We start from the raw sequence: 72,089 nt of genomic DNA, 5'->3' as shown, positions 1-72,089 counted from the left end.
TTTTATAGTGAAAGGTCGACTGCGAGCTCCGAGAAGTCGTCATTGAACCAGAGTGTAAAATAAATGCCAGGAGTGGTGGAGTTTATGATATTCATGCAATGACAATTATAAGTGCGGGAAAGTAAACACATAAACAGTTCAAGCAAATAATTCACATTGTATTGGAATCCTTATGGTTAGAACCTTAAGTCCCCAGCAGAGTCGCCATCTGTTACGGTTCGCATTTTGCAGGTGGGGTTAGCGCTCGGAAAGCTACTAGGAGGTTGTCACGACCCAGCCCGCCATGACCGGCACCCATTTAAATCCTAATGGGCGAACCAACATACATACCACCTAATCCATTCAATACAGTTTTTATATAAATCAAGCTAAATATTTATTACTCATTTAACAATAAAAGAGCAAATAAATCATGCCATAAATACTGTAGTAAGTGCGGAAGTTCTAACTATTACAATTCCCAAAATCCGAGAGTCATCGTACAGGACTCTAAGCCAAAACATGTCTAAGAACTGAAATCTGCCTAATAAATATCCATAATGTCTAGAATAAGAAAACACATCATAAGAAGAAGATCTTCGGGTGGCCTGGCATGAGAAGAAGCTCACCCTAAAATCTGTCAGCAATTATCCTCCACACGAGATGTGAGGACGAGTATCGTTCTCTATATCAAAATCTGCACTCAAAGAATGCAGCAAGGTAGTATCAGTACAAACACTATGTACCTGTAAGCATCATAGGCCGACTAAGATTAGTATCATGCATATCTTATGAAATCAATAAAATAAACAAGCCAGTTAATCATACACGAATATCAATACATCACAACAAGTCAACCACGGACAATCACAACAAATCACCAAATTGCCAAGAATCACAAACACGTCAACCACGACGGAGATAAATTTTCCACTATAACCCCATCGTTGTACACACATGCTATCTGAGGTCATAGCTCAGTAGTCATGACCTGCAGGGGACCCATGGTGTCCATGTACCACTCGTTCTGGAACACTCCTCGGACCCGAGCATAACCTCCGCTCCGGAACGAACCTCGGACGCGAGATATAACAATAAACCTCTCGTTTCCGGAACTATCCTCAGACCACGAGCCCATAATCTAGGCCACATGTGTGCCTTGTCATACCTTTTACAAAACAGTGTTTCTTACCTTCTCAATATCCATATTCACCTCGTCATTTCACGTCATAATACCCTTGAGAAGACTATATTAACTTCTCATCACAATACATCCAATGCAGATTAACTCACACAGGAATAATGACATGAAGCCTACACAACACTCAATCACAAGCACATAGGAGCTTAATCACACAATATCATGTAATGAATACTAGACATGCTTTCTCCTAATGAAATCACAAATATACATTCAACTAAGCCAAAGTCTAACTCAAGTAAACCATAACCTACCTCAGAGTAGAGCTGGAACTATGCCTGTCACTCTGCTACAGCCTTTCCTTTCCTCAAGGCCTCAATACGTTCGCGGTCTAAGAATATAAGGCTTACTGAGTCACATTGCTCAATTTGCAAATACCAAGGCAAGAAATACCCTTCCCTCTCCCCATTCTAAGGGTGGATGATTTTCTAGGTGAAGATAAACAACCTATCCAAGCTTCTAATAATCATAAACCATCAATTTATACCACATCCTATCCAACATTCCCATTACAAACAGTTTTCTATGACAAACACACCATTTTTATAGAACCCTAGGTCTCAATCACTTATTTTGTGATCCTAAATGTTCAAATTATGACAACTAGTAACTAACCAACGCATTTAGATGACAAATATGCGATAATAACCCTAACCCATCAATTTAGGAGCTTTATTAACATTCTAGGGTTTCTATTTCAATTTCACCATTAAAGACCCATGAAGATGATTACAATAATGAAGGGGAATAAGATGATGAAATGAAAAGAAATGGAACTTACCTCTCAAAGTTGTCTTGCCCTAGATTGAAAATTCTCTCAAAGTGTTTATTGGGATATGAGTTGGGGTGTTATGAATGGAAATATAAAACTAAGGCATTAAAAACCCGGCTACTGCTTCCCGTCGACCGCTGGGGCGGTCACTATGCCGCTGCGGCGGTCCCGCTATAGAGGCCAAGCCACCGCTATAGCGGTCCCAAGATAAATCCGCTCACCGCTATAGCGGTCCCAAGATAAATCGGCTCACCGCTATAGAGGTTGCCACCCCGCTATAGCAGCATCGCCGTAGCGGGCAAAAGCCCCGCCACAGTGGCCCTAAGAGAAAATGGATGGCCGCTGGAAGTGGTCAGCCCACCGCTAGCGGTCAGCCCACTACCACAACGGTGCATTTTGGGTAGTAGCTCGATTTTCTGTCCAGTTTTTTGCCCCCCATCCCCCCACATTTCACCCAAGGCCTCAAATCACAACACAAAACAAGCATACGTACAAAAAGATGCCCTACGAATCCACCCGCGGCCTCGAAATTCCCAATGGAGTCCTAAATTCCCATAACGACCGGAAGGGTCGTTATAGAGGTAGTGCTCTTTCAGAATTTGTTTTGAAAAAAAAGTCGCCACCTAATTTTTAGAAAATTAGAAAAATCGGGTTCAAAGGGTTTATTCAAATACCGTGAAAAAGCCTTTGTAACCAAAGTTCTAAGTAAGAGTTCTGGTGATCCCCTAGGGAAGGTGTTAGGCACCCTAGTAATAAGGATCCGCAGTACACGGTTGACCTTCGAATTCCAATGTGTGAATTATGCATGACTGTTTACATTGTGTTTAATTTCCCGCATTTATAAAATATTGTCATTCAACATATCATTTGGGTTTTTGAAAAGAATTGAAATATATCCCCCTTATATAAGGGTACTTTAGGTTTGGATTTGTAATATCCGCATAAGAATAATTCCCTTTTATGCATAAGGATAGTATATTTTGTTTTGAAAAGTGCCAACTCATCTGGATTTGTAAATATGTGTGTGTGTGTGTATATATATATCATTTTTATGTCCCTGCATAGTATTGATATTCTTGGTCAGACCATATACTACTCCAAAACATCCCGTTCTAGATCCTCGTATTTATAAGTGCCTTTCATTTTATTTAAATAAGTCCGTTTTATAAAAATGATTTGATTTTTTCTCGGGTCCGCATATATGTAAGCAAAATTGGTTTTGGTTTGAGTTGGGCTTGGGCCCAAAATCTACATTTTTTCTTTTATGAAAAGTATTTTAGTTGGGGCTTGACCCAAAGTCCGCTTCACACTTGTTAGGTCCTGGCACAAAATACTTATTCGTTTAGATTGGGCTTCAGCCCAGAAATTATTTTCTTTCGGATTCAGTCTGGTTCATATATATTTGAAACCTTTTCCTTTAGATAAAACAAACTGTTTTGTGGTCTTGAAAATAATATCCATAACACTTTAGATTTTGGAAATCATTTGTGTTTTAATGGTATTGCAAAAGATCATTTTTGTTTTCGAGTTTTCAAAGTTGTCACGTTTATTCCGGGGTTTTGAAAATCATTTGGGGACTTAAAGTCTACTAAAAGGCATAAGCACCGTTGTCCTAAGATGACTAGCACTAATCATAATGAATTTCAATATTAATGTGAGTTTTGCAAATACACAACCACATTCTCGAAAAATATAACAAAAATAATAAAAGGTTAGGCTAGGGGTGTACCAAGCCCCTTGTTGACCAATTTTACCCACGGTTGGCCCTTCAACGCAATCATGTACATATTAGCTTCCTTTTCATATTGGCGAACTGCTTTTGCTATGAAAGAAGAGCCTGTTGGGCTGAGGAGGTTTGACCGGCCCAAATGGCCCACGAGGTGGAGAAAAGGGGGGAAAAAACCCCAGTTAAAATTAATTTTATGATCTTATCAAAAATATACATATACACAACCTGTATATACCAGAGGACAGATGCATACCTACACAGTTAATTCCAGGAAATGGGCCTGGCAGCCTAATGTAGCTAAAGCTTTCTTAATGGGCTACCTTAACCCCTTTGTCCCTTTGCTTTAATTCTAAGTGTAGATATAGGCTTCCTATGTTGATCTCAGATGGTCCGAGCCCAAACCTCCTTTAATCCTTTGGATTGGCTAAGTATTGAAACCTATAGACTATCTATCTCTCAAATGGCTGATATACACTTCTTATACAATTTATACACCTATATACACACACAGTATACCACTTGATATACACTTTGACATGTATATCAAGTGCATATACCTGATATACCCCTGTTAAGACTACATTTTTTATGAAGAACATCATTTATATCCTATGCATATCATTTTTCAATCTTAAACTAATTCTTAAGAAAACCATTTCTAATTATTAGTTAATCCTGATCCTTATTTTGAATGAACCGTACTAAGTTGGGTTGAAATCAACTCCTACTCCTCTAGGCACAATCTTTTAATTTCCCCTCTTGTCTATTGGTGACACTGTACCGGACCTGGTTGCAAGCAACTCTTAATCCCTCCAAGTGCCACCTTAATCCTGGGGTTCAATTTTTAGACAGTTATTGATTTAAGTTGGCTGTACTAAACTGGGTTGCAAGCAACTCCAAGTCTTTCCAAGCTTCCCTTAAACCTTTGACTCTATTAAACTCCTAGTTATTTCTTTCTTTTAGGCAAGGTGATTCTCAAGCTATCCTCAAACAGGTCTGATTCCTAATCCACTTAACAGATTTTTAATATATGAAAACATTAGAGCAAGCTAGATTCAAACTCAAAGAGGTCCCAAACATACTTTAAAGCAGCTACAATCGAAGGAATACATTTAGTGAGACCAAGCCGTGCAAACAAACCATATACTGCCATGTTCAAATATTCATCTTATATGCAAAGGGATAGCTTAAGGCAAATTTCAAGAACTGAGAATCATTTCTAAGATAAGTTGAACAATTCATGACCCTGAAATCAGTTTTAGACTTGCCTAGACTAAAGGGGAGATTCATCAGAGTTATGCTCCACTTTGTTCTTTCTTTCATATATCAAAAGACACAAACAACAATCAGGCTAGCCTAAACTATCCCAACAGGTTCATTTTTAACCCGAAACAACAAATTTTGTGCAAGACAAACTCATTTTTTAAGCCACCCTTTGATCCAATGATGAGAATTGAAGGCCAAATGTGCACATATGGCAAACATATACCCCATAGACTTGTAGGGCATGTCGTGGAACCTTTTATTTGAAAGAGATATACTATGAACTAAATAAGACTTGGTTCATTTCTCAATCTTCTTTTTAAGGTGCCTTTAAAAGGCTTCCCTGTGTCAAGTGGTTCATAACTTGCATATTTACACCTACGATCCTATCAACTCACCATTAAACCAGTCCAAATATACTAAAGTGTGAGGAAACTGAGTTTTCCATACCAAAACAGCTTTAAGTTCTTATCTGAAACAGTGTCTAATCTCTTTAGTCACAACAAAGTCCTATCAAATCTATATGTTCCAATCTAAGTTGATTTTATAACATGGTATATGTCAGAACAATAGAGATGCAGACTTCAACTGATAACACAATTTAGGCATCAAGAAAAATTGATTTCTTAATAGGTTAACTCAAGACAAAGACATAGCAATTTCCACTTGAACATCATTTCCAACCCCTTACTTTGTCTATTGTCAACATATGCTTAAGTATTTGAATAACAACTTCACAAATGACATAGACAGTTTGTGGAAATAAATCTAGGAAAACTTAAGGACTTCACCTCATAAACTCAATCTTATGGCTTAAGTTATCCAGGATTGATAAGAACACATGCAGGGTTGGGGAGGGAACAAGAGCAAACACAGCTTCCCAACATCCATACTCCTTAACCTCTTGACTTCAAATTAGCCACATTAGCTAACTTATCAAAAAATAGACCAGGTTCAATGCATAGGAGGGACTAGAGTAGACTCATTAAGACTTATATATTCAAGTTAACAGGCTCTATCAAAGGATTTAGACACTCATAATACTAACAACCATATTAGTTTCATTCTTTGAGCCAACTAGTTCATCCTATTCAATATTGTAGGAAGTCTATGTGATCAAGCTATATTCAAGGTCAATACATGTAACACCATGTTCTTGTGATTCTACATTTATAAGTCATTTTAAACCAGTTTTGGTGATCAAAATGATGCTGACTCAACTTCTTATTTTTTGAGTTTCAAACTCAGTCCACAACCTTTTGATTATCAAGTTGCCTCATTCCACTTCTTATAACCAAAGTCAAGGGTTAAACCAAATGCCTATTTCCAGTTTCAAAACTCCTCCCAAACCCCCCTTGATTATATCATGTTTATTTCATTCAAGGTGATCAGTTATTAGGAACCAATTCAAACAAATCATAATAGATCTTGATTAAATCATGCCATTAAGGCTTACACTCAAACAAAGATGAACAAGCACATAGGTAGTCTATATGAACAACAACTAAAGCATAACTAGCGTACTTAAGCTAAACAGAACACCATGTAACATTAAGCTGAGCAGATCATCTCTTTATTAATTTTTGACTAATCCTAATACTAAACTAAACAACACATCATGCAAAAAGTAATTAAACTAAACAAAAACATTACTTAAACCGTAATCAGACTAAGCAAGAACGAAATAAACAACTAGATAGCAAATTACTTTTTGCGAGTGCAGCCGGCTTCAAGAATGAATTTGGAGCTCTTTTGTGCTTTCAAAACCAAGAACTCAGCCACAAATAAAAACAAGAAATTAAAATTTGAAACTGAAGACTCAAACTTTGAAAGCCAAGTCAAAATTTTAAACTGAAACCCTAATTTTAAGTCTCAAATACTCAAAATCTGGGTATGCGCATGTGTCGGTGTCGGTCTCTCTGTGTTGTGACTTTGGGGTTTTATTTATAGAACCCCAAATCTGGATGAAACCCTAGAAATTTTTGATGTGGAGTTTGTAAAATTCTGGAAATTTATATGCTTGATTAAGATTAAACGAGTTAGATTGATGTAAAATAATAACAAAGGGTTCGATTTTAACCTCTTTTGGATCAATCCAACTCGTATTGAACCGACCAATAGAAAACAGTTATTCAAATTGGAAAACAACAAAAGTAATTAAAGAAAAATAGTTCTTTGATCGTGAATCGCAGTGAAAATGTGAAAAGGGAGAATAATATACCGTGTTTGGGGCGAGATAAGTTGGAAAGAGGATGATACTTCGGGAAGCATTAAATGCTTTGCTTAAATCGGCTATACAAAACCTGAATGATGTTGATGCCTCTGTAGAATTGCCATTTTTGGCCTGAATGACAAGGAGAGAGAAAGAGGAGCGAAGGGCGGCGCGATTAGGGTTACAAAGCCCTAGCTGAATGATGCAATTTCCCCCTTAAGGGGTCCGTTTGGCTGATGCCTTATGGTTATATATGAGGCTTCGTTGGGCAGTCCTTTAACGGACCGGACCCGGCTGAAGTTAAAATAGGCGGCCCAAGTGTTACTATACCCATATATATGTGTTATGTATATCCTTGACGTATACCCATGTATATATATTGTATATGCACTGTATTCCGGGCAAATAATTGAGCACTATAATTATGAAAATAGGGGGCTTTTAACTAGTTCAAATTGTTTTAATTAAAACCAAGTTGAACTCCACGAAGATAATTAAAATCTAATCCACACGCTTAATTACAAAAAATTGAAATACACTTACAGTTTTTTACTTAATTAATTCAAGTCCCTTGACTTTGATGGAGTAGAATACTTAATGGCCAATTGCAATTGCTAAAAGTAAATGACTCATAATTGTTTTGCTCTGAGAAAATAAATGAACATTCTTGAATTTTTTGAAAATATATGAAAAATGATGTGGTTGTATTCTTATTGGTGTTCTTGCCAAATGAAATGGCAAAATGTCACCGAGATAATTTTTGCAAAATTATGTTTGACTTAGATGATGCATATTTTACTCCGTCTGCAGTTCCGGAACTCCGAATAATTAAATAAAATTATCGGAGGTCAAAAATTAGGTGTTAACAGGGGGTTAAAAATCTTACGGGCAGTCATCAACATGCCTCGTCAGCTAGCATTGCCTCAATCTTGTTGAATCAGTATATTGATGGTAAAGGGCCAACAATAAAAGAAATCGAGAGGACGGTTTTTAGGGAGTTGCATTGTATTGCAAGTTATTGAAAGTATTGAAAGGGAGTTGTAAATTGTAATCGCTAAGAACATGGTTAGGGGACACCGAAGCACGGGTATGCTTGCTTACCGGCTTATTCTTACATGGTTAACAATCTGAATTCGGGTGCTAAGACTACCATTGTCGTTGATCAGAAGGTCAAGTTCTCATTTTACTTCCTAGCTTACGGAGCTCGCATTCGAGGATTTTTCAACATGAGAAAGGTTATTGTTGTTGATTACACATTTTTATCCGGTAAGTAAAAAGGTGTCTTGTTGTCTGTTGTCACACAGGATACTGAGATCCATATATGTCCAACTGCATTTTGTGTGGTGGACAAGAAGGGTGATGCATCTTGGACCTTCTTCTTCTAGCCATTGAAGTCTATAATCGCGGATGAATAAAATTGTGCATTATCTCTGATAGGCACAAAATCATAACCAATGATATTTCCATGGTATATAAGCATGGCCACATTTTTAAATCTTACAAAAAATGACCCAAACTTTTTCTCCGACCACCTGAGCATCACACCCCTCCCTGTTATGGTTCCCAACCTCCGCCACTGTGTTCGCCGTCTTCCCTTCTCGCCGGCGAGTCAACTTCTTCCACTACCGACCGCCTGAGCACCGTACCCCTCCCTGCTGCGCTACCCAACCTTCGCCACTGCCGCCGTGCTGGCGCAGAGATTCAACTTCTTTCACCACCTACCGCCTGAGCTAGATCGGGCCAGAAATTACCTAGATCTAGATCTGTCCTTGCTATATCTAGATCTATCAGAAAACTCATCGAGGTGATAGGTGCAGCGCAGGTGGCGGAGATGAAATTACCGGCGGTGGGGGTCGCCGAAGGTGGTTGAAATTAGCGATGGAGAAACTGGTAGGTGCAGGGTAGTGGGTGTATAGTAATGTATAATATTGTATAATAGTGTATATGGGTGTATACACCCCTCTCATACACTATTATACATTTCTAGACACCTATATACATAATGTATCTATCTTGTATACTTATGTATATAGGTGTATAAATATGTATAATTCTTATTCAAAACCAGTTTAGATCTATGTTTATACCCACTAATACAATATTGTATAATTGTGTATAAATATGTATACATGGTATAAATATGTATACATGCATAGTTTCTTGTATAATACTGTATAACTAAAAAATTTAGTGTATACACCTACACATTATATACCTTCGAACAGCTATATACATAATGTCCTTGTCTTTTGTATATCAGTGTATAACACTGTATAACAGTATTTTTGGGCCAAAGCTTTGCAATGTAAGTTTTAGATTATTATTTTGCAATATAAGTGAGCAAATAATATATTTCTGAAATTTCCCATTTATTAATGAGTAAGTCAGGATTGTCAATTCTGCATCAGTAAGAAAAAGAAACAAGATTAAAAACAGTAGTATCATTTTTAGGAAATAGTATATACCACTAGACAATGCCTAGATAAAGCAATGATTGCTGAGTGTAATAATTTTTTACATATTATTAGACTATCTAAAAAATAATTCTAGGTAACCATTCGTTAAAGAGTGAGATTTATAACATGGAGAATAAGGTTGATTACTACAGCAAACTACACTGATACCAAAAATTATTTACAATGTTTAGTATAAATACGTTAAATCCATACAAAGAAGCCCCTTCTGAGCAAAAAAACTGCAAGTTAAATCGCTTAAAAACAAATAAAAGTTGCATAACAGAATGAACTCGACATCCATCAGGGCTAAGAAAATGATAAAAAGGGTCCATTAATTTCAAATAGTCCCTCAAGTATACATTGAACACTTTTGATCCTTTAATTTTGTCAAAAGTTAACACTTCTAGTCCCCGACGAATATATAACAATTTATGTTAATTAGATTTGACGGAAATAGTGGGAAAAAAAAAGATCTAATCATACACACCAAGAAAGTCCACTTAAATCCTAAAATATGCAACACAAAAAATTGAAGTAGACACTAAAAAGAAATAGTAACAAAATTTACACCTCAAAAAACTACACCAAACTCTAGAATTAAATAAAAAATAGCATAAACCACAAACATTTTACCTATTCTCTCTGAATGTGAGTTCCCCTAATTTCCTTTATTTTTTTCACAGTTGTTGTCAAATATAACAAATAGAGTCCGGTAATTATTTGGCCAAAATTAACAGTGTTAACTTTTGACAAACATAAAGGACCAAAACAGTTCAATACATACTTAAGGGACTATATTGAACCAACCCTCAAACATGACCTTTTTTGTCATTTTCTCATCAGGGCTACTCATTTTTCTAATAGAAATAATCACTGTTGAAGATCATCAACACAACTAAATCAAAATGCAAGGCATTTCAAGTTGGCAAATTCCAGCATCTTAGGTTCAATATAAGGCCTCAAGCACTGTTATACAAATGAGGTCTGATAGAAAAACACACAAAACCTTGCGGAGTTTCGAACCGTGCGGCAGCTAAAGTGGGGCTAGAAACAAACAAGGATTTCTCCCACAAAAAAAAGGTACCTACTTATAGTACTCAAAAATGAACGATGCATAATAAGGAATTAAGAAGCATAATATATAGAGTCTGTAGCAGAGAAAGGCATGCATGCTTTCCTTTGGGACTCAGAGCCTGCTTCCATCTTCAATTGTCTGTATCAATTATAAAAGATTGACAAAGACTAATCAGGTTGATAGCAGTAAAACAGGTTTTGAAAAACTAAATATAATATATATGTGAACCAAGTCTACTCATTGTGTGATAATAAATATGAATTTTATCAATGATGCACAACAAATTGATTTTGACTTGCGTACTCCACTATATAGAGACATGTTGTTCATAGAGGCAAGTCCAAATTCTAAAGTTAATAAGCGGATTCAAAATGAGTGTGACCGTAATGTATCTACATATAGATTCAGTTGAACTCGCAGAATCTGCCCTAAACCCTATCTTTGGTTATTCACCAATATTTATCTCCTCCAATTGAATAACCGTCTATGAAATAGAAGGCATCTGGAACCACCACCACCACCAACAACATATCTAGTATAATCCCACAAGTGGGATCTGTGGAGGGTAGAGTGTACGCACATCTTACCCTTACCTTGGGAGGTAGAGAGACTGTTTCTGATAGATAACATATCCAGTATAATCCCACAAGTGGGATCTGTGGAGGGTAGAGTGTACGCAGATCTTACCCTTACCTTGGGAGGTAGAGAGACTGTTTCTGATAGATAACATATCCAGTATAATCCCACAAGTGGGATCTGTGGAGGGTAGAGTGTACGCAGATCTTACCCTTATCTTGGGAGGTAGAGAGACCGTTTCTGATAGACCCTCAACTCAAAAAACAATGTAGGTCAAAAAGGAACGGTAACTACAACAAACAGTACGCTAAGCAATTATTATGAGGAGATGCTATATCCAAGTCTCACATGTCATGAGAGAAGGAAATAAACTAGCAGACTACTTAGCTAATTTTGCAGTTCATCAAGGGCATGCAGATTTATACAGGTTTCAAGACCTGGATATGCAAGCCAAGAAGATACTCAACAGATAAGTTACAATCCCCTTATCTCAGAGTTAGAGCTGTGAAAGGATGATGAAGAGAAACAGAGGTACATACTACAATGGTGAAGGAAGATTACAGGATATACTGATATAAAAGGCCAAGCAGGAAGCTGGTTCAAGCTTATCATATATGTTAGTTGCTTTAGTTTATGTACAACCAATTTAAGACAATTTAAAAGTCTTAAATTGGTTCTAGACCTCTAGTTTCTGTTGTTTTGGTAAATTCTAATTACTTTCATTACATAAAGACTTATTATGTTTTTGGATTATGTGATAAAACCAACCTGTAAGTATGATACTTAGTGGCATAGAAAAGGGCAGCCCAGTGCACTAAGCTCCCGCTACGCGCGGGGTTCAAGGAAGAGCCGGACCACAATACTTTGTGGTATATTAGCTCAAAAAAAAAAAGTCTACGAGTTGGTCCGGCCCTTCCCTGAACCCCACGCGTAGCGGGAGCTTAGTGCACCAGGCTGCCCTTTGTCTACGAGTTGAAAACCTTAGCAAAGTCAACAACTGCCTAAGCTTGACATTAGTTAACTTATAGTAACAAAATGGAAGATCTCTTGTTACTCTCACAGCATAGTGGGAAAAGAAAACTATTACTGGATGGAGCCATGAGATGTGCTAGAACAATATGCCTCTGAATTCACATACTACAGTTTACTTCAGTATTGCTTGTGGCATTACATAATAAATGAACAATATTAACAGCCTAGTTAAGTAATGAGACAACAATTTCGCTGACTAAACAATATCGCAAATACTCATAGATATATAGCAAGGCAAAACCTTGACATAGTCTAAGCAAAAACATCTGAAAGTTATAATAATAATAGCATATTAAACAATACTGTTCAGTGTTGTCAAAGGATTGCTTAAAGCCGCCTTAAGCCTTGGCGATAGGTGAAAAATAGGTTGTATGCTCTACCTCGCTTAGCGCATAGTTCAAAACTTGGTGATATATAATGGTCCGCTCCTCAATTCTTCTCCACTTAAATATCCGACTTTTGTCTTTTCATTTAATCAACACATCATGCAGTACACTCGTACCGCAAGACTAAACGCTCAGGTGAGACGCATCTTCCTTTTTCTTTATGTTATGAAAAGTACAAAAAGTTAGGGTTGTCTTTTATAATCAAGGAGTTAGGGTGCCATTACATTTATATCGATATAATGAGAAGGGTACTATAATACTTTTATTTTTATTAATATATAAGACATCAGTTCATTAACCCACATATATTGCAAACAGAAATACATAATTCATGACTCGGTGCTTAGTCTTAACCACTAGCTGTAGTATGCTTCGATAAATTTTTTTCAATATCTAACATTTTCATTATAGGTATATATGTCAGTGTTATGCCCCTACCTTACAAACTTCGTTGGCTTAGTAATTAAAGAGCTTAAAATTCCTAACTTAAGACTACAGCAATTAGCCACTGGCATGATCATGAATATAAAGTTAAGATGGATGGGATTTGGGAAGATCCAACTCACAAGTCATCCCCTCCTTAATTAGAAGCACTTGTCTATAATTTATCATATGAATAGAAGTGTAATGAGGTCCTATCTCAAGAGTAAAGTGGAGTAATTATTTTTACTAACAGTGGCATTTGATTCAATTTACACACACCTTAATTGTTTCACAAAGTATATGCTACCATTCATTAACAAAAGTTGTCAAGCCAAAATCTTATATAAGCAGATAAGATGAAATTACTTAGTACAGTAAAATTTTAGTTATATCACGAAGGACTTCACCAAAGGCACTTCACTACCTAGACAGCTAGACTGTGGCCTTAGACACTAGATGCTCATAATTTATGCTATCTAAGGAAAGAGAAAAAGGTTAAAAAAATTAAATGAGGTATTTGGGATTTCAAGAGCATGCCTCTCTATTTAGCTCTCTCCCTTATATTTTCTAACCTTATAAAAACAAAAGAAACAAATATAGAGACATTCTTTTGCCTCAATAATGTAAACCATATTGTATAAGAAACATGCAATTGTATGTTATAACATGCGATTCCAAATCATGATTTCAAGTTTTGATTTCTAATTTATGCTTGTTTATCAAATTTTGAATAAAACTTCAACTTCAACTTCAACTTGAAATTTTGATTTCAAAGTTTAAATTTCAAATTCACCTTATGTAGAATTTTAACTTTAAATTTGTGATTTGACATTTTCTAAAATTAGTTGGAAAAAAAAAACATTTTCTAAAATATAAAACTTGGCCCATAATTTTAAATATTACAAAGAAAAAGACCCATCTTTATTATAAAAGTAATTACGCAACTCATACTCTGCCAACCCCACTTTCCCCCTTCCATAAAACACACCAAAAAAATAGTTGGTGCAATGCGCGGAATCCTTTGTTAATCGTTAATTTAGGTAGGTTTGCGCGTTTGATAAGATTGTATAAGAGTTGGGGGAAGTTTTTAGTTTTTACAAATTGTGAATTTTCATGATTATGAGGAAAAGTACAATTTGATTCCAAAAATTTGATTGCAAAACTTATGACCAAACACAATTTCAATGTCAAATTAATCTTCACGCAAATCAATAATTTCGAGTTCATGTCCAAAAACCTACTTGATTGTTTGAACTTTTCATTTTAAGTAAATTGAACTGGAAGTCCTAACAATAATAATAACTTTGTTTTAGCTAGTGTTTGACCATAGATTCTCCAAAAAAAAATAAAAATGAAAAACTTGTTTGGCCAAAGTTTTTGAAAACATATTTCACTTCTTGTTTTGGAAAACATGAAACATTACTTATACCTGTAAGTTCTAAAAACTATCAAGAATACCCAATCATACAAAACATACATACTTGTTAATCGCAAATTATCCAGAACATGATATTTTAATAACTACTAATAACAAGCTTACTAGCTACTACAATTTCATAGCTACTACAATTTCAATTACAATATAAAGATCCATTTTTATCTTCGCAACGAATTTCTACAGTTGGCAGAATAATTTTCCCTGGGATTTCTTCTTCTACTGTTTGGGCATAACTTAACTCATTCACTTTATAGAAGACACTGCTTTAATTGTGAAAACATGGTAGATACAACTTTAATGGAGGACCATGGTAGATAGAATTAGCTAGCTCATAAATAAATGGAGCTTTTTTATAAAATACAAAAGTTTGGGATAATTTTTAAAAGTTTTGAAAAGGCCAAAACATAAATCTTGGCCCCAAAAAAGGGTTGAGCCAGAATTTGAGATTTGAAGATTTATTTTCAAAATCTGTCAAAATTTTATGGCCAAACAAAGATTTGAAGATAAATCTTCAAAATATGCTCCTAAAATTTATAGCCAAACGGTAGCTTAGTTCCAAATAGGTTGGTATTTATTATATGAATCTTCATGGGCAATTTGCAGGATTGTCCTTCGCTGGGGTGGTCTTTAATTTTTGCGCCTCAAATCAATGGTCTTTCATTTTTGCCCCTCAAATCAGTGGTCTTTAATTTTTACCCCTCAAATCAGTGGTTTTAATTTTTGTCCTTCGCTAAAAGCCCCTTGATTTTAGGTTCGAATCCTGGCTCAGTAAAAAAATAAAAAAATAAAAACAGCAAGGCATAAGTTGGGATTCGCAGGGAACCCAACTTCTTTTTTTTTTTTTTTGAATAAGAAAGGAAAACACAAGGACCCCAACTTATGCATTAAGTTTCAAACTCTGCCTTCGGGTAAAAAAAAAAAAAAAGTATTTTGCTGGAATTTTACAAAACTCTGCCTTAAGGCCTAATTTTAGATAAACGTTTGCCTTAAGGCATAAGTTGGGATGCCTTGCGAATCCTAGCTTATGCCTTGCGATTTTTTTTTTTTTTTAAATACTGAGCTTGGGTTCGAACCCAGAACCTCCAGGTGTTAAGCAAAGGGCCAATATTAAAGACCACCAATTTGAGGGGCAAAAATTAAAGACCACCCCAAAAGAAGGGCAATCCGCGCAAAAAAAAAAAAAAAAAAAACAATATTCACTAACCATGTTTTGTCATTTAAAATCATCTCAAGCCGGTATTATAAATAATTAATTGGAAATTCCAACTTACCTAAATTATTCTTCCTCTATTTATGCAATCTCATCAATTAAACATTAAATTATTTACAGTGTACTGTCCAAAATCAGCCTTGCTCTATGCTGCCATTTGACAATAACTTATATATTTACTGTGATGTTGTAATACTCCAATTGTTTGATCTTATATGACAACTATTATATTTTGTTCTATTCCAAAAGAATAATACTTTTTTTGTATTTAAAAATTCTATTAACTTTAATGTTAACCATATAAATTATCATGCCATATTTAAGAGTTAAATAGTATAGGTTTTGGGAATACTTTTGTTATGCGGTAGTAATATAAATTCAACTTATGTGTCAAATGTGTCAAAAATTCCTTTAAAAAAAAATAGAAAAATTGAGCCTTATTAAACACTATATGAAACCAAAGAATTACTATCAATCTTCATATTTAATACTCCCTTATGAGGGTGTTTGACTGGGCAACGAGTTTTAAGAAAGAAAGACTGTTAAATCTTGTTTAAAACAAGTCAAAAAAAATTATTGAAGCTAGAAATCATTTCATCCAGGATAAAATAAAAATTTTAGAATTAAATTGTTATTAAATATAAAAAAATATTACTTTTTTGAGACTGACTAAAATGAAATAGTGTCCTATAAAGTGGGTCTCGGTATTTTTACCAGCCAGCTATTATAATCTTGTCTTGCAAAATTGGCTGCAATTAATTTATTTTACTATGCATACTATAGGGATAAAGTGTCTTAGGTTTTATTAGACCTAAGCTAGCTAAGCAAGAACTCAAAACCCAAAGCTCCTAACCCTAGCTAGCAAAGTGCTCTCAAAGCAAGATAAAGAGCGCCGTTGAACTGACAAGTGTTGTCTGTTTATTGCATTAAATGTGACATCCTATGGTGGGACACTAACTAAAAAAGACAAAAGAAATAGGGATTTAAAAAATAAAAAGTAGCATCTAATCTAATCTAGTCTAAAACCTCCACCATTGCTAAAGTGCCCCTTTCATTGCAACTATTAACACCTGTCTATGGCTACAGACATGCTAAGCAAGAAGGAAACCAAACAAAGAGACAACTACCCAGCCTATTCCCATTCGCAGGAAACCGTGCAACTTGATCTTAAAAACAAATACTAAACCACATGCCCCAATAGTCGTTTTCTAACTTTTTATGAAACCAAGAAATCTACAAGCGCTCTTTCATGGGACTAAAACACATTAATCTAAGTTTAAAAAAAAAAATGCAAGAAAACAGAAAAAAATGAGTCCTTTTTGGAATGTAAAAAATGGGTTTTATGTAGAATGATAGTAGAGTATTTCAAGAATTGAAAATTTACCATGGATGAAGATGAGCAGGAAAAGGAATGAAGTTAGTTCTTTCCTTTTCCTTTCTGATCTGAATGCCTGTTGCCATTGCCATAACCATTACCATAAAAGAGCTGTAAACGAGGATCATATTCAGTTGTGCTGCCTGGAAATAAACTTTGTAACCCGTCAAACCTCTGGAAGTGATGAGACAAAGTAGACGGCGAAGAGGATGAATTGGACTGAAGGGTCCCCCTATTGAAACCAGCAAAGCTGGATGCTGGAGATGATGAAGAAATACTGAAGTTCAAATTGTGCTCATTATTACTAGTAGTGCTTTGATGACCATTACAATTACTTCCCCCAATGGCGTTGTCGCCACTGAAGGGGAAGTGGTGAAGCTCGGGTTGATGGTCCCCCGTCAGACTAAACATGGGTGAAGACACCACTTGTAGAGGATTTCCCAAATAAATTTGACCCGAGAAGCCAGTAGAGTTGTTGATTGCACGAGTAGATGATGGGCCTAATGAGGTAAAGTATTCCAAGGAATTTGTAGACCATTGCCTCGGCGTGTTTTGGTGAATGGAGCCATTAGGACTTGTGTTACTGTTGTTGTTGTTGTTATTGTTCATACCACCTGTCAATAGCTCGGTGAAAGAAGAGCTAGGATGCATATTTTGGTGATGAGCAACAACAGAAGACTTGTTTTCTTTCTCCTTTTCCTTCTTTGTGGCTCTTTCCTTTGCTCGCTCCCGTGCCTTGATCCGACTATCCGATCTGGAAAGTGACAATCCAGAACCTTTGCTAGTCTCAGAATTGCTACTACAAGGTTGTTGCTGCTGCTGGTGGTTGTAATTCGGATCATCATCATCCATTTCAACATCAGCTGAATCGAAACCCGGTTCAGTTCCAACACTTGACCTTTTCTCATCACTGAGCTGAAGTGTATCTGGAAATGCTTCCAGAGGTGGAAGCTCAGCAATAGAAGGAGCGGCTGCTTTTAGCAGCCACTCCACGGCCTTGCTCGGCTGATCACAGCCGAGCCTGTCTTGCAAATCATAGAACTGTATAGCCGTGTTGACAGAAAGGCGAACACGTCTATCTCTTAACCCCTTTGAAGTCAATACTTTGCTATGCCTATCTTTCCCTCCAGATGCACGAGAAACTCTAACAATTCTTGATGAAGGCCAACCATAAAGTTTACCAATACCACTAAGGCCGCTCTCTTTGACTTCACCTGCATCATCTACTTCATATTGGTACTGCTCATCATCCCCTTTGTTGCTGATTCTTGGAAACTTACACTCTTGAGTTTGAATCTCATCCATCTCCATACTACCACTTTCATACCTTGCTCAAACAAAAAATCAAAATCAAGAAAACACCCACCTTTCAAAATTCATTTCTTTACCCAAATTTTCTTTAAGTAGTACTGTTAAGAGAAAACCACAAAAAGGGTATTTTTCTATGATGGATTTGGATCTTGAATTAGGGTTCAAAGATGGAGAAAAAAATAGAAGTAGATAAAACTATGAGCTGGTGTAGGGGGTTCTTGGGCTTGGGGGACTTTATGTAGACATGGGTTTTAGATGTCCTTTGCATTGATCATGATTACACACTACTTTGGCTTTTATAACTGATAGTACACACATATAAAGAGAAGGAAATTTTATATGTAAAAAGGTGTTTTTTGCGGATTGATATATGACATTCAGTACAGAAGGCTTCTTTTATCGGTGCTTTCAATACAAAGGCCTGTGTATTTGTTCAGAACTCTTCTCATCTCAGCACCACAGCCTTGTTATACTGTAGAAAAACAGCCAAAACCACAAAAAAAACTAGAAAACTTTTTTTCTTTAAATGATAAACAAAAAACAAGAAATGAAGAAGCATCAGATGCTTTAATCTTGAACACCCTATATTAGCTTTTCCAACATATCATTAAATCTCATAAGCTGGAAAAGCTAATGGTAGTTAGTACTAGTATTGATGAAAAAATCTCTTTATTTTTCTTTTTTTCTTTAAAGACTGACCTTACTTTGAGCTGAAACACCTAGCTTTTCATAGGGCTTTAGATCTAAGCTTTTGTCTAAACAAAGACAGTGCTAGTAAGCTAATCTAAGAAGAAGAAAGAAGGTAGAGTAGAGAGCTTTTTTTTTTTTTTGTGTGTGTAATTAAAGATTTGCTGACCCTAGAAATGCATAAGTTATTGCAATGCTCAAAAAGAAAGAAGATAAACTATACAACAAAAACAAATAAAATAAAGAATGGTGGGAGTTAAGTATATTACTATATACTTAGTTTTTTTATTTTTATCTAAAGGTTCCCTATTGGGGTTCTATCATTACTATATACTCTATACCATTAATTAAATAGATAATTAAGTGTTCTTGTTTTAGTGGTTGTGTCTGTATACAACAACAACAATATATTTATATACATTCATTTACCATTTTGTTGTCTCTTCAACAGATGCAGTTAAACAACAAAATGCAAATCCACAACTGTTGGATCTGTGAGTTTTGTGCTTCTACACAGTAGATCAGCTCCTGGTTTCACATAAAATCAAATTTTATGGATAAAAATCCTTTCTTTTTATCTTCAAATGAGCAAAATATCTTCAATGATTAGCCAAAGTGGCAGTGCAGAAAAACAAAACTTTCCAAGAAAAAGAATTACTGTAGCATCTTGAACACGTTTAAAAAGTTCTTTTGAGCTACAATTCACAAAAATTACATTTGCAAAACCCAAAAAGGTGACAGCCAAAAATGTGTTTTTTTTTCACCTGTACAAGAAGAAGAAGAAGAAGAAACTAAAGTTCAAAGTTCAAGATTGTTACCCGAATTTCCTGTAACTTTGCTTCCTTATGTCACAACTTTTATAACTCCAAAGCCATAATCAGTTTTCTCTACACCACCCCCATCAAATCCAAACCAAAAAAATAAAAGGAACAAAAAAGATGTTTAAAATATATATTAAAAAAAATGCTCTCAAGTTTTGGGTAACTATCCTCAACCCTCATTAGACCGTTAAAAAAAAGGTATAAGTCCTCATGATGAAACCTTCAAGTTCCTTTTCTTATACTTTTTTTTTTCTCCAGATTTTTTGGGGTGGCAATTTAAATAGTACTTAATTTTTTTTAAAAAAAATGTGAAGAGAGAGAGAGAGAGAGTATAAAGCCCTAAGGTCAGGTCATGAACATTCGGACATATCACCAGTCTTATCGTGAATAAGTACAGAAATAACTCCATTTTCACTTTTCCACTTATTTTTTATTATGCCAAGCCAAGATATTTTTTTCCCCTTTTAGCTGCCCTCTTTATTTTTCTATTTCCTTTTTAGTTATTATTTCCCTTAAGTCTCAATTTGTTAGTAACAATTTTTTTTTTTTTTTTGTTTATTTATGATAATGACTGATCTTTAGTTTGCAAAATAAAGCTAATACTACTCCCTTCGATTACATTTTATGTGATTTTATTTATCTAAGCACGTAGGTTCAATTATGATATTAAACATCTCGTAATATTAGCAGGGGCGAGCTAGAGTGTTGGTTACGCGTTCAACTAAACTCAATAGCTTGAATTCAAACTCTGTGTTATTTCTATAGCAATACTGCTTTATTGTGCTCTTATGCATTACCAACTATTTCTACGACTTTCGTAGAGGTAAGTTGAGTCTTCTAAACATGAAAAGTCCTCACGATCTAAAGGTGGCTCACTTTAACTGGAGGGATTGATGACATTGGATCGGCTACCTGGTCACTACCTGTATCCCCTACACATGCCCGAACATAACAACCAAGAGTCTAAAGACCCAATAAGATCATTGACTCGCCCTCTCATCTTACCTCTGGGTAAAAGTCTTAGAAATTGTTTGTAATGCATCAGAGCACAATAACGTAGTACCGGTACAATATCATAGAATCTGAAATATGCTCACGGGATATGATACGTAAATATCCATGGTTTTTCCTGTCTTTCAGAGCGGGCTGATGTACCCAGATTTTAACCGGGTCTCTATAACTCTAACATCTACCTCTGACTTACCTTATTGGGCCAAACAGAGTATGCTCAACTGATGGATGATAAAGTGGGTTAAACAGCTAAGCAATATCATGTCACAACTCCGAATCTGCTACAAATATCTAATCATGCAAAACTACACTATAAGGCTCACGGTCAAATATTACACACTTGAAACTAGCCAATCTTGATCATGCTTTTCCACTCACACAAACTAGCTATTTAAATGTACATAAACAACACATAACATATGCTTTTATGAAAAGCAAATAAACTAGGAGTTACAAGCTTACTTACCTGATTTCTGTTAGAGAAAACCTTACTTGAATCGCCACAGTCCATCCAAATAAGCTCCAATGAGATCAATATATTTAGATTCATTAATAACGGGCCCAAATTATTCTAGGGGAACTATTCCCATAATTTCATAACACCTCGACATTAAAGTCAACTCTGGTTGACCAACAAGTCAACCTTTGGTTCGAGGGGTCAGAACTCGAAACAGATTACATGAGAGTATTACCCATTAGCTACATAATTCATATCTATATACTAAATCCAGTTTTGATGCCATTTGCATACTTAAATGGATCATTAAAGTCTCTTAAGTTTTGGATAAAAAAGCAATCAAATCTAGTGATTAAACAGTGTAAATTGCGAATAAATAATGTATAATCACCACAAGAGAGTTAGGATATGATTACCTTAAAAAGCCCCTTGAAATATCATTGTTTTCCGGCCAAAATCTCTCCAAAATTCACCAAAAATCATGCCAAAACCCTCAATAGGATGAAAATACACTATTGGGATGAAAATGTCATTTTTATACTTGTCTGGCATCACTTTTGCGACCAGGCTTTTGCATTCACTACCAAGCTTTTGCTTTTGTGACCAAATTGCACCAGTATCAGATCTTTATGCTAAAATGGTCATAACCCTCTGATACGCCTTCAGAATTCTACGATTCTTGCTCCTGCTGTTTCAAAATAATGTTAAAGATCTAATGGTTCAATCAAAATATAATTTTGGAGCTCATTAACTTGGTGTGATACCATTTATGCTCAAACAACATCAAACACCAAATACGATTGTAACACGATTAAAAAGTTGTTTGAAACTCATTGGAATCTAACTAATTTTGCAAACAGGTCCCAAATAGCTATCCCGAGCTACTAGAAGTCTCAGAACATGATTCAGACTTCTAAAATAGCCATTTCATAACATTATCCCCTACTTAGAAAGGTATTCATCCCTGTAGGTGCCTAGAGTCTTCAATACAAGTCAGAATTAGATAAGACCAGATCCTACAAGTAAAAAACAACATTATGGAACTAACATACTAGTTAAACTCAAATCCAACTACCTTCAAGCAAATCAAGATGTTGACAAGAAAATCTGCAATTGTAAATTAAGTTTCAATGGTGTCGAATCACCTCTAAGCTCCTCAGGTCTCAACCTGAATAGATACACAGGTCCAAAATCATCATACGAACCTACCTGGAACCTTCTAATAATGAATCTAAACCTTTTTACTCAAAATATTAACTTTGTCAGCTATCTTAACTTTAGGCTTCTTGCTCAAGGATTAATATAGCTTGTGTCCAGGAGACTAAATGGGTAGGGTCCAGGGCTAAAGATGTGGATGAGTATAAGTTATGGTTCTCAGGTAGGTCGAGGGATAGGAATGGGGTAGGCATTTTAGTAGATAATGACTTACGAGAACAGGTGGTAGGGGTTAAGAGGGTCAGTGATAGGTTGATGATGATTAAGCTGGTCGTTGGAGGGTTTATTTTGCACATTATTAGTGCTTACGCGCCGCAAGCGGGCTTGGATGAGGAGAAGAAAAGACGTTTTTGGGAGGATTTGGACGAGATGATGGGAGGTATACAGTCCACTGAGAAGCTATTCATCGGAGGAGATTTCAATGGGCACATTGGGTCAATTTCAGGGGGATATGACGATGTGCATGGAGGTTGTGGTTTCGGGGACAGGAACGGAGGAGGAGTTGCACTGTTAGATTTTGCAAAAGCCTTTGGGTTGGTGGTAGCCAATTCGAGTTTCCCGAAGAAGGAGGAGCACTTGGTAACCTTTCGTAGTTCAGTGGCTAAGTCGCAGATAGACTTTTTACTCCTTAGGAAGGACGATAAAGGTCTTTGTAAAAACTGCAAGGTGATTCCGAGTGAGAATCTAACGACCCAACATAAGCTCTTGGTGATGGATTTGGAAATCAAGATGAGGAAGAGAAAGAGGGTCGTGGACGACAGGCCTAGGATCAAATGGGGGAGTTTGACCATGACGGGTGCCCTGGAGATGGGGGAGAAGTTGAGGGCTATGAGAGCCTGGGAGAGTAGTGGGGAGGCTACCAACATGTGGGATAGGACGGCCAGTTGCATTAGGGAAGTAGCTAGAGAGGTGCTGGGGGTCTCGAAGGGTAGCCGTAGTCGGCACCGAGGGGACTGGTGGTGGAATGGAGGAGTTCAAGAGAAGGTGGAAGCAAAAAAGGTGGCGTATACGAAGTTGGTAGACAGCAAGGATGATGAGGAGAAGTGAACGAATAGGGAATTGTACAAGATGGCGAGGAAGGAGGCAAAGTTAGCAGTTACGGCGGCAAAGCAGCTTTTGGACGCTTGTATGCAGAACTAGAGGACAAAGGCGGGGATAAGAGGTTGTACAGACTAGCCAAGGCGAGGGAGAGGAGGGAGCGTGACTTGGATCAGGTGAAGTGCATCAAGGACGAGGATGGAAGGGTACTAGTGTAGGACGCTCTCATTAGACGGAGATGGCAGTCATACTTCCACAAACTCTTGAACGACGGAGGGGACAGAGATATTGTGTTGGGAAATTTGGAAATTTGGATATTGTAGGAGTATAAAGGTTGAGGAAGTTAAGGGTGTTGTTCGTAGGATGAGTAGGGGAAGAGCGACCGGGCCCGATGAGATTCCTGGGGAATTTTGGAAGACTTCGGGTAGGGCAGGTTTAGAGTGGTTGACTCGACTCTTTAATGCCATCTTTAAGACGGATAAGATGCCCGAAGAATGGCGATGCAGTACAATGATTCCATTGTACAAGAACAAGGGCGACATTCAAAGTTGCAACAACTATAGAGGGATCAAGCTGCTAAGCCACACTATGAAAGTGTGGGAAAGGGTGGTGGAGATAAGGGTGAGGAGAGGCGTGTCTATCTCAGAGAACCAGTTCGGATTCATGCCGGGGCGCTCAACTACAAAAGCTATTCATCTTGTACGGAGACTGGTGGAGCAATATAGGGAGAGGAAGAGGGACTTGCACATGGTATTCATAGACCTAGAAAAGGCATACGACAAAGTGCCGAGAGAGGTTCTATGGAGATGCTTGGAGGCTAGAGATATACCTGTGGCGTACATTAGGGCGATCAAGGACATGTATGATGGGGCCAAGACCAGGGTAAGGACTATGGGAGGAGACTCAAAGCACTTTACAGTGGTGATGGGGTTGCACCAGGGATCAGCTCTTAGCCCATTTTTATTCTCCTTGGTGATCAATGGATTGACGCGGAAAATTCAAGGTGAGGTGCCAGGGTGTATGATATTTGCGGATGACATAGTCCTGATTAACGAGTCTCGCAGCGGGGTTAATGCTAAGCTGGAGGTTTGGAGACAAACTTTGGAGTCTAAAGGGTTCAAGTTGAGTAGGACCAAGACAGAGTACTTGGAGTGCAAGTTCAGTGATATAGTGCATGAGGCTGACGTGGAAGTGAAGCTAGGCACCCGGGTCATACAGAAGAAAGATAGTTTCAAGTATCTTGGGTCTATTATACAAGGAAATGGGGAGATTGATGATGGCGTCACACACCGTATTGGTGCAGGGTGGATAAAATGGAGGCTTGCCTCTGGAGTGTTGTGTGACAAGAAGGTGCCACCGAAACTTAAAGGCAAGTTCTATAAAGTGGTGGTTAGACCAACTATGTTGTATGGGGCGGAGTGTTGGCTAGTCAAGAAATCTCATGTTCAGAAGATGAAAGTGGCGGAAATGAGAATGTTGCGATGGATGTGTGGGCACACTAGGAGCGATAGGATTAGGAATGAAGTCATCCGAGACAAGGTTGGAATAGCCTCAGTGGAAGACAAGATGCGGGAAGCGAGGCTGAGATGGTTTGGGCATGTGATGCGGAGAGATGCAAATGCCCAGTGCGGAAGTGCGAGAGGTTGGCCAGCGACGGTTTCAAAAGAGGTACAGGTAGGCCGAAGAAGTATTGGGGGGAAGTGATTAGACAAGACATGGCGCATTTCCTGCTTACCGAGGACATGACCTTAGATAGGAGGGTATGGAGGACTCATATTAGGGTAGAAGGCTAGTAGGTAGTCGCGTTTATCCTTTCTTACGAGTAGTTATGTTGCTCTATAGTTTCTTATCTCTTGATTTCTGCGAGTATCTGGTGGTTTATAATGGCTTATTTACTTTTACTTTCATTGTTTTCATTTTCATAATTGCTTTGATTTGTTTCCTCGTATCTGACCTTTTTTATGCTTTTTCTTGAGCCGAGGGTCTTCCGGAAACAGCCTCCCTACTTAAGGTGGGGGTAAGGTCTGCGTACACTCTACCCTTCCCAGACCCCACTGTCAGATTCACTGGGTATGTTGTTGTTGTTGTTGCTCAAGTTTAATAATTTCAAAATACTCATGAACCTCTCGGGACCGTGTCATCCATACACATAAGTTATAAATCATCAATTGAACCTACAGAAAGTTTAAATAGGGTACTATGATTCTAAAACTCAAAACAACTGGTTGGGACGTTACATTGATACTCCCTATGTGACTTCCTGACCGACATCGGAGGTTGATGTCAATTGTGCTCAGAATGTGGTGAACGAGTATTTGGAATAATATGTTCAATGGTGGTGTTAGGTGATAGTGCAAAGTTATTGTGAATCAAATTGTCATCAATGACATTCACATTTTTATGATCAATTAGAGTAACGTCTACAGCCATAGTAGTGCTAACATCAGGATAATCAACAAGGGATTAAATTAAGGATGGAGGAAAAAGTACCGTAGTTAGAAGGTAATGCATAAGGGAAGACACTCCCATGAAAGACCATGTCTCTAGAAATAGGTATCCTTTTAGTGGCTAGACATAGCACTTTATATCCTTTTATTCCGCAGCCATAACCTACAAGGACATGAGGGGTAGTTCTACGCTCAAATTTATCTCTATGGACCTTTGGTATAGTGGCATAACATAAACAACAAAAGCTTCAAAAAGAGGAGTAATATGGTTTGGATTTATATATGATTTCAAAGGGACATTTATTTTTCAAGTATGTGATTGAAAGTCTATTGATAATGTGAGTGGCGGTTAAGATACACTCACCTCAATATTTAAATGGGATTTTTGACTAGAGGAAGAGTGCTCTAGTTGTCTCAAGAAGATATTTGTATTTTCTTTCTATCACACAATTTTGTTATGGTGTATATAGACAATTTTTTTGGTGAATTTTTTTTGGTGAATAATTTCCTTTGATAGAAAGAGTAGAGAAGATTCATAATGTCGTTGAATTCCAGCTCGTTATATGATTTAACAGTTTTAATTGAAACTTTGAATTGGTTTTCAATCATACAAATAAAGGCTTTCACAACTTGAAGGGCATTGCTTTTGTAACTTAATAGGTGTGTCAAGGTAGATTAATTGTAATCATCTATCATACTGAGAAAGTATTTTAGAATTATAATGTGTTTGTCACAACCCAAACTGGAGGGCCGCGAATGATACCCGATGCCCTGCCTGACCAAGGGCCACCCTACCATTCATTCTTTTTCTATTATCCTTACGTGAGCCCATAATCCATTTATCCCTTATTTATTATCAATTCAACATAAAACTCAATAAAACTCTTTGTAGGAAATATACAAGAACATGCGGACCTACATGGTCGCTACAGGCGATTGTTGACATCTCGACACACTATACACATAACACCGTCTGTAAAGTCTCTAACATAGACCAAGATACCATAACATAAGTCGGACAGAGCCCTGACATACCCATAATACATATGACACATATATGTACCTACGTACTCCGACTCAGCAATGCTCCTAACAGAAATGGAGTTCACCAACCTAGCTGATAGCCCGGGAACATCCTACAACAAGTGTCCTTTACTCCTGTCTACACCTGCGTGGCATGAAACGGAGTGCCCCCAGCAAAGGGACGTCAGTACGAATAATGTACCTAGTATGTAAGGCAGAAATGAATCAATATATCAGGACTCAACTGATAAGAAGAACGTAAGAATTAACCTGTACCTGTGACTCCACTGAAGGACATGAATATGCATAATGTGCTTTTAAAAACATTACATATGTATATATATACCTTTACCCATTCGCTCTATCAAGCATCATATCATATCGGTCCCTTCGGGCATCATAATCATTATATACCAGTTGATCAGGTGATTTGCGTATATAACGTCGTAGCCCTTTCCCTTCCCCATAAAATCATGATATATAAGTGTGTGTGTGTGTGTGTGTATATGTATGTATGTGTGTACGTATATGATGTATGCAATGCATGGCAGAACTTATAAGACCCGGAACTCCCTTCGGAGGAACTTTCAAGTTGAACACCTTCGACTTACATAATGAGCATCATTATTATTAACAAGTGCCCCGTTCGGGACGTTATAACCAATCATGAAAGTGTATCTAAAAGATGATAACTCTATGTATTCCCCTTCAGGACTTAGGAACTCAAGGAATAACACACTTTAAAGCTCAATTATATGAATGACAAAGAATAGACCACTCTAATGCTCTAAGAGTAGAGTCTTTATGGAGTAACGTTCAATTACGTTTCGTTTTGTCTCATATGGGTCATTCCAACAGAAAGAAGGAATAGCCTTAACATACCTGGTTCGCTTATCGGTAGTATTAATCCCTTTGTCACTCAACGTTTGTCAATCTAGACAAGACAATCAAGAACTAAAGTTAATCCATTACTATGTCCATAGGCTACATTCAAACTAGTAGGTGCCACGTATAAATGTGGGTGGCATTTCCTCTATAATATTGACTCCTGTCCAACACCAAATTCAGTCAACCACAATAGCACAATGTTTAAAATAGCATACATGTAATTGTCTCACAAAGATAGTCCTTAAAAACTTTATAATCCTAATCCAACATCCCATGAGTAACATGCTTAGTTCTACTTTCCCGATTAAAGATTATGCCATTCTTTTTGGTAATCTAACCACGAATGCATGAACATATATGCAACAACATCAGAAATGTCTAATTCATACTATTAACCATGTCTTTCATTTAGTATAATACTCACAATCATCTCAAATCAGTCCATCCATATAATACCAACATATATGTAGTTTTTTACTTTAATCTCAAGATTCATCAACTGGGCAATATCATCAACACTTTTAGTCTATCAAACATGCAGATAAGGGTTGAAATCTTACCTTTGTAATGTTACTTCATCCCAAGGTATCCTTTAAAATCAGCAACACAACATAGACTCCAAAGTTCCCTTCCTATCAATAGCTCTTTTATCATTCTCTTACTTGGAAGTGGTTTATTTGGGGTTAGATCTTGTAGAACTTGGTCTATGAACTTAGGAGAGGTTTGAGAGTTGTGTATAGAGAGTTTTAGGGTCAGGGGCGAGGTGTAAATGAAAAGAAATGAACTGGATATCAATATATATAATCACAAAGGTCGGTTTGGTCGGCCACCGCCTAGGTTTCACGGTTCGTGCATTGCGATCGTGCAATTTTGTACGGGCTAAACTTTCACCGTACTTCTCCAAATTGCGATCTGTCAGTTGCATTGGAAACAAGACTCACTGAACTTCAATTTACGTAGGTTATGCATTCCATAACTCCTCATATTCTAGGAGATATACCTCCCTCAAGGTCCTGTATAGAATTCTGTCATGTTTTCCAATTGTTTTGGCAAACTTAATTTCTTTGATTCGCTTGATCCTGGAACATGTAGATACTTTCTTAAAGTCTTACTTCACCTTATAAGGGTTCCGTGGGTTATTCCACGGGCCGTGAATCCCATCGTGAAACAGTCCACTTGCCAATTTCTGACAAAACGTATTCTTTCTGATTCGTTTAGCTTCCAACTCTTACATCCTCTAGGAAACATTTTGATGATCATATGCTACCCTAAGATGTGCTCATAGGCTGCTTGTATGACTTCCCAAAAGGTTCTCAACACGAGTCTATATCAATTGGATTATAACGATACCTCAACGTACAAGGGGGGTGGAGTGCAACCCTATTATCTTTACTAATTTTAAAGGAACTTTATAACTTGCCCCACTTATGTTGACTTGCATACGACTCGAATAATGCAAAATTTTCCAAAGCCTAAGATCTGGCCGAAAGGCGTAGTCGATGGACAACAGGTGAATATTCCTGTACTACCCCAGTGTTTCTACATGTATGTCCCCTACAAGTCAATGCGAACAAGTTCAAAAGTTCTGGTGGATGTGCTGGACATAAGACATTTTGTGCGAAGAAATGGTTGTTTATAAGAAAATTGACTGGTATAGAGAATACCCCCCTCATTTAGTCAATAGAGAATACCCCCCTCATTTTAACAACAGTACATGACTAAGTCTATTGTGCCATAACAAATTCGCATCATTTCTGAGAGACATGTAGGAAATTTAAGAATGAGCTTCATTCTAGTGCATGTAATGGAGTTTATTATAGTAGAATTCACATGACATGAGTGAAAATCTTTAGCAGAAGTAAAAGGAAATTAAAAAACAGAATCACGGTTCACAAAAAAAAGCCAATATTGTTCTTCAAACACCTTGAACACAAGAAGTACAATGCATCCTTGTTACTACCAATCACCTGAAGTCTCTTCAGTGAACGAGTCTGGTATAAACAATGGTGTTTTTGGAGGATACAACACATTTAAGATGTGATGTTAGAGAATGTATAGAAATGATATTGTACTTGAATGAGGGTACAAACAGACTATTTAGTAAAATGATCCTAGGTGTGATTTTCACATCTCCAATTGCTATCACTTTCACTCTTTAACCTTTTGAAATGGACAGAACCAAAAGACATGAACATTTGACAATAATGTCTTATTAAAAGTCATATGATTGGAGGCTCCTGAGTCTAAAATCCCCAAGTTAGATTTTGATTCAAAGTGTTTACATGAAGGTTTGTCAAACTTAATGGAGGAAGTGAAGACTACAATGGCTGCAAAGTTCATAATTCCATTGGCAAGGTTAATGTTGTTTGAGCTTTCTCCTGCACTGCTAACCAGAAAATCTTGCAGCATGTCCACTATGTGTCCATATTATTCCTTCGTGAGATTTCCATTTTGATTTTCCTTTTGAGACTTGGTATTTTCCCCTTTGTTGGACAACATATCAGATGGTGTCTATGTATATTTGTAGCAATTATCTTCCCCTTATTGAACTTGAAGTTTTGAATCTAGTCTGGATTTGTGATTAACATTCTGATTGTAATTGAGATTTTAATTATTGTTATGCAGATGGTTACTTTGTGCATAATGTTGTGGATAGCCATGTAATTTGTAGGATTTCTCTTTTGTGTGCTCTGAAGTTTTACAATAATCACAGTACAAACAAGGTCTGTTTGTCACAAAATTATTTCCACTTGTAGAGTAATTGTCTTGAAGTTTCTCATGCCTGATGATCCTAAATTCAATGAGGTGGACTCCATCAGCAGTTGACCTTTTAGTTTAGATTCCCTTTGTTTTCCTTCTTAAATGAGTATGGAAAAGGCATGTTCCATTGAAGGCAATAGGTTCACGAATACTACATCTGACCTCATTGTATACCTCATTGAGTCCCATTAAGAACTGGAATAACCTCCTATCCTATTCTGCCTTGTGCACACTCTCCTTTGCTCCACAGGTACATTGGCAAATGCACTGAATCTTAATACTTAGCGTGCGCTTGTCATAGTTTCTTCATATTTGTATAGTAAGGTAGTGATGTCCTTGGCTCAGGTCATTGATATCTTTATGAACTTGGTACACCTTTGCATATTCGTCTGGTTATAAGGATCCTCTAGTTCCTTCTATTACTCGACCGAGTCATTGACATACTCAAAACTATCTGCAATGTCCTTCACAAGAGAATTGAGTATCCATGGTATCGCAATATCGTCATTTTTTCCATTGTTGAATTTGTGCATGAGTTTGTTGTTGGTTTCTTACAATCACCATCGATGAAACCTAATGTGTTCTTCACTGAAAGTGATCTCATGATACTTTTCCTATAGGATATATATATATATATATATATCGAAAGGCACTGTGGCGAGCATCAAACTAGGACTATCTAAAGGATGAATTTGTAATTGATGGCTCATTTCTGTAATCTCAATCGTAGATTTCTCAAATAGACTATACTAAGTTGAGAAAAGATGGATCGATTGATTATCGCTACTTTTATGGAAGAACTTGTTGCATGCGAATATCGATATAGATCTCACATATTCATAAAAGCTAATGAAGAAGAAAACAAATTGTAACACGATTTAGCCGACTTTCGACCAAAATTTCGACCGCAAGGCATGGTCGTTAACAGGTAGGGTGAAAGTTTTTTCGACCTCACGTGGTCGAAAATTTTCGACCACACGCGGTCGAAATAAATTTTCTACCTAATTTTTTTTTAAAAAAAGTTCGACCGCATGAGGTCGAAAAAGTTATTTTTATTTAAATATTAATAAAATATTTCGACCGCACGCGGTCGAAAATATTATTTTACGCAAATATTATTTAAATTTTTCGACCTCCTGTGGTCGAAATACGATAGAAAATAAAAATAATAATAAAAAAATCATAATTTCGACCGCGTGAGGTCGAAATTTAGCAATATTATTGCTAGATTTCGACCTCATGAGGTCGAAATTCAAATTTGTGCCCAGATTTTCGACCTCGTGCGGTCGAAATTATGATTTCTGATTACTATTTCTGGGTGACTATTCGACCTCATGAGGTCAAAAATCTGGAAAACAAATCCAGAATTCAACTGGTTTTACAGTAATCCACCTGCCAATCACACTCGTCAACCAAATCAACAATACAATTCATCAACACGTCCAATTCATCAAAGTACTTTTACAATCATAAACTTCACATTCTAAAATCAAATTCAACCTCAAGTTTCAATTTAAAGTACGTACTTCTAAATATCCTTAAAACTACATTCAAACACTTAAACATCGTAAAGTTAAACAACCATAAACTACTTTCTACATTCAAACACTTAAACATCGTAAAGTTAAACATCCATAAACTACTTCCTACAATCTAATTCACATTCAAAAGTACATCTAATTCGAATTAAAACTATCATAAAAAAATATACATATCCAAGAAAACATAGCAATATTACAATCCAAAAGTATACAAATATAATCAAAAAAGTCAACGTTGGGTGTTAGAGACATGATCCGATTCCTCCCCACTATCCTCATCAACAAAAGCATGAACTACATTGTCTTGTGACCTACGTCGTCTACTGGGTTGTGACCTACGAGCATCCCCGGGATACGGGGGAATATGAGAGGGCCCCGAGTTGAGTAAGCTGTCAATTTGGGCCTGCATATGCAACATCCTTGCCTCCGTGGAACTAAGTGTACTTGTTAGTTGACTAACTTTCAGCTTCATTTCTTGATACTCCTTAGGATCCACTGCCCCTTCAGAAGTAGTACCTACGCCTTGAAGGAACGACGGAAATTGACGACATGCTCGATTAGGCATCCCATAAACTGTCCCATACCTTGTCGGGGGAGCTATCTTCTCCATCCACTGCTGAGCAATTATCTCGTTGGTCATCGACGTCCCGGTTGGCTGATTGGCACAATATTCTAACTTGTGTCGTTGAAACTCAGTCTGAAATTGAAGGATGCAATGTTAGTAGGCAAATTTAGTTCAAACAAACGTAGTTATTATTATTAGTTAGTGACTTACATAGGTTTGCTGAGCCCTAGGCTCAATCCATTGGTCCGTACCATCGGCGTTCTTCGCCTTCCTCGTGTAAGTAATCTTGAAGACTTCATCTTAAGGTACTTCCTGACCCCTCTCGAGCGTCTACAAATAAATCAAGATTAAAAACTAATTTCATATCCAAACAAGCCACAAGTAAAAATGAAATATGGGAAATATTACTATGTTTGTTTTGAACATCTTGTATTAAACACGTCTTGTGTTTTCAATCTTAAATTTTAACTAGTTTGTGTTTTAACTAAAGCACATCATATTGTCATTTTCTATATTCCTAGTATGGTTTTTTTAAGTTTCTTGTCTTCTTAGACTTCTACGTTATTTATTGAAGGACTTTGTGTTTTTATGAAAAATATCAACATTAATTTACTCTGCATTGCAGCACCGATTCTTTTATGTATTGCATTACAGCATTGAGAAACTTCATAGTTTTCAGCTTTTCTCATTAAAGAAACTGAAGTTTTCTTATTACGTAATCTTCTCGTCATTTTTGCATTTTTGTTTTTCTCCTAATTTGTTTCTATACATAGTATGATTTTGTGTTTATTTGGGTTTAGTTGCTGTATTATTAGGTAGATTAGGACATTAGTTTAGTAGAAAAATATCTCTTCTTAATACTGTTGTCTTGCATTCTCAGTTCTGTGTGTTCCTACTTTAATGTAGATTAGTTTGGTTTTAATTTAGTTTAAGTTAGTTTTATTCTAGCCCCATTTTCACTTTAACATGTTGTTTAATTCCAGTTATGTGTTGTTAATCTGCTATTAAATCAACATGATTAGTTTCTTGTAAGATAAAATGTTTTAGTTTCCTTTTAAACTAAGAACATGTATGCCAAGTATAATTTTTTCTTTGTTGCTTACGTGATCTAGTATGCTCAACTCATTGGAAAATGTTTGTTTTGGTTAAATATCACTTATAATCGATGATGAGATCCTTATATGTTTGTCGATAAATTATGTTTTCAGATTAACTTGTGTTCAAGCTTAGGAGTAGAGAACTAAGCCTCTCCTAATGTTCCAGCCCACTTTACTCCTTCCTACGAGCAATTTAGTTACCAAAATATGAACTTATGTGTTTAAATATTTGCTCTTATGTGTTTACCTAATTAGTTGCTTTTACAATTAGTATCTCCTCAGAATGGTTAACTGTGTAGCTTAGTTTGTTATCTTGTTGGTATTTGAATCCTTTAACTTCCTCTTGTCTGAGAGGATGTTGAATAGATGAATGTTGTTTACAAGTTGTGACTTTAAAAATCTGAGCCTCTTTAAAGCTAAATTGATTTTCTAGTTATATAAATCATTTCCTTTTCTCTGAACTGTGAGTTTCAGTTCTGTCCAATTCTGGTTGTCAAGATAGGTGTTGACAACCAAAAGGTTTAATTTTTTGGAGCGATTTGGTTATTGAAATCTATGATAATCCTGCTTCTAATTCTGAATTTCACATGCCTAAATATCTTGTTTTATTCTTGCAGTGATACATTAACTGGTGCTACAAATGATTATTTCCGTTGTGTTCTTCCGCGAGATAGGTGTTGTCAAACATGTGCATAGAGCTGTATTTGTTGACTTTTGGAGCCAATTACTGTGGATGAAGTGAGAACTGTAAGATACATACAACTATTCCATCCTGAGCAATATATTTCTTGCAACAAGTAACCTAATCTCTAGGGGTTGTTTAAAAGATATTCTCAAATGTGCATGTTACAATTCTATTTTTTCTTATTGTTAGGTGTTGACAAATATAATGCAATACAATTTGGATGAGTACTTTTTTTTCTCTCAATGAAATGATTTAATTCTTTGTAATTAACCATTTGGCTAAAGCTGCTGTCTTGGCAGGTTGTATCCCGGCAATGCTTGAATTGCAAGAACTTAACTGGGCTCTAATGCATATGAAGGGCAAAACCTGTGTTGCTTAAGTTTTCAGAATGACGTTAGCAGCCAGTTTTTACTACATTTGGCAAGAGAGGAATAAAAGAATCTTCCAAGTAGAGAAATTCTGGAATTTTTAGCAAGCAGATCAGATGTTCATGGTAGAGGTGTTTTGTTTCCTAGACAAGCCAGTCAATTGGAAGAAATTAACATCTATCCCTATGATCTGTGTAGTCCTTTGAAATAGGGAGATAGCTTTTGTTACTAGGAGACTGTGAACTTGGGGCTGTTGTCCAAGTTACCTGGTTATGCTTTGTAAATACGCTATGTACTTACCAAACGATACATGAAGAATTATAAATGACTGGATCATTTTGTATACTTTTCGGATGAGCGTGTTTGAATGCATTTGAAAGGATTATTACTTTTTTTTTTTGGTTCGAAACTCAGCAGAAAAATAGCAGTCCAAAACATCAGTCCAAAACAACAGAAAAAAAGCAAAAAACAGCAGTCCAAAACAGCGAAAAACAGCAAAAAATAGCAGCAAAAAAGCAGTCCGGCGAAAAAAAAGCAATCCAAAACAACAGAAAAACAACAGTACAAAACAGTGAAAAAACAGCAAAAAACAGCAGTCCAAAACAGCAGAAAAACAGCAAAAAACAGCAGAAAAACAGCAGTCCAAAATAGCAGAAAAACAACAAAAAGCAGCAGCAAAACAGCAGTCCAAAACAGCGAAAAAACAGCAAAAAACAGCAGTCCAAAACAGCGAAAAAACAGCAGTCCAAAACAGCAGAAAAACAGCAACAAAACAGCAGAAAAACAACAGTCCAAAACAGCAGAAAAACAGCAAAAAACAGCAGAAAAAACAGTAGAAAATAGCCAAAAAAAAATCAGCAAAGCAATAGAACAACCAGGTTATTGAAGCTGGTAAACCAGCAGAAAAACAGTTGCAAACTGTTTGAAACAAGCAAAAAAATAGCAATAGACAATGAAAGCAATGGAAAGATAAAATTGAACAATAGACAATGAAAGCTAAATAGGCTTACATACCAGCTTCATCCTAACGTCCTCATGGCTGGTGGCCCCACTAGTGTGTCGAAATCCACCCTTATCCGAGGCCCTGACCTTCTTCCCATTTTCGCTTTGCTTTAAAAACGTCGGATCAGTTGCCCAGAAGTGCAGCAGTTTCTTCCAGTTATCATCACGGATCCACTTAGGCTGCAGGACTTTTTGACGGGCTCTACGTAACGCATGCTTAAGTATATTCCCCGCCTTTTTCTCGAAATTTTGTGCTACTAGTGTCTCATGTTCCGGGTTCCAAAAACACTTTGTCTGCAATGAAATTAAAATATTTTCATTAATATATATGGAACATTCCATAAACAATCAACAAATAGTTATATTATTTTACTACAAATAATAAATACCCTGAATTCTAGAAACATCTGCTTCTTCAGATCCACCGGCACCTTGCCCCAAGACGAAATGGCGCCTCTATAGAGTGATTTGACTGACTGTGAAACCCTTTTAGTTGCTTTGCATGGATAGAAGCTGCATCCAAACCAAAGAATTAATTTAAATAATACCTTAAACGTTTTAGAATAAAGTAAATAACTTAAGAAAATTCAATATATTTACCCGTATCCAACTGGCTTGATTATAAGACGACCAGACCCATCAACTGTCTCAATGTCTCCTGGTCGGGGAGGTTCTTCATCAGAATCAGAGCTACTTTCTTGAGGCTCCGCCATCACAACATTTGGGTTATATGAGGTCGATGGCTGTGATACAGTCGGGCTGGGTGTAGCAGTCGGGGTACCGCTCATACTCGCTCGCTGTGATACATGATAATAATCAGGGAGGCCATGTGAGATAGTGCGTGGTGTGCCAGGCGACTGAGATCTTTGTTGTGGTTCTGTTTGGCCCTGAGGCAAAAAAAAAAAAGGGCGTGCTGTCACATGACTGGTCGGCTGACTCCATGCCAACCCATTGAAGTACTCATAATGTGGCAATGGAGGGCCACGTGGTGAGATGCACGGGAGTGGAGATCGATCTCTGCCAGGAATCCTAAGGGTTCCGGGCACTAGGCCCTCTGGTGGTATAAATGGAGGCTTCTTTTTTGACTTTTTTGGGGCTTTAGCAATACCTTTACCCTTATTATCACCCGCCATCTACAAAATAAAAAAAACATGGTTAGAAAAAATGGTGAACTAGACAGACATACAAGTATAGAGAAGAGCAGAATAGTGTAATTTGTATACCAACTGATCTAGTTACAAATCAGCTGCTTCTGCATAAAATTATCAAACAATACACAACAACAATAACTCGTGATTGCATAAAATTATCAGCAGTACACAACAAGCATAACTTGTAATACAAATGGAAGCTTAAGTATTCGAATACTAATAAGTCTTCCATTAATCAACTAAATAAAACGACACATATTTAATAGTTCTAAAATGAAAAACATGCTAATTTTCATCACTTTCTTCCTCTTCTGACCATTCATCCTCGTCGGTTGTTTCATTTTCAGCAATTTCAGCATTTTCTTCTACAACTTTATTAATTTCTTCTACGTCGATTTCTTCTAACATATGTTCTGCATGCTCCAGTTCAGTTTCTAATTCAGGGTCGACTATTTGGTTAATGTGTGTTGTGTCGTCATTCTGAAAGGCAGCAGGCAGGTCATTCTGAACTTCCACACGACCAATAGGCTTGGTTTTAATAACCACCCACCACTCTGACTTATCTGGTCGCAATGGATAAGGGACATAGTACACCTGCTTAGCGGTGTGTGCAATGATGAAAGGATCGTAAGCTGCATACCTCCGCGTGTGTTTTACTTCAATGATATTAGAATCTTTCAGTACCCTCGTACCTCTTTTTGGGGTTGGATCAAACCAGTTGCACCGAAACAAAACAATTTTTTTTCTTGGCCAACCAGAATACTGTAATTCTAAAATCTCTTCAATTACACCAAAAAAATCAACACCATCAGCACCTTTAACCCACACACCACTTTTATTAGTTTTCATATGGTTAGCACATTCTCGGGTATTAAATTTGAAACCATTAACCACATATTTATCCATACAATCGGTACCAATGGGTCCCCAAGACAAGTCCTTCAAAAATTGTTCATAAAAACCACAAGGTGTATTGTGAACCTATCAACAGTTAAGAAATAGAAAGTTAGAAATAGTAGATTTCAAAACTTTAAATTTTGTAATTATGGTAGCTTTGTGTTAGAAAATTATAAAACTTACGTAATTGTTAAACCACGTTGCAAATTGGTCGTACACTTTTTCTTGGCCATGTATCTCCACAAAAAGACTGTGCAACAAAGTGGTATTTAGGTTAGTTGCTATTACATTTTAAATGAATAGTTTATGCAATTTCTTTTCAACTTACTCATAATAAGGTTGAACTTCTGAGCAATTTAACAAGATATGTGTGGATGCCGATTTATCCTCCATCTGATTCAATTGTCTGACACGTTTTTTTGACCCATCACCTGGTCGATTAAAGATCGATATCGGCTCCGGTAAAGAATTATTCACACCCCCATCATAGTGTCGATTAGGCCTGTTTCTCAAACAAGCCACATCGTTCCCAAAGTAGTAAGAACAGAAATGGGATGTTTCCTTGGCAAGGTAAACTTCGCACATTGAGCCTTCCACTTTCGATTTCTGTTTGATAGCCCTTTTTAACTTACTAATACACCTGCATTTCTATTGTGTTATGTATGAATAAAAAAAATGATTACATAGGAATAAAAAGTTAGTCAATACCTCTCGAAAGGATACATCCACCTATATTGTACTGGGCCTCCGAGTCGGGCTTCGTATACAAGGTGAACGGCAACATGTTCCATCACATCAAAGAACCCTGGAGGAAGAATCCTCTCCAACTTGTTTGTGATAACAGGAATATTATAATCCATCCGACAAAGGTTATCTTCCCTCAACGTACTGGAACACAAGTCTTTGAAGAACAAACTAATTTCTGTCATAGGTTTCCAGATTCGTTCAGGCAAGCCACTAAATGCAATTGGGAGTAATGTTTCCATGAAAACGTGGCAGTCATGACTTTTCATCCCTTGTATCCTCCCTTGGTCCAAATCAACACGTGTTCTAAAATTTGATGCATGCCCATCTGGCATCTTCAAGTCCCGGACCCACTCACAAATCTTACGCTTCTGCTCAGTTGTGACAGAATAGCTAGCCTTAGGCTTGAATAACCTGTTTTGTTTCAGCTGCAACTCTAACTCTTTTCGTCGACAATACTCAGGCAAGTCCATTCTAGCCTTAACATTATCTTTGGTCTTGTCCTTTACATCCATCACTGTGTTAAACAAATCATCAAAGTAATTTTTTTCAATGTGCATGACATCAAGATTATGTCGAAGAAGATTATCCTTCCAATATGGCAACTCCCAAAATATGCTCTGTTTTGTCCAGTTATGGTAAACCCCATACCCTTCAAACCTGTACGGTTCTTCTTCAGTAACCTTTGGGAGGTTCTGAACTCTCTCCCAGATATCCTCACCAGACAATATTGGAGGTGGACAGTCTTGTTCAATTGTATTCTTCTTGAATGCATTTTTCATTCTCCTAAAGGGGTGATCCATCGGCAAGAACCGACAGTGACAATCAAACCATGAATTTGTTTTGCCGTTTTTTAAAGTGAAAGACTTAGTATTCTCCATGCAGTAAGGACATGCTAACTTTCCGGCTGTTATCCACCCGGACAACATCCCGTATGCAGGAAAATCATTAATAATCCACATTAAAGCAGCCCTCAAATTAAAATTCTGCTTGCGCGAAATGTCATATGTCTCAACCCCTACGGCCCACAATTGTTTCAGTTCATCAACCAGTGGTTGCAAGTACACATCAATCAAAACTTTTGGATTACGAGGGCCAGGAATAATGCAGTTAAGGAATATATATGGACTAGGCATACACATCTCAGGAGGAAGATTATACGGGGTTATGAACACGGGCCAGCAAGAATACGGAGCAGCAGAAATAGAATGCGGAGTGAATCCATCTGAACATAAACCCAACCTGACGTTACGTGGTTCAACTGCAAAGTCCGGATAGGTTCTATCAAAATGCTGCCAAGCCTCCCCATCAGATGGATGACACATAACACCCGGTGGCCTTCTAGTTTCACTGTGCCATCTCATATGAGGGGCAGAACTATTAGAGGCATACAACCTCTTTAACCTTGGTATAAGTGGTAAATAATGCATCGCCTTAACAGCAACTCTCTTCCCACTGCGAGTCTGCTTAAACCGATTACTACCACAAAACTTACAAGATTCTAGACCGACATCGTCCTTATAGTATAACATGCAACCATTTTCACAACAATCAATTCTGACCGACAACAGTCCCAACTTGGACACCAATGTCTTTGCCTTATAGTAATTATCGGGTATCTCTAGAGTGGAGTCAACTAATTCATGCATGAGGTCAATAAAAGAATCCATTGCCCCCTCAGAAACATTGTTATCTGCTTTGATACTCAACAATCTAACGGCGACAGACAACTGAGAGTGCGGACTCCCATCCTTTAAGGGCTGGCTAGCTTTATTTAACTTTGCATAAAAACGTTTGGCCTCTTCATTGGGAGCTTCTTCAACATGGCCACCAGATTCAAATTCCGAATGCATGCCATATGCATCCTGAACCATGTCGTGCATTCTGGAATTTTGGACATTACGTTCTACCCTCCTGCTACTTTCACCGACTTCAAAGTTCTGAGATCTAACAAAATTGTTGTGTGTTTCCCCGTGACTAGTCCACACTGTATAATTACTTTTAAAGCCTTTTTCGTACAGATGAAGCGTAACAAGCTCTGGGGTCTCGTAATTCATACATTCACATTTAGCACAAGGACACCTAACCACACCATGAACTATAAAACCCTCAAGTGACTTTGCGTATTCAACAAAAGCATGGACACCGGCTATAAATTCAACCCTCATCCCTAATGGATCATCATAAGATCTATTGTACATCCATCTACGAGAATCCATCTACACAAATAGCACAATGTTTGAACTTGTTAAACTAATACTTAGTTTATATGTTATTAGTAAAAGAATCACCAACCATAATTACCATAATTCTCAAAAAGGGCATCATAAGAGAACAATGAAGAATTCACATTCAAGCTAAGCACCATTTAACTAATTGCTTAAACAAACAAATCTCTTGACATATTCATAGAAGCTCATATGAGTTGCTCGAAAAAAGACAAAGAAGTCGTGTACAGTATGTGCCAAAAAGCTAGTGTACAATAAGCAATGTAAGCATCATTTCCTCTTTTTATAAGCTAAGCCTTTGTTTCTTATGAATAGAGTACAGATTTATGATGAGAAATTTCAACGCTAATGTCCAGCGGTTACTGAATATTCACCTAAGAGAATATGTAAGCTTATAAGATTCCTCCAATTAGCAATATTGTTGCCAGATTTCGACCTCATGAGGTCGAAATTCAAAATGTTGCCCAGGTTTTCGACCTCCTGCGATCTAATTCTAATTTGTGGGTACAATTTCGACCTCATGAGGTCAAAATTATCAATATCTTCGACCTCATAAGGACAGATAGGAAAAGAAACTCATCAAATAGTCCTTAATCACACAAGTTGGCCATAAAATTTAAACCCACATATAAAAAGCTGCTAAACCCACACAAGTTGCTAAACCCACATATAAAAAGCAAAATCTTGGTTATCTAGGCATCAAACTTTAAGCAATGAGGGACAAACTAAGAAACCCACATGGATATTCTGGGGAAAAGAGAAAATAACTAAATAAATAAATTAAAAAAACTTACAGTGGGGTTGGGGCGTCAGTGGCGGGGAGGGGTGTGGTGGGGGTGGAGTGTCGGCGGCGGCGTAGGGTCTGGTGGGGTGGGAGTTTTAATTTAATTAGCCTTTGGTAATTGGTGGAAATGGAGTACGTATTGTGGAAATGGCGTAGGTCTGCTGAAGTTCTTTTGGTAATTAGCCCGATTGAAGTTTAATTTGGGGGAGTATATAACTATTGCAGGTTTTTGGATTTCGACCGCGTGCGGTCGAAATGTGTTTCTTCTTTTTTTTAATTAGTTATTTTATTTATATAATTTAATTTTAAAAAATATTTTTTCTCATTTATTATTTGTACAAAAATAGGTTTCGACCTCATGAGGTCGAAATACAAAAAAAAATAATAAAAAAAAAAATCTGAAAATTTCGACCTCATGAGGTCGAAGTCCAAAAAAAATAAAAATAAAAATTAAATTCTGAAAATTTCGACCTCATGTGGTCGATTTTTTTTCGACCAAAAAATGAGGTCGAAAATATGCGGTCGAAAAAACCCGTTTTTTTAGTGGTGTCTTGCTCTCATACCTTATCAACTATACAATGAATAATTGAAAACTCAGCTTTGTTAGCAAGCTCCAATGGCGGCATCGAGTGAACATTCTGGAAAGTGAGAAGACGAGAGAGAAAATTAGAGACATTACCATTTGGATTTTATTTCTTTTCTAACTCGGTGTTCGATTGTCGTCTTGAACCCCGACTAATAGGGGCCTCGATTAATCCGGATTTGTGCTGTGTAAGTCCCATTAAACTAGGACCCTAATTACCATAACTAATAATACTATTAAATTATCAAACATTACAAGATTTTCTTTACAAAACATATACAGCATCCAACAAATCCCACAAAACTAAGAATTTTGTCTTTTATTTCACACAAACACTAGTCATTATTGTTCCCATCCCCTCTGACAGTTGCCGCTCCTCTACTGCTGCCCATTGCTGTTGCTCCGCCAACAAATTGTTGGAGCTTCACCGAAATGTTTATTTTTTCCGTCACCTGGATTTGTTTTTTTCTTGGGATCTCTCTGCTATGGATTTTTTTCCGTTGTTGTTTTTTTCCTTTGTTGAAGTTCTCTATCGTGGATTTTACACATCTTACCCTCGTGTATATATCATATGTATGTCATGTGTATATCATGTATATAATAATGATACACGTGATATGCATAAGACATTCACAAAATATACACATAATACACTATTATTCTATGTGGATGTTACTATATGTACAATGGTACAAACAACATAGAGTAACACACACCTGATATGCACTCTACATACACCAACATCCATTCCACAGACACCAGACATTAATAGTGGGCATAAAACTAAAAAACCAAACTGCATTAATTGGGTTATTTGGTTTTGATTCATCGGTTCATCGATCCGATTTCGGTATTAGTTTGTAAATTTTTGGCATTCGATTCTGTCTCATTTTTAATGTCTCGGTATTTTGGTATTTCTATTAACCGTAATACCAAACTATGTTCTTTTTTCTCTTATTGTACTACAATTTCCTTGACCAAAGACTGGTCCACGGAAACTTTGCTGCAGTCAAACTTTCTGCAATTCCTTCACATTCTACTTTCTGCTTCTCAAATGATATCTTTATGTATCTCTTTATTTTCCTCCTATATTTTGCAATTCAAAATCACTAGCATTACAAAATTTCAACATCTTTCTTGCATGGTTTCACCAATAAACGTTAACTTTCATTTTTCTGTTGTCTTCCTCGTGCATTCCTCAATATGGAAAATTATGGCGCTGACAATAATGGTGAGTTTAATAGACTTATAAGTGAATTAACTCAAATAAGGGACCTCATTCAACAACTCCCACTTTAAAGCACAAACAAAAAAAATCTCATTTTGAATAAGAAAATAGCTCATTACTGAAAAATCAAACCAAATTAATTTTAGTTCAGTATTGGCTATGGTAATGATCCAACAAGTCGTTTTGAGATCTAGGCCCTATACACTATTTAAAACCTCCCTTAGAATCATTTGATGATTTATGACTTGCGAGAATGGGTAGCACAAATCTCTAGAGGCTTATGAGCGTTTGGAGCACTTAACCCTGAACTACTGCATGAAGTTCATAGAGTTGAGCAAAGTCAACATTTTGATTATACGAGCTTGGATTCTTGATTTGAAGGTTCCATAGGTTCGTACGATAATTTTGGACTTGTGTGTATGTTTGAATTAGGGGCCAAGAGGCCCGGGTGCGATTTAGCACTATTATATGAAAATTTGGAGTTTAAGATTCATAAGTTTAACTTGAGGGTTGACTTTGCGTTGTAGAATTTTTCTTTGTGGTTTGAGACTTTGGTCAAGTCTATATAGTGTGTTTTGATGTGTTGGAAAGATTTGATTAGATTTCAATGAGTTCCAGATGAGTTTTAATTGTGTTGTGATCGTATTTGGTGTTTGGACATATTAAGCTTATCTTAATCCCAAGAATAAATATTCCATTTTTTTCATCTGGTAGGTTAGACTTTGATGAATGATGAGATATTCTCATCGAATGTAGAACACGCTTATTATTAGCTAGATTATGATTAGCTTGGTTCTATTATCTAACCTCTCTTAAATTAAACCATAGATAGTTAGTTTATGTATGAGTTCTCCAATTCCCTTCTATGGATTGTTTCTTTAATTGAATGTTATTGTAATTTGTATCAAGTTTTCTTTTGATTATTCTCGATGTTAAGTATTTGCATCTTAATTACTTGGTCAATCTTTTCTATGTTAGCTATCTTGGATAATGATTATTATTAACTCATCCATGTGTTCAACTAGTTCTAAATTGAGTGCTTGATAGCTTTAACCCTAATGCATTTTTTGTGTATCCATTTATTTGCTTTCCTATCAATCTTCGATTGTTCTTAGAGTGAGTTATATTTGTAACCGGTTCTTTGAATCTTCCTAGGTTAAACACTATCATTTGGTATTAGAGGTTATGGTAGTGATTTTTCTTATAATCATTGTTTTAAGTCTGATTTTCATATCATAAAATCACCAAAGAAAAAAAAAAGAAACTAAAAACTATTTGTCATTGTTCGAAATTCTTCAATTGGGAAATTCTCTTTTTAAAATCTGTGATTAGATTCAAGCTTTTATTGTGAGTTTTGTTGAGGTTGTAGCACACCATTCTAGATTCGAGGTGTAAATTTGAATTTCATTGAAGAAGTTGAGTTGATTTTTTAAAATTCAAATCTAATTTTTGAAATTGAAAGTGTTTGGGTGTGATTGAAATTTGTCCTACATAGCTAAGAGATCTTGAATGTGAAGTTTGAGCTTGATTGAAGTTGAGTTAAGTACTTTGGGTTCGGAAATTTATTTCACATTTGAAGAACTCTATGTTCTTGAAGAGGATTTCAAGATTTGAATTCAACGTGTTATAATCGACTGCGTGTTGAAGAAAACTCCATTCTGCTACCAGTCTTCTACAGCTATAAAACGCATGTCATTAAGAACAAAATTAGAAGTTTAAACTTAATTTTTTTTCTAAATATAGAAAAATGACATTTTTAACTAACTAATTAAGAAACCGTACCACATAAAATGAAATAGATTGAGTGTAACGACCTGTTTGGTCATTATTTCATCTTCGACCCATTTACCCTCGTTGACCCTTCCCGAGCCTTGTTAGTGCGTTGTTGACCCGTGGGGATGGGTGGTATGATTCCCGAAATGATCGGGCGATAATTATGATGACTTTTGTGAGATAGAGGCTTAAAGTGAAAAACGTTTGGCAAATAGCTGACTTTTGAGTGAACGGAACTTTTTCAGAAATCTGTCCAATTCGAGAGGTCCGGATGATCAATTATGGCTTGGTGGGATGTTCGATTCGGTTCTTGAGGCACTTGAGAGCTCTTTGGGTCATTGATTGGAAAGTTAGTATTTGGTCATTGGGTGTTGACTCGGTCAAAGAGACCTCTATTGGGAATTCTAAGACCGCGAGTGAGTCCGTAACATGATTTTGTGTTTACATACATGGATGGTTTGTATCTGGAAGGTCTCGAGTGATTGTCGGATTTAGGGATTTGGGATTGTGAAAAACCCGAAAGTTTTTGGTGTCTGGTGTCTGCCGTAGTAGCACCAGGATCACGGTAGCAGTCCCGTCGTGGCGGAGGACCAGGAGCTATTACTGGCTAGTGGGGCTTGTGTTGAGTCGCCACAGTGGATGGGGATCCGCTGTGGCGGACTCGCGATAACGAAGGTGTGACCGTTGTAGTGGGCCCGCTATGGCGGATTAGTCGCCATTGCAGCGGATGACGCGGACAAAATCCTATTTAATGCCTTAGTTAAAACCCTTATTTTCTATCACTTCATTTATTGACCCTAAGCACCCTTGGAGGCGATTTGAGGTGATTTTTGGCTAGTTTCTTCTTGTGGGTAAGTCTCCTAACCTTAGCCTTCATCCTTTGTCTTTCATAAGTTTTAACCCATGCTAGGAGTCTATAGAACTTAAGCAATAAAGATGGGTTTAATGGTTTCTTCACTAATGGAGTTTTAGTCTTTCAAAATGGGATTGGTTAATGGATTTAACTTCTTTAAAGTATGGAATTTGATGAGATAATAAGTAATAAGCTTGAATCTTCCATTAATGTTGATGAAGTTGATTGTTGGAAAGTTTTGTACTTAAATAACGAATTTGACACATTCTTGAGTTACTTTAGCAAATGATTGATAGGATTGTTCTCCTCGAACGTTGAGTTGCAAGTTTCACTTTCACAATACTCATTTTACCCTTATGGACCGTTTTCCCCTTTCTCCATAGTTGAATTTGATTCGAAAGTTGAGTATAGCAATATGGGTATTGTTCTTCCTTATTTCTGATTTAGAACTCGATTATGAATACACTGTGAGTATTTGGAGGCGCTACGAAAGGGCAAGGCAAAGTGTGATTTCTTGTGCTCCCGTTGGGCTACCAGGTAGGTTACGGCTTACCTTTCGGTTAGACTCCAATTAGTGAAATATACGTGGGAGTTAGATATTGACGGGGAAAGCATGCTAGGCCTTCGGGTATGGAGTTGGGATGAAATTCTATTAGGTTGGTTGCTGTTGATTGTGGCTTGTCTCCCTGTTATTATGTTTAGGCTTGTTGCCTTATTTGTTGTGTTGTGATACGTGTTTGCTTTCATTTCTCCCTTGTTGTGTCATTTATCATCGGAGAAAGGATAGATAATGAGATTCAGCCTGAATCGTGATGTATACTTATAATAATACACGGTTGAAATCTTGATTATGACTTCCTATTGATGACGAATCATGCATGACATACATTCTCATTTCACATGTATATTGATATCAAATTGTGACTTGGTACTGATGATGATACATGAGAAAATTGAGCACTTTAGTGACACAAGACTTAGTTGTGAGGTGTACTTGCTGTATTTGGAAGTGAAGTGTGTCATAAACTCTTTATGTTGATTGAGATGTTTTGTATGATTCATTCCATGGTTGAGCTGATTTATCTAAGTCCTGATATGGCTTATGGCATTATGACTTGTACTTTAATTGGCATTTGATTTCATTGATTTATCATGCTTATTTTTGAGTTGGTGATTCATATTGGGGTTCTAGACTTGAACCAATCTTGCATACAATTTATATATATAAGGCACATTTGATAGGGGGTGAGGATGTGGCCTACTTGTGAACTCGTGATCTGGGGTCTGTTCCGCAGCGAGTGGGCTCATGATCCGAGGTATGTTCCGGAGTGAGTGGTACATGGACACCATGGGTCCCCCCCCCCCCCCCCCCCGGGTCATGATTATTGTGCGAACAATGCCTTTAGCACGTGTGTACAAGTTTGAGGTATTTGGCCAGTGCATTGCATTGGACATCATTACATTTCATCCTACATCATCATATGGTTTTGCATTTTTGATCTGGCATGGTTTGTTTGTACTATTGTTGTGGTATAGATATGATTATAGACTGGACTTGAATGTGGATTAGTGACTCCACCTAGGTTCAGGACTTAGATTTGTGATTATTGATTTGAGATTGTTGAGACCTGGCAGACTTGTGGTTTAGAAGCTTCACCTAGGCTTATGACTTGGACGGCGAGTTCCTGTATGAATTATGTGTGGGTGGAAGCTCTTGATATATTGGGATAATGTGATTCGTGATTATGCTTGATTGCTTATCTGTCCACTTGTTGATTTCTTTCTTAATATATGCGAACTTATTGTTGTCGGCCTATGATACCTACCAGTACTTGTTGTTTGTACTGATGCTACTCTTGTTGTGCTCTTCTTTGAGTGCAGAGTTTATTACTAGTTCCAGCTCTCGTCCTCGAGAGTGATCTGAGTCTACTTGACAGGAATTCCAGGGTGAGCATTCGGGCTAGATCCATAACCCGGAGACTCTTCCTTTGTATCTGACTGTCTACTCTGTATTTTTGAGACAGTATTGATATTTGAGATTTGTACTTCCTATCACACTTGTATCTATGTAATAGTGGCTCTTGTACTAGTAAAGACTAGATTTTGGGGTTATTATTACTTCCTCACTTATTATTCATATGATTTGAATCTGTTGGCTAAATCATTGTTTATTTCCGCATAATTTTTGTAAATGACTAAAATGATTTGGGAATGATTCACTTACCTAGGGAGACAGTGTAGGTGCCATCACAATTCACGAATTGGATCATGACATCGAGCGTGGAAAATTTGTGTCAGACAGCATGTGGTGTGAATACGAATTTCCATCTCATAACTCTCCTTCTCTGTATCTTACTTACTCCAATTGACACAAAGAAAAAAGCAAGATTTTTTGACACAAACGTATGCTCATTCATTATTTTATGTGAAGTTTTTGATTAGATAAGAAACTTAACGAATAAAGAAAGATTTTTTATGCAAAATTTAAATATATGTACATTACTAAAATTGCACTTATTATGAATGACTAAATAAGTGGTGATGAGAGTACGTATATCTTTTCATTTTCGATCTTCTAGTAAATACTTTCTTCGTTTCAATTGGTTTGTCCGATTTTGACTTGATACGGAGTTTAAGAAAGTAAAAAAGACTTGTAAATTTATGATTTTAAATTAAAGATATGTAGCATGTACCAAAATGCTCTTCATTCTTGTTGTCTTAAACATGACACGTGAAAAATTGTAATTAAAAAGTTGACGAAAAGAGATTTTTTTTTTTAAACAGACTAAAAATGAAATTAAGAGAAACAAATTAAAAAGAGAGTAAATGATTTTTATTATGGAAAAGGGTCAAAAATGCCCTTAATGTTTGAGAAATGGTTAAAAAATCGCCCATAACGTATTAAGAATAATTCAAAAATGCGTTCCTTCCACCTATTGGATTAAATTTGTCCCTAGCTTTATTTTCAAACTTAAAATTGCCCTTCCATTAGCAACACGATTATATGACATTTAATCCCAATAAAACATATGTTAATTCATTTCACTTATATAACGATCTTTTAAGATGCCACAGTTATCTCAGACAGAATTCATATCTTGGGATTTGTTTTTTTTAAAAATAGCATCTGCTGTCGAGTCTTTTTTTCACTTTTTTTTTTTTTTTTTTTTTGTCCATACAAAGTTATTTTGTAATTTTGTCATGATTTTAGACTTTCTATACCAACTTGTTTATATACATTTTTGCATAAATCTGTGGAGTGCGTAATGTTTGGCCCGTCCCTATCATTTTCTTAGTCTGCGTAAATCTAGTATTTTAAGCAGTTTGTTTTTTTAAGGATTTAAACCAGTTCATTTGTACTCAACCATTTGTGAACATTTAAGAAGTTGCCAAGACTTTCTTAATGAACTATTCTGTCGCTCTAATGAATTTAGTAGTCTGATGAGGTTGTAAAGAACTTCAAGATTCCACTATCAAGAATTGTTTTCTTAATAATGTAAGAATCAACTCTTTCTTGCTCAATGCGTCTTTTAGTTCAGATGAAAAATGCTACAAAGACAGCTCGGTTTGCTAGTTTAAATACATGTACTGTGAATGAAGTATTGAGGCCGATGTATATCTTCCTAAGTTGGATAAATTTTGTTTCAGTTTTTCTTTCATTTCGTATACAGCCTTTCTCGCTTTGGTTGCCTTTCTATTCTTATGTAGTTGGATCAGCTTATAGTTGAAGACATACACCATCACAGTGTACGTTTTAGAAGCATTTTTAATTACATGTCATATAATTTCAACTTTAAACTTGAAAATAAAGTTAGGGACAAATTTGATGTAATAGGTGGAAGAAGGGTATTTTTGAGTCATTCTTAATACATTAAGGACATTTTTTATCTAATAGGTGGAAGGAGAGGCAAATTTGATCCAATAGGTGGAAGCAGAGGCAAATTTGATCCAATAGGTGGAAGGAGAGAATTTTTGAACAATTTCTAATACATTACGCCGCAGAGGCGGAGCCAAGATTTGAAGCTTGTGGGTTCGGGATGCTAATTCGTTTAAGTTACTGGGTTCGAAAGTAACTATTTATACCTATTCAATGAATTTTTTAAGACAAATACAGGATTTGAACCAAAATTACTGGGTTCGGCCGAACCCACAAGCCGCATGCTGGCTCCGCCCCTGCATTACGGGCATTTTTAACCCTTTTCCATTTTTATTATAGTGTGAGTTATTCAAGCAAGTCATGTCATTAAGAGTAAAATTGGAATATACTACAGTCAAACCTCTTTATAATGACAGCGTTTGTCTGAAAATTTCATGACTGCTATAGTGAGATGCTGTTATGTATGCATACTGACATTTGATGTTTGGATCTCATTTACCTGTTATAAACAAAATTACACAATTTTTTTTTTGTACTTTTTATGTTATAAACGAAAACAAAATACTTGTTAATTTTAAAAACTCAATTGATTTTCATATTTCATTAATTAAAAATTGATGTGACTGATAAATCCATAACTAGTTGTACCGTACCGATAAAGAATTAAAATTTAAGGAACATATGCATTTAAAATTAATTGAAAATTTAAATATTTCAAGTTTGACGTAAGAATTTTACAATAATAGGTTGTTTCATTTGAGCCTCTTAGTGATAATATAATGCTTGAATTAACGAAAAGTTTTGTCCAAACTTTCAGCAAAAAGGAACTCAATAGCTTTCCCTTGATGATTACGATAAATATTTTAATATTACATGATATTTTTCTTACAAAATATTATTACACAATATTTGAGTATGGCTGTTATAGAGAGGTAATTTTACAAAGAGTGTATCGCTATAATGAATGTCACTGCTGTTATAGGTAGAATGTTGTTATAGATAAGTAAAATATAACATGAAAAATCGGTTAGGGAGAAAATTAGGCCGTTATAGTGAAATGCTGTTATAACGAATGACAATTATAGGGACTGTACTTTCTTAATTTTCAATAGAAAAGTGTCATTCTTTTTAGTATATATATCATGTTAACATATCATGGTCGGGTAATAGAATTGGAAAAAAACTTACTCGAACCAATATTTACTCCAACAGCCTGTTTGGATGGGCTTAAAAAAAGCAGCTTATAAGCTGAAAATAGCTTATAAGCTAAAAAAAATTTGGGGTACTCAACTTTTTTTTTTTTTTGGCTTATAAGTTGTTTTCAGCTTATAAGCTGCTTTAGATAAGCTAAGCCAAACAGGTCCAATTATTTTTTTGGGCTTACTTTAAGCACAAAATGACTTTAAGCTGGCCAGCCAAACACTCAAAAAAACTGAAAATAGCTTATAAGCTGTTTTCAACAACTTATAAGCCAATCCAAACAGGCAGCAAATCATGTTAGTATATCACGGTGAAGTGATAAACTTGAAGTTTGAATGTGTATTACTTAACTGAGAAGTATAATAATGTATGTAACGGCACACATTATGTATTCAAGAAATTAGTGTAATATATAGAACCTAAGTGCTTTTTTTCTTTTTAATATATCTCTATCGCTTCGTGAGTAAAGTATGTGAGTATTACTTAAGACCAGTTCCATCTTGATGAAGAAAATAATAAGCAAGGTCACCTGTGAACTCATATAACTTTGTGGCATACCATCAGACGACGTTGAAGCCAAAAAACTTAATAAGCGGACTCAAAGTATGTAAAAATTCCATACGTAATATTTTTTAACCATTATTGCCACTACATTAAAAGTTTTCTTTTCTTTTAAATTTCAAGGGGACTCAAAACTTTTATATACACGAGAAAATTATTTTTCCGTATTACATAGAAATTGTTGAATGAAGTGGATTCAATTGAACTTCCTCCAAACATGTGTCTCCACAACTGTTAAATCTACTCTACGTCTCTACCTACGTTAACAGAGAAGCTAGGACCTTGCCAGGTTCCAAAATATCAGGTCCCACGAAGTTATTGACCAAAGACATATTGCCAAAACACGTTCCTCCCCTTGCAACAATCAATGACGGAGCTAGAAATTTTGTCAAGGGTGTTCGAATTCATATAATCTATATATTAAGGTTGTTCAATATGTAATATATGTCTGTAATACGTAATAATTGACATGTATATACGGTATAATTTTTCGGCGAAGGGTGTTCAACCGAACACCGTTGCCGGGCTGTGGCTCCGCCACTGGCAACAATGCTAGGCGCCCATACTCACCGCCTTCTGACTCAAGGCATTCGCTACCACATTGGCCTTGCCCAAATGATAAAGAATAGTCATGTCATAGTCCTTAAGAAACTCCAACCATCTTTGCTGCCTCAAATTAAGATCTTTCTGATTGAATATATACTGAAGATTGCGGTGATTCGTGAACACCTCACAATGCACACAATAGAGATTGTGCATCCAAATCTTCAATGCAAATACCACCCCCGCCAACTTCAAATCATGAGTGGGGTAGTTTTCTTCTCGTGCACCTTCAACTGTCTCTAGGCATAAGCTATCACCTTGTCATTTTGCATCAACACGCATCCAAGACCAATCCATGAAGTGTCACGATACACTGTAAAGCCCTCTCCCTCCAATAGTTATGTCAGAATCGAAGTTGTGGTCAATAAAGCCTTGCACTCATCCGACCATTTGAATACCACGTTCTTCTGAGCAATTTTTGTCAACGAGGCAATATTGAATGCAAAACCCCCACAAATTGCCGATAGTATTCCGCGAGGCCTATGAGACTCCAAATCTCCATGGGTGACGTAGGTCTAACCAATCTCGAGCTGCCTCAATCTTCTTTATCATGATACATATATGGATAGTACATGTACAAAAAAACCACGGAACGAAGCCAAAACTCACACTTCAAGAGCTTATGTTTATTTTATTACAAGACGTAAATTGATGACTAAATCACCTAACATGTGTAATTTATCTACAGAAAATGACAAAAAAAATCTTTTTATGTTTGGAGGTAGATGCAAATTAATCTTTTAAATATACTTCTGAGTAGGTTTAATCCTTTAGTTTGCAAAGTGAGTTCTTTTAATTTCCATCAAATATTTTTATAAATTTGTATGTTAGATTTTAGGGGAATTATGACACAAAAAAAAAAAAAAAGATTTAAACAGAAATACTACTAATGTCCCTTCAAATCCTAGAAATTATAAGACAGAAAACTACACTAGACCCCCAAAATAGCAGAATTTGCATATCAAAAGTTACACCAACATCTAGAAATTAGACAGAAAAAGAGTAAAAATTGTAAAAACTACACCTCTAAATGTGACTTCTCGCAATTTTTTTTTTTTTTTTTTTTTAACAAATTTTTGAAAGTGTTCAGTTTTAACAAATTTCAACATCAACAATAACAACATATCAGTATAATTCCACAAGTGAGATTTTCTGGAGTGAATAGAGTGTAAGCAAACCTTACCCCACCAAGGAAGGTAGAGAGAGCGTTTCAAGTAGACCATCGGCTCACACTTTAAACAAATTTTAAAAATAAAATTACTTAAGAATAGTAAGGTTTATTTTGAACCTATCCCGCAATATAGGAACCAATTTCACATGAAAACAAAAAAGGAGAACGGGGACAAAAATCTCAGCCACGAAATGCGTGACACGTGCTGTGTTTGGTCATCGAGAAGTCAGCCCCTTTTTTCGTACTTTAACTTGTCTTGATTACCTCTTTATGTTAATCACGCCTGATTCTTCTATCAGACATGGACACGTGCCCTTGTTCCCCTTCACCTTAATTTATAAATTTTGGCCCCTTAATGTTTTTTAATTACTCTTTCGTTAGGGTTTGCAATAATTTTATTACCTATTAGAAGTAGGGGTTTTTTTCTACCAACATTCAGTAAGAAATTTGTGTTATAAAATATGATTTTTCCACATCATTCTCATCGAACCAGATCACTGAAAAACGCATGGTGGAAAAAATGTTCTCATTGAAATGTCGGGAAATTTCATTCCGTGTGAAAACACTACCATTTGAATTTTTCTCACCGACATGTAGGAATAGCCAATGAACATTTTTTAATTAGAAAATATATAGTGATTTTTTAGTAGTGTCACTTGTGGGCTTACATAGAGTTTGTTGTTGTTGTTGTTGTTATGAGGATTTTCTTATCATAATTATGTTTTAATGAAGGAAAGCTAATTTCTTTTATATGGAAGAAAAGGCTTTGAACTTCTATAATTGATTTTTTTTCATACTAATGCAATAACATTCACAATATAGTCATTAATTAAAAAATTCTTGTTTAGTGGAGGGATTATTCTCTCGATAGTTTTTGTACTTTCTTTTATAATAATTTTCTCATATGTATGTCAAATGATCAAATCACATTACAATATTGTATTTGGATATTTTTTTTGTTCTGATTTATCAAAATTTACTTAGCTTCTATATGACGCCTTTTTATTTTGATCCTAACAAATCTTTTTCCTATAATCTACTACATCACATGTTCTTTTTTTGCAAGTTAAGGAGCTATTTAGTTTTTAAATTTATTCGGAGTTATAGTACAATCAATCAATCTATTTTACTTCAGAGAATTACCCAAAGATGCTAAAAGTTTATACACGGCCACAAGGAAAATAATTACTAAATGAATTTACTTCAAGAAATACACAAACAAGAGGTAAACAAGAAAAGGGAAAATCTAGCATTCTTGGTTTGAATATGCCATAACACAATTTTTAGGTGATAAGATTTTAGTATTATACTTTTTTTTTCTTTATGGGGAATAATTAGATGAGTCTGCAACTTAAATGACCCAAAAAGTGGGGTTTGAGACCAAAATAACTCAGTTAAAAAAAAAGGAACCTAATTATCCTTTGCGCGCTAAATTAGTGCGCAATAGGGGTTATAGTTTTTTTTGGCACAATTTTAAAGCTCTCAAATTCACGTTTTTTTTATACTTTGACCAACGATTAGTTATGTTTCAAAACTCCGAAATATGAATATTTCATATAGAACTTGATATCTTTTTTTTTTGCGGACAATAATGTCGGCTCATTACATCAAGTTTACCTAAACGTTTGGATCGTCCTTTTAGGGGTTATAAAGTGTCCCGAAGTAAGTTTTGTTTGTTTGAATCTTGTTATCTTTAGGTTTAAGTCTTTTATTTTATAAGGTTTTGATTTAAGTGTTTTATTTTTTAGTCAAGGCATTACTTTATTTCGAATGTACAAATAAAAATATTATATTAAAAAATAATTCATCCAATACGAGAGGTTCAAAATAATTCAAAAATAATTCATTACAATAACAAAATAATACATCATTCTTTACAATAACAAAATATTTAAAATAATACTTCAAGTATGAGAGGCTCTTCTACTATGAGACGTACTTGCTCCACTGCGGCCTCGTAGGCTACACAAACACTTATCATGGCCAAACTCCTTACACGTAGAGCATCTGCGAGAGTAGGTCCTATCATTGACATCCATTTGATTGTGAATCTGAGTTCGTGCGTTAACCCGAATTTTACGGATATACTCCTTGTTAGCAACCATTGAAAGTGGCTCATTTGGCCAATAAGCTTGATCACCAAGTGGGTAAAAGTGGCCGGCATATGCTTTAGCATAACGTTTGACGATGTATTCCAATGCCACATAACTTGATACTGTTTTTCCCATTGCCTCGAAACACTTGACAGCATGAAAACACGACATGTGGTATGTTTTCCACTTACCACAACTACACGTTCTCGTGCCCTCATAAACGGTATGTAAGTTTCCTCCCCGACCTTCATAATAACCTGTCTTGACTTAATACACACGTTCAACACAGTTATACTCGGTCATCTTGTGCAGCTCACATTTTTTCCTGTTATGCTCCATCATTTTTTAAGGTTTTGGCATCCATCTCCCATCCTCTGCTAATATGGCTTTGGCATGCTTTGTTCTTGTCACAAATTGCTCCACAACTTGCATGAAAGTCATTCTCACCATTGTAGTAACGGGCAGTCCCCGAGCAGATTTTAGCAAACCATTGAATGACTATGAGCTGTTTGTTGTAAGCATCCCCAATCTCCTGCCTTTATCAGCATGCAATGTCCATTTTTCAACTTGGATTACCTTCAACCACTTATATGCTTATGGACTCGCTGCCTTAGTCGTCTCCATCCTCACAAGCCATTTTTTTTTTGTTGATGCTCCATCACAGCTGCCCACATCAATTTGTTGAGTGTGCCATTTCCAAACTTTGTTTGAAAATTTGCCTTAATGTGCCTTAAACAATAGCGATGATAAGCAAAGGCAGGCTGCCACCCCTCCAAAGTAGACATATTGTGCAATATGCCTTGATGTCGATCAGATAGCATGCATATTCCCATACGATCCTTAATAATATACCGCCTCAAATGTGTCAAAAACATCCCCTATGTCTCATTGCTCTCGTTAGAAGCAATTGCAAAAGCAAGAGGGAATATCGACCCATTGGCATCCATTCCTACTGCAATCAGTAGCTTGATGTCGTATACTCCATATACATGGGTGCCATCTATGGATATGACCGGCCGGCAGTGAGCAAAACCATCAATACATGGTTTGAATATCCAAAACACAAAGTTAAAAATATTACCGGGCAGAAGAATCCACTCTACAATAGTACCAACATTGAATTTTTGTAGAGCTTCCATATACCTCGGCAACGTTTGGAAAGAGCCCTCCCAATTTCCATAAATCATCTCAAATGCACGCCTACGCCCAAGATATCCCTTTCTCTTGCTTATTGTTTTATGATATACTATCTTAACGTTTCCAATGCAATCTTTGATGGGGATCCTGCACAAGTTTAAACAAACAATATTTAGCAATGATAATTTAATTGATGTAAGAATTATAATGAACTAGGTCAAATAGGTTACCTTGGGGTTTCGACAACGTCTTTAAGTAGCACTTGAGCAATCATATTTATATCTAAATTAAAATGATCTGCTCGATTCTCTCCTATATCATAAGTGTGACGCTTGTGGAATTTTGTGATAACCCACATACCATCGGGCTTAACAATTCTCCGAAGCATCCATTGACAGCCTTGATACTGTCGTCTACAAACTAGGCTCCATATTTTTCTGGTTGAATCATCAACACTATACTCCTCGTTTCCTTGTAGCTAAGCCCGTCAATCGGTTTGAACCGGACCGGACCGGACCTGTAACCGGTTAATAAATCGGTCGGTTTCCGGTTTAAAAACCGGCACCGGCCACCTGTTCCGGTTTTCGGTTTAAAAACTGGCACCGGCCACTTGTTCCAGTTTAACCGGTTTTAAAATGCAAACCGGACCGGTCCGGTTCGAAACTGTCCAAAACCTTTTTTTTTTGTATAGTATATATATATTATAGTATGTATTAGTATATCGTATATATATTAAGTTATATGCTTAAGTTATACTACATATACCTAAAATATACTAAGAATATACTTATATATATCAATATACTTAGGTTATATAACTTAAACATATATATTACAACTTAAGTTATTTATAACTTAAGTTTTTTCTAAGTTTATAAATTCGTATTTTATAAATTAAGTATATTTATATTATAAGTATATTCTTAGTATATTTTAGTTATTTTTCAAGTATATAACTTTCTAGTTTTTAATTTAAGTAGATGTATATTATAAGTATATTCTTAGTAGATTTTAGATATATTCCTAACTTAATATAAGTAAAAATATGAAAGCAAGTAAATAGAAGAAAGCTCAATGAGCCATATATTTTATTCATTCATGGATAAAATTTATTTGCAAGTTGTAGTTTTTTTTAACTTGCAAATAATACAGGAGTTGCAAAGCAATAGTAGAATAATAAAATCACCAATTGTCAATTATTTGGTTAATTTCCCCCATATCATATTCGGTCATGGAGATATCTTCAAAGTCTTCCATTTGGTCCACTCCACTTGCTATCAAATCTTCAATCTCTTCCTCTTCGCCTTCCACCGCTTCTAAGTTTTGGTTGCGTTGCTCCGATCTAATCCAATCGCGAATGCACACTAGTACTTGCAAGCTAAAACCGGATAATGAGTGTCTATGGTCTCCAATTTGTTGTCTTCCTTGGCTAAATGCACTCTCCGAAGCCACGGTTGATATTTGAATTGTAAGGATATCTCGAGTCATTCTTGAAAGTATTGGATGACTTGCCTTGTATTTCTTCCACCATGCTAAGACGGCCAAATCATCTAGTTGGTTGATATCCACATTTGGCTGCGTCAAATAAAAGTGATATTCATCAAAGTTTGCATTATGAGAAGGAGTTAGATGTGAATGTAAAACTATTAAATGCGACAAACCCGACAAGCCCTTTTTGCTACTTTGAGAAGTAGTAGGGCGTGGAGCAACGAGTATAGCATTTTCTTCCAAATTAGAATAATGACAAAAAACTATTATAAACTCGGCATCAATAACGAGCTCGGCGTCAATTAAGAAGGTTCAACATCCTCTTCAATTTCTAAAAAGGTATAAATTTAATTAACCAATGCTCTAGTATAAGACATTTTTAAACAAGGATTTAAAAGAGAACCCAATATAAATAAAGTTGGGATGGAAAAAAAATACTTCTTAAATTTTATTGTCATATTAAAAATAGCCGCTTGATAACTGGATTTATTTTTATGCTCTTGTAAAACTCTAGCTATTTAAGCTAAGTAGGCTAAAATTCTGGTTACTGTGGGATAGAATTGTCTAGAAAAAGCAAGAGTTGCATTATAAAAAATTTGTAAGAGTTCAATACATTCTTTAACATCTTCCCAATCCGTAATATTTAACCAATCATCATTATTAATATTATATTTGTTGTGAGCTTGTTGTATGGGAATCCTATACTCATATGCTTGTTGTAGCATAATGTAAGTGTAGTTCCACCTAGTCTTAATTTCTACTTGAATTTTCCTAGGTCTAAGACTATTTTCCACACAAGAATTCTTAAAATCTCTCAGTCTTCCCCTATTAGCATTACAAAAAAGAAACGCAACCGCATTTCTAACTTTTTGAATAGAATCTTCAAAACACACAAGACCATCTTTAACAATTAAGTTTAAAATGTGACAACTACATCTCACATGAAAAATATTTTGTAGCGGAGGGTTTAATTCCCTTTTTAAAAGGCCAACCGCCTTTGTATTATTAGAAGCATCATCTAAAGCAATACAAAGTGTTTTTCTATAAATGTTAAAAAATCTCATAATAGTAGACATTGAATCCGCTAAAAAATTTCCATCGTGACGACCTTTCCCTTCATCATATAAAAAAGCTATAATTCTTTTTTGCATAACTCAATTATCATCAACCCAATGACATGTAATAGCAAAAAAATCTAACTTGTTAAGACTAAGACTCAAATCGGTGGTAAGAGAAACATTACAATTTAAAGAATTAAATACATGGCGCAAATAAAATTTATATTTTTTATACAAATATATAACATCCGCTCTACAAGTACTTCTAGGAATACCCTCAAATAATGTATTATAACAACGTTGAATGTAAGTAACAAACCCCAAACCTTAAGGAAAGGAAAATGGTAAACAATCATAAGCTACCATTTTAGCTATTTCTACACGCTCTTTTTTCTTGTCATACTTAAAATTTTTACCGGTTGGTGGGTCTATCGTCATTTGAATACCCCCCCCCCCCCCCCCACATTTGAACTCGTTTGCTCTCCCCAAACATCCATATGTTTATTTCTCATATGATTATTTAATGTACCCGCTCTACCAGCCTTACTAGTTCCTTGCCTAAAAGCAAATACTTGTCCACATATGGTACGTTTAGCTGTTTGGCTTTCCTTATCCTTAGTTATAAATTTTCAAATTTTAGCGGTTGACTTACGAGTTCTGGGCGGTTTGTCTTATGTATGTGATTGTGCAGGACCTATATCTCCTATGGGATTTTCGGGGGCTTGTGTTTCATCATCATCATCATCATCATCATCAATTTCATTAAAAGTGTCGGTATAATGTTGTTGCATTGCCTCATGATCTAAAAGTGGATTATTTCCACCAACATCAATACCTAAATTAGGTGTTTCGTCCACAAATATTTCCTCATTAAACCCACTCCTAAAAATACCACTACTACCGGCACCACGTCTAAATCTCTTCGCCATTATTAAATAGAATTAATTTAAATCACAAGAAAATAAATCACAAGAAAATAAATTGCTAGAATTAAATTGCGTAAATTAAATTGCGAAAAATAAAGATAGAGTTGGAACGAAGGTACCAAATTGTCGGACTAATTTCCAACAAAGTGAAGGCTAGAATTGCAAATCCACCAAAGCTACTTCGGATTGTTGCAAAATCACCAACTCCACCAGCAATATTATAATTGCAAAATTAATAATTAAAACTATAATAAGACTTTATAATATTTAATTGAGAGAAATTTAAAGTGGCTAATTCTTGCAAAGTAACTATAATTGAGAGATTGAGAGAAAGAGAAGAGTGAATTGATGTGGATTAAAATGGAAATGGAGAGGGGTTTATATAGGGGTGGGGGACGGGTTAAAGTGTTAAAAAAAAGTTTGAGGGGTTGGGGGGGCCAAAATGGGGGTTTGGAACCGTTTGGCAACGACCATTTTTGCAAATGGACCGTTGGCCAACGGTCCAGCCCATGTCCCAACGGCTACATTTTTTTTTTAATTCTGACCGGTTTAACCGGTCCGGTTCCGGTTCCAAAAAAATCAAAACCGGACTGGTATATATTAAACGGTTGACCGAAACCGAAAAATCAGTTCCACCAGTTCCGGTTTTACTGGTCCAATTACCGGTTTGAACCGGTTAACCAGAACCGATTGACGGGCTTACTTGTAACTATAAATTTTGACTGCCCTTTGTAATGCCTTTTTTTTTATTCGAACATCATCCCTTTTTCAAGGTAGCAATCATCGTTTATAAGATAGGCAGGTTCTTTCCACATTTTTTGACGACTTTGATCATCTTCTCTAGTGAAGACAAAGGCATCAGCACGACCTTGAAGATTGTCTAGATATGGAATATTGTCAGAATGTCACTGCATTGGGCTTTCGGGAGTTAGGTATTCCGGCAGCGGACTTTGCATCATTTCTACTAAATTTTCTTGCTGCCTACCAGATTGAACATCGACCTCTTCGTCGTCATCATCATCATCGGTTACTTCTGCATTATTCGGTTCACTATCACTTGATGATATCTCACAATAATTTGGACAATTATCACCATCTAAGGAAGGCCTCTTCCTACACGAAAAGTAACATATTTTAAATACCAACATAAAATATGTATGGATTATTTAATATCAAAGTGATGAACCTACCGATATTGATCTATATTGATATGGTTTGGAGAAAGATCAACTCCATTGAACTGAGTGGATTGCCCAAAATCAACATTTGGTACAACTGACGAGTTTTGTGAATAATTTTCAACTCCACCGAACTAAGAGTTTTGTCCAATATTACTTATATCAGGTGTATAACCCCTACAAAGATACCAAAAATAGATATTTATCAATAAATAAAATAAACACGTGCTACTACACAAAATAATAATTTAAAAATAGATATTTACCAATTTTCAGTGTAAGTTTGATTAAATTGCTGGCTTAGAGTTTCCAGCGGCACTTGACCACTCAAAATGTGTCCATAAAAACTAAAGTCCGCATAAGTGTTATCATGAGTAGGCTGGACTTGAGGGACTTCTTGAGGTATCTTTTGAATATACATTTCAAGAACATAAATGGCGACTAAATCCCTATATTCTTCAGGCGCCTTCAAATACTCCCTCAAAGAGTCATCATCATTGATATTCCACACACCATAAAGCACTAAACCTTGTGAAACGGTGTGCGGATATCTGCCTATTACAGATAATCCATACTGAGTGGGATCAATTTTCATTTTTTTTGTGTATGTAAGTGACTAATGTTTCGTAATTCAAGGTTGTTGGAAACTTTACATGGGCTTGTGGTTTGATAATATAACAAACGATATTATTGTCATCAAGTATATCTCCATCCCAAAATAGAGAAACCTTAACGGCTGAAGGAGGAGAAGACATTTTTTCTTTGAAGTTTGAGTTTTTTCAAGAACTTAAAAGACTTAAACTTATGAAATGAATGAGTTTTTACCTCATACAACTTTCATATTAAATAGAAAAAATTTGAGCACAAAAGTGAACATCTAAAAATCGTGGGATTAACCCCTGTTGCGTATGAAAAAACTGCGCAATACTTTTGCGCAAGAAAACAATTCGCAATAGGATAGGATTCCTGAAATTATGCAGCATTGTGTTATCAAATCAAGCATAGTGTGTCATAAAAAGCGGTCAAATAATGCAGCATGGTGTTGTCAAATCAACCATGCCATATATTGCGCATTTAAGTGTTGCACAATATAATTTAGTAGCGGTCAAATTATGTAGCATTGTGTTGTCAAATCAAGCATAGTGTCATAAAAAGTGATCAAATAATGCAGCATGGTGTTGTCAAATCAAGCATGTCATTCTGAAAACTCATATTTTGGTCATTTAAATGTTGCGCAATATAAGTTAGTAGCGGTCAAATCAAGGAGTAGTATTAACATGATTGAGGAACAACTAGCATTCACATTAGAACGAGTTATCATGTCATTATACACCCAATTTGCTGATATTGGTTCTATTATATATTTTACCCTAGCAGACATATTCGAAGCAATGGGTAGGACATGGGAACTAGATGATGATTTTAAATACTCAAATAGCCCGAACAACAGATTCAATCGAAAGTACAATAATACAATGAGAGAGGAATGAGATTGGCGTGTCAGGGAGGCTGCAACACTGGAACAAAACTTGAGGTCATTAGGGGTTAAACGCCCAAAAAAAAGTGCTATGTCAATGCCTCGTGACACTCCACGAGATTTGAATTTTGCTCTTAACTATTTTAGTGAAGAGAACAATCAGATGAAAATACGTTGCCTAAAGGTAGAATATGGTCAACATGGTTACGTAAGATTTAGATCCAAGTGGGATTCGGACTGCGATATGTCCGATGAAGATTACTATTTTTTTATAATAAAGTAAGTAGGTAGGGTCATAATGACCACCCCCCGAGGGTACTTGGGGGTTTGCAACTATATAAGTAGCCTTTCATTTGTTATTAGACTACAACATATTCAATGTCGAGTAGTAGAAATGTAGATTGGTCTTTATTCCTTCCAAATGATTCGAATAGCAGTGGTGATGATAGTTCAAATCATAGCAGCTATTCCAGTGAAGTAAGTTTTCTTAATAACAATGATTTCAAACTAGACGATTTGAAACCCCACCTTCTTATAGAGCGTAATAACGATTTTTGCAGCGTGAAATATTCCGATCCATGAGAATATTATTGTGGGTTACACCGAGAATGGGCATATCGGCATGCCGAAACAAAACGTCTTGTTCGTGACTTGGAAAATCTCAACACTCAAATCCCAACAATGTACTCAATAACCATGCCTCGAGTAGGTCCAGAAACGTGCGAGCTTGCCGTACAAAGGATTAGAAAAGAAAATAATAGAATGCTAGCAAGACGTTGTAGATTTTACATGCTAAAGTTGGTCGAAGAATAAGCATCATCAACAAGTAGAGAATTAACATATATAGCAAAAAGATATGTCTTAAGAAACCCAAATATTGTTCTGAGGACGATATTGAAGACTTCTATTCTGATGATGATTAGGGGTTATTTTGGTTCACTCTCTTAGATTTGGGTCATTTAAGTTTCGGACTCATGCGGTTAATTTGTATTTTTAGTTTATGATGAAGTCACCAATTTGATTTTTTTTTTGTATATTTTTAGTTTGCTTTGATTGTTATAGTCTATTATTAATTTATAAAATCTTCCTAGAGTTAATAATACATAAAAAGTTAAACAATTCACAATTTTTTAAAAAATAAATAAATAAATTAGTACATAAAGGGTGAAGATTACATAATAAATGAAAACGTGCAACTAGTAAAAACAAAGTACATAAGAATAACAAACTAAAAAGAAAATACATAGAAAAAGAAAATACATAGAAATAATAAACTTAAAAAAATACATAGAAATAATAAACAACAACAACATAACACAAATAATCTTCCAAAATTTCAGTTTTTCTTTCAAAGCATTTTTCTCGTGTTGAGTTTCTCTAAGGTTAGCCTTGAGAAAACTTTATTTTTCTTTGGATTCTTTTAGCAAGACCTCCAAAATTTCAATATTTTATTTTGCTTCCATAAGCTTAAATTGCAATTCAAACTTCATGGTATCTCTAGAGATACGTGAAGTCGCGATATCTCTATCAACAAGAAGTTTTTTAAACTCCGCCACCACCGTTTTATCCAAGGGAATGCTATCTTCCGAACGAAAATGTTTGCAACCGCCCATATCCTATAAATATAACAAGAAAATCAGTTTTTTAAAGTAAAATATGTAGATAATGTGAAAAAAATTTAAACCCTAAAAAATTGTAAAAACATTTACTTCGGGCACTTTACAACGCCAAAAACGATGCCCCAGATTATCTAGGGTCCTTCATATTCTTAGCTTACAATAATGACCACATTCACAAACATCGGGTTCTATGGCAAAGTTTGACGTTTCAGAGCTTTGAGACATGATTTTAGGTATGTTGAAAGAGTGAAAATGGAGGAAGTGAAGAAGAGTAACTTGGAATAATAAAGCTGGTAGAGTTTTTATTAGACCTATATTGCGCAATAATTTAGTGCGCAAAGGATAGTTTGATTACTTTTTTTTTACTGGATTATTTTGGTCTCAAACACCACTTTTTGGGTCATTTAAGTTGCGGGCTCATAATAATCTAGCATACATAACACCATCGTGACAATTGACAATTATAGGCATGAACAGCTACAGGAGAATATTAAATCACAATAGTACAATTGAGACTAACTAGCTCCTAGCCTACCGTGATTTATGGAGATTTATGTACTCTTATTAACTCTTAGTGCCTAATGCTACTAAAGACTAAAGTGATATAGTAGTTTAATGAAGTGAGAATATACATTACTTAATCATATTTAAGTGAGAGAAATTACATTGCAAATATATATTATGCATCTTTTGGTTGGTGGTGTAAATATTGAATGCAAGTAAATTTTTACCATAGCCATCTTTATGGAGAATTTGTTCCAACCTCCGAAACCCTAATCGTATGAAGCAATTATAGATTATCCTATCTAATCATTTTATGTCCAATTCCAACTTGGGTATGGTTTGCATAATTTGGTAAAAAATATATTATAGAATCGAAACTGAAAGTTTCTGTATTTGGTGTGGTATGGTATGGATTTTTAATTTTTTGGTATTTGGTATGATATTCAACAACAACAACATACCAGTGTAATTCCACAAATGGGGTTTGGGGAGGGTAGAGTGTATGTTGACCTTATTCCTAACCTGACAGGTAGAAAGACTGTTTCCGATAGACTCTCGGCTCAAGATAAAGCAAAATAAAGCAAGTCAAAAAGGGAAAAGGAACAGAAATACAACAAAACAGTACGCAAAGCGATTAACAAGAGACAGTAAATAGTATCAGAAATCGAACGATAAGAAACTACATGAGAAATACTATGACTACTAGTAAGGAAGGAAAAGTGAGACAACGCTCTACTACCTACTAACCTTCTACCCTAATCTGTGTCCTCCACAACCTCCTATCCAAGGTCATGTCCTCGGTAAGCTGCAACTGCGCCGTGTCCTATCTAATCACCTCTCCTCAATACTTCTGCGGTCTACCTCTACCTCTCCTGAAGCCATCCATAGCCATCACACCTCCGTGAGCCATCTAATCATCTCCTCTTCACATGCCTGAATGATCTAAGTCTTTTTTTCCCCCATATTGTCCTCCATCGAGGCCACTCCCTTCTTGTCCCGAATATCTTCATTTCTAATCCTATCTCTCCTAGTATGTCCACACATCCACCGCATCATCCTCATTTCCGCAATTATCATCTTCTGAATAAGAGAGTTCTTGACTAGCTAACACTCCGTCTCATACAATATAGTTGGTCTAACCACCACCCTCTAGAAACTTACCTTTGAGTTTTGGTTGCACCTTTTTATCACACAAGACTCTGGTGCGTGCCTCTATTTCATCCACCCTGCACCAGTACAATGTGTGACATCATCATCAATCTCTCAATTCTTTTGGATAAAGGACCCAAGATACTTGAAACTTACTTTATTTTGGATGACATGTGTATCAAGCCTCACTTCCACTTCAGCCTCATGCGTCACATCACTGAACTTACACTCCAAATATTCTGAATGCTACCCTTATTCTTGTAAAACAGAATCATTATACTCCACCTCCATTCTTCAGATATTTTTGCTGTCTTAAAAGCGATATCAGCCAGGCTAGTCAGCCACTCCAAACATGGCATGCCTGTGCCCTTCCGAAATTCCACCAGGATCTCGTCTGGCCCGATCGCTCTACCCTTGTGCACCCTACAAATATCTCCCTTAACCTCTTCAACTTTTATACACCTACAATACAAAATTGCGACTCCTCTATGAGTGCTCCAAATCCCCTAGCTCAGTGTCTCTATTCCCCTATACATTCAAGAGTTTATGCAAGTATGACTACCATCTCCGTCTAATGAGTGTCTCATCCACCAGTACTTTGCCGTCCTCGCCCTTGATGCACTGCACTTGATCCAGGTCACGGTCCTTCCTCTCTCTCTCTCTCTCTCTCTCTCTCTCTCTCTCTCTCGTCTTGACAAGCATGAACAAGTTCTTATTCCCACCTTTGCCCTCTAGTTCTGTATACAAGCCTTCAAAGGCTGCCGTTTTTGCCACTGTAAACGCTAATTTCGCCTCCTACTTCTCTATCTTGTACCCTTCTCTATTCGTCCGCTTTTAATTTCCTCATTGTCCTTACTTTCAACCAGCTTCAGATACGCCACTTTTTTCGCCTCCACCTTTCCTTAGACTTCTCCATTGCACCATCAGTCCCCTCGATGCCCACCAAATCTACCTCTCGAGACCCCTCGCACCTCTCTAGCTGCTTTCCTAATGAAACTAGCAGTCTTATCCCACGTATTATTCGCCTCTCTACTACTCCCCAAGCCCCCACAGCCACATAATGGTACATATTCAATTTTTTTAAAAGGAAATAGCGCAATTTCGTATACCTTATCGAGTTAGATGGTTACTTAAACAATGCACATATTATATTATTACATAAACAATAATAAAAATTTAATCAATATAAATACAATTTGCAAGTTAAAATCATTACTGTCTTTAGGGTTTTTTACTCCGACCATTAGTTATTGCGCAATTGCTTCGTATTAAACATGGTAAGTGAAAATTTTATTGCCTTAGATTTAATTTGTTGAATGACCACAAACATATTCGTTTTAAATTTGGTAGTTTGTGACATTTGGCTTCTAATAATATTGTGTCTGATGGTAGCTTCTGCCAGTGTCAAATATGACCTAAAAATTGATGGCCCTCCCAACGGGCAATTCGCAAGAATGCCCTTATTTTGGGGCGGTCTTTAATTTTTTCCCATTAAATTGGTGGTCTATAATTTTTGTCCTTCGTTAGAACCCCTTGGTTTGGGGTTCGAACCTCCGCTCAGTCAAAATTAAAAAAAAAAAATTGACAAGGCAGAGTTTGGAACCTTGAGGCAGAGTTTGGCATGATTCAGGCAGAATAAACTCTGTTTTAAGGCAGAAAATTCTGCCTAAATGACTTTCATGTTGTTTTGCATATTCTCAGCATGGAAAGTTGGCAACTCATCCGTGCCACTACTTGATTTTTCAATCGACCCATTTATATCATCATGCACAACCATCACTGCTTGCAGTTTTAAAAACATCAATCATTTAGAAAACAGAAATTCAAAATGCAGCAAAAGTGACTTGAAAGTTCTGCCATAACACAGAGTTTTGAAGGCAAAATTCTGCTTTGCGAATTCAAACCCCTGTCTTGCGAAATTCCTTTTTTTTTTTTTACTGAGCTGGGGTTCAAACCCAGAACCTTAGAGTATTAGGCGAAGGGCAAAAATTAAAGACCACCAATTTGAGGGGGAAAAATTAAACACTACCCAAAAGAAGGGCAATCTGGATAAAAAAATGCCTCCCAACCGCCCAAATCTTATGGATTAGGCATAAGATATTTTTATATTGGGCTAATTTTTAACCTGTCCAACACAACTATTTTTAAAGTGACCTCCATTTTAACTCAATACTAGCTCAATATATCACATCAACAAGAACATAGATTTCATCCTCACCATCAACAACACTAATAAAAGAGGACAAAAGAAGCAGCAACAGTGATAATAGCACAATTGCACCACCAACACCACAATTTATATACTTTCTTGGAGTAGGAGCCATTTGAATAATGAAAAATTTCATGAAAATCACCGATGAAAATTTGAGGCAACGCTAGTAAATTTATTTTATGGACAATGAGTTATTGCGTCATATTTTACACTTATGTTCTGAGTTAGTTTTTGGAATGTGCAATGAATTTTAACATTTGTAGTCTTCTGATGTATGTATAGTGTAATCATAACTTTTAGCGGAAAGGCCGGTATAAGTAAAAATATTGGATCAAGTTGGGCGGGTCATAACCTAGTCCATTTCAGTCCAAGTAATTTTTGGGTTAATTTTAACCCAACTCATTTATTAGTTTAGCCCATTTTAATCTATCTAAATTCAGCTCAACCCGTCCATTTAACACTCCTAATTTCTTCTTTGCCTCTTTTCTCAAGCAAAGAATCAAACTCTTGTTAGAGTGAAGCAACATTAGCATTTTGGTTTAATTGTTCTGTTTTAGTTTTTTTTTTTGTCATTTTTTGCTTGATTTAATAAGTAAGTCTGAAAAAAATAGCGAGCCGAAAAAGTGTTGGGTTTTGTAATCGTTAACGAAAACAAATGAAGAGTAGCACATCCCATCAGTTTCTTGAATATGATTAGAAGTTTTAATTCTCTATTATATTCTAAACTTTGTTGATAGAATATAACTTAAAAAAATAATACCTAAGTTATCGAACAGTACAAACCAAAAACAAAAAGAGAAAAATCAAATAGTACCAAATTTAATTTGATATGATATTTGCATAGCATTTAGAGAAAAACGAAAATTAACCCCAACCAGCACCATCATGTTACAAACATATGAATTATATTAGTGTTACTTGGTGTGGTAAATGATAAATTCCGGTAAGAATGATATTAACTAACTATAAAATTTACTCTATAAAAATAATTGAAATTAGCTACGAACTTTATCGTTAATCCATCGTTAAATTGCTCACAATTAACAGATTTTTTTTGATAATTTTGTCAAAAAGGGGATTAGAATACGGATTTACTGTTTAGCTTACAAAATTTATTTGTCGCTAATTCCAGTTTTTAGTAGCGAGTGATTATGATGTATATAAAAATATTTATTTATTAATTTGATATAAACTTTAAGTGTGAATACTCTTTTGGCATATAACTTTTATAGATCCAATTTCATATACAGCGATAGAAGTAACCTTTGCCCCTTAATTAACCTTAAAGCTTATAATGAGATTGCGCGAATCGTCTAAAAGGTCCTTACTTTTATAATCTTTTCCAATATAGAAATCAATGCATGAACTCCACAACTAATCTTTCCCATTTGTTTATCTTTGTTCTAGCTGATAATCCATGTGTTTCTATTCATTTGCTATATTTATTTATATGTTTCCGTAGTAGTATTTTATTGGTAGAGGGTCAGGGTACTGTAGCACCCCTAAGATCATAGACTCTAGGTTAGGATTAAAAAAGAAATTAATACTCCTTCTGTTAAAAAAAATTATCCTCGTTTTCTTTTTAGTCTGTCCCAAAAAAATTGTCCCCTTTCTATATTTAGAAACAATTTAACTTTATGAGATGATTTACAGTCACACAAATATCTAAGGCTTGTTTTGGACCACACATTTTAAAAGTCCTCGTTTATTTCTTAAACTTTGTGCCAAGTAAAAAAAGGACAATCTTTTTTAGACGGATGGAGTATTTTTTAGTAACCTAGAAATAGACTCTAGCTAGTTTAGGTTACTGTTGGCTTCTTTTTAACCGGCAAGTGACTTAGCCTGTAGTTGCGAGCACATGCCTGGCCTGATCAACTGCGTTGGTGCTAGAGTGTAGCAATACAGAGAATTATAAAGGGCCTTAGTGTACTTGTTTCTTTACTAAATGACGTGGGAAAATGAGATCTCTTGACCTTTTACAATTTGAATAGAAGAAATTGATATTTTTAAATTTTTTCTATTTTTTTAGATTTCTTATGTATAAAAAATGAAGATCTCTCGTAAAAAGATCATAAAACTTTAAAAATTTTGTATACAAAACCATTTCTCCTGTGTTGGCAGACATTGATAGAATTTGGATCAATATAATAATTTTAGCTACATTTTCTTCTCTATAACGTTGAAGAAATGAACATTGAATCTAAACCAACGTTAATTCATGAGATGAGAATTGCTTAAAGTCATATACGAGTATCATAATCAATTCCCTCAACTAATGAGAGACTTAACACGTTTTAAACATAAGAGATCTGAAAAAAACACATAAGAATCTAAAAAAGGTTATTCTTCTATTAAAATTGTAAAAAGGCTAGAAATCTCATTTCCTCTAACTGAAATATAAGTGTATAACATAATATAGTGATCCGATATGGTAAAAAACACAATAATAAGTATCAATGGGGCTATCATATAATGTGGCGAAATGGAATTTGGACATAAAGGTTTTCTACTTTGGCTTCTAAGCTTGATTGTGGGTATACAGGAATCGATACTCTTCACAAATTAGTTTTTTGACATTGTTATAGTGGTTAAAGTTCAATAATAATACGTGAAATTAATTCTAAATATTGACTAACTATATTCAAGTATCAAAAATATGACAGATTAGAGATTACACAAAGTGGAATAGTAAATTGGATGAATTGAAGTTGTCCGCTTTAGATCTCTAGCATTATTCTAGCGAAGTGTAGAAAATGGGAACTAAAAAGCAGTAATATACCAAGTACCAACACAAGTACACAACCCAAAAAGAGTGAAAATTACTGTTCTCACTTTAGTACCCTCTTGAAAAAACAGTCACTCGACTACCTCAATTCTCATATTTGGTCATATGTCTCATATGAAATGTCAAAATGGCCCTTTAATTTCGTGAACCAACAATAAAATCAGAGAAGGGCAGTACCATATATTGTCATCGCTTTGCTTACTTCTGTTATTTCTTTTATATAATCAATGAATCTTGCAGTACTGTATTTCTATAAACGGAAAAGGGCCAAATATATCCCTGTACTATCGGAAAAGGGCTAAATATACCCTTCGTTATACTTTGGGTTCAAATATACCCCTATCGTTATACTGTTGGTTCAAATATTCCCCTCATCCGTTAAAGTTATCCAAGGTGGATAGTGAATTCTACGTGGCACTAACATTTAGTGAGGTGGGTGACACATGGCATGCCACCTCAGCGCCCCTGACACATTTTATCTCTCCTCTTTATTTGTTCTTCTACCATTAAAATTTCCTTCCCTCATAATCATAAAATGCCCATGTTCCTAACTTCCTATACATACACATATGCATGGACTCCAAGAAAAAAATCTCAAAATTTTAAATAAAATAATCAGTTAATTAGCTCAAATAAAACAGTATTGAATGAAGTTTCAGTGTGCAACGTGAACCCATTTGCTTTGCAAAGGGGGAAAATCGGTTCTTCTGTAGGCCCACTTCATAGAATTCAAGAACTAGCTAGTAGTCCTTGATGGTTTTACCGTG

General features: G+C 35.9%; 1 protein-coding gene and 1 long non-coding RNA gene across 2 annotated transcripts; one reads left to right on the top strand and one right to left on the bottom strand.

Annotated features, from left to right (window-relative positions):
* Positions 1 to 10,527: 10,527 nt before the first annotated feature.
* On the bottom strand, positions 10,528 to 20,309 carry LOC132609177 (transcription factor TCP2). The gene is made up of 3 exons (XM_060323042.1): positions 19,944 to 20,309; positions 17,137 to 18,454; positions 10,528 to 10,825 (listed from the first exon to the last, which is right to left on the bottom strand). Exon 2 carries the CDS (start codon positions 18,436 to 18,438, stop codon positions 17,170 to 17,172), a length of 1,269 nt encoding a protein of 422 aa, XP_060179025.1. The 5' UTR covers positions 18,439 to 18,454; positions 19,944 to 20,309; the 3' UTR covers positions 10,528 to 10,825; positions 17,137 to 17,169.
* Positions 20,310 to 34,519: 14,210 nt separating this feature from the next.
* LOC132611297 (uncharacterized) lies at positions 34,520 to 35,533 on the top strand. Its single transcript, XR_009571533.1, has 2 exons — positions 34,520 to 34,735; positions 34,973 to 35,533. It is a non-coding gene; the product is annotated as an uncharacterized LOC132611297 (long non-coding RNA).
* The last annotated feature ends 36,556 nt before the right edge of the window (positions 35,534 to 72,089 follow it).

The sequence above is a fragment of the Lycium barbarum genome, chromosome 9 (genome assembly GCF_019175385.1).
Source record: "Lycium barbarum isolate Lr01 chromosome 9, ASM1917538v2, whole genome shotgun sequence".
NCBI lineage: Eukaryota > Viridiplantae > Streptophyta > Magnoliopsida > Solanales > Solanaceae > Lycium > Lycium barbarum.
The sequence above is the reverse complement of the archived record's forward strand: the minus strand, read 5'-3'. Positions and strand labels throughout refer to the sequence as shown.

Coding starts and splice junctions, on each gene's coding strand:
- LOC132609177 (XM_060323042.1), bottom strand. CDS start 18,438: ATGGAGATGGATGAGATTCAAACTCAAGAGTGTAAGTTTCCAAGAATC.